Here is a 72,089-nt window from a genome sequence, read left to right on the forward strand (position 1 = left end):
ATGGCTTCTGCGCTCGGCCGGGGCGGAGGAGTGCGCAGCGGAGCTGAGGTGGCTGGCTGCAGCAGTAGCTGCAGCCAGCCAGGCAGCCCCGTGCCGCCGCCGCCACATGCCCCAGCCGAGCGCAGAAGCTGCGAGCCGGGGCTGGGGAGGCGCGCGGAGGCTGCTCCGTGCGTCACCCCAGCAGCAGCTCACGGTTTCTGCGCCCAGCTGGGGTGGAGGAGCGTGCAGCGGAGCTGGCGTGGGCTGGCTACAGCTGCTGCTGCAGCCATCCAGCCAGCTCCGTGCCGCCGCCGCCGCACGCCCCAGCTGGGCGCAGAAGCCGCGAGCCGCTGCTTGAGCGGCGCACAGAGGCTGTGCCCAGCTGGCGTGTGTGGCGGCGGCGGCGGCAGCAAGGGGCTGGCTGGCTGGCTGCAGCAGTAGCTGAAGGCAGCCCAGTCACTCCAGCTTCGCTGCGCGCACCTCCACCCCCAACACCCCCTCCAGCGCCCCTCCCGTGCACACGCGCCCGAGGCCACCGCCTACCTGGCCTCCATGGGCGCGCCGGCCCTGGATGGATCCAACTTTGATATAAACTTACAGACTTGTTTGTGTTGATGAGATACTGCAAATCACCTATGGATGAAAAGCAGAAGATCACTACTCTCCTGAGCTCTTACACTTTCTGTGATAGCCATGAACACTTTCTGTGTTTATGGCTATCAAGACTTTGATGGTGAGGAAGATCCACATCCGCTGTGATGGGCAGGAAATTCACATGGAGAGAGGAAGCTTTCCTCCAATGAGTGGGAGAACAGATGTACAAAGCTTCCCAAGTCCTTCAAATCAGATACTAAGAAAATGTTTAAGAAAATGCAGTAACTCTTAATGTCCTGCCAAAGTACTACAAAGATGATGCAGGTTGCAGGAAATAGATTTTTCACATTTAAATGTGATTACATTCAACAGCGTGATTGCTGCCCTTATTTAGCAAAGCCATATAAATATTGAAGACACAGGAATGAAATGAATCACGTGAAAGACTGTAAGCAAGGGTGAAACCTTTGGGCACATGCTTAGATTATCACCATAATCCATCTATGAGCCTGGGCCATATGCATACAGCAGATACAGGTTTCAATGAAAAAAAAATCTCTATTGAATGATGCAGAATCATGTGTGCTGCTGCAAATGCACTTCCCAAGCACAGTTCATGAGTAAGGGCTACACACTGAAGAATGCTAACTAGATATTTGCTATGGACATGGTGCTGCATTTAGTGCCATCCTAGGGCAGAGTTACAGCCTTCTAAGCCCATTGGCTTCAGTGGATTTAGATTGTGTGGCTTAGATTGAGGCCTGTAAATTTAAACAACTTACTATCACGGCTTTTCCCAAAGGACTGGCAGTTGTGCGCAATGTAGCCCTGCAGAACTTTCCTCCCTCCTTTTGTAATACAGGAAAGTATTTATGGTTTGACTGAGTAGGTGCTTTGGCTTGTAATAAATGTTAATGAACACATCGGTTTTAATACAAGAAATACACACTGTCCCCCACAGGCAGAAGTATCTTTAAACAGATTATAAATAACTCAGTACATCATATAATATGCTTTAACAGTGCTCTGTTAGAAATGACTGCCTGCAACAGTCTTTTAGTTGGTGTGGTGTAACGTTAGAACATCAGTCTATAATCTGGGAGAACCAGGTTTGAATCCTCACTCGGCCACGGAAGCTTGTTGAGTGGCCTTGGGACAGTCATACACTATCAGCATAAACAACTTCACAAGGTTGTTGTGAGGATAAAGTGAAGGAGAGGAGAACGATGTAAGTTGCTTTGGATCCCCATTGGGAAGAAAGGTGGAATATACATTCAATAAATAAAGATTAGCAGAAGTAAAATCTAATTCCAATGAGAGTTACTGCAGCTCAGTTCAATCATGGAATCTTTAATTGCTTTCTTACTCAGTTTATTAACAATGTTTCACAAGAAAATGACATGTCCAATTAAATTATTTCTGGGTTGTCAGAACATTTCTTAGCCATCTTCAATTTCAGCAAGAGTTCAGTTGAAAAGAAAAGAACCAGGATTAGATCATCAAGATCTTTCTTTCTTTCTTTCTTTCTTTCTTTCTTTCTTTCTTTCTTTCTTTCTTTCTTTCTTTCTTTCTTTCTTTCTTTCTTTCTTTCTTTCTTTCGTCTCTTGGCCTTGCAAGGGGGAAGGGGGACTAAGGAGCAGCAGATTATGCTTTCATCTACAAAGACAGCTGTTTCCTAAGGCAGTATTTTTAAATATGATAACTCTTATAATGACAAGTTAGTGACTAGCAATGCTAAAAATTCAGTCATTCCTCCTAACAAAAAGTAGCACCAGGGACTGGAAGCAATGCAGATGTGAACAGGAAGGAACCTTAGGCAAAGCAACTTTTAGATAAACAGCTATTCCTCACCCTTTCAAGAGCTACGCCACACATGATAGGCAGTTCTGTGATTCTTCCTCCTGCTATTTCTTTTTAAAGCAAAACACATCTATGGGAGGCTGAAATCTATAGAGAGGGACCAGCACAGGGGAGAGACAGTTCTCCTTTCCTACCAGTTGTCTACTTACATCACTTCTGTTCCCTAAGAGGCTTTACTACCATCACGGGAAAAAATGTAGAGATTTTATCTTTCTGCCTGCAAGAAAGTTGTTGACATATTTCAGCCTCTCTTGGCTGCTTTTCATTTAAGCAATGTGGGGGAGGGGGGAATGCAGGTGCCCATATCTGAAGTTTTACCATTTATAGTAAGTGAACAATTACTCCAACACTGTAACAATGATCAATTCATGAAAACACTACATTATACCAAAATCTTTCTCTTTGAAACTCACAGCAGCATTCATAATAAAACTCATCTTTAAAGTTAGACAGCACAAAGACATACAACACCAACAATGTCCCCCATTCCTGAAGTCTAGGCAATTGTCATTTAGAATATAAAAGGAATCAAGGCTTTTCTTGATCTTGGATAGCCTGTGAATTTTCTTAGATAGTACCTGAAAGAAAGGAAATACAAAATGAAAGTAGTTGCTTGTTGATTTTTAGATCTAAGTTAACGATGGTAGCCATGAAAACTTTTATGGCTTGGTTCAGATATAATGCAAAACCATTTTAACTATGTTTAATTAGTGATAGTGCTTTTTGTTTTTAAAAAAGGAGCTGGTACTCATTCATATGGCTGCACTGATTTCTACCAATTTCCCCCTCAGGACTTGGGAGAGCTCTCAAAAGGTGCCAGTACTCAGTGGGTACTGTCAAAAAAAGTCCTGGTTTCTGAAACCAAGATTCAGCTTGCAGATGATCACTCAAATCCTAGTTTGCTTTACTAAATGTTTTTGTTGTCTTTATTGGGAGGCAGATTGAGTTCGGGAACATGACAGGATTAAACGAGGATTAAACTGTGGTTAATAAATCAACTTCAAACCATAGTTTCATATCCTGGTTTGAGGAACCCCCATCCCCAACTAATCATAGTTACTGGAGTGGCCTGCATTCAGACTAACTGTAGTTAGTTTAATTAAATCATTGTTTTGTGTGATAGTAATATCTGAATCAAGCCTATGGCTCAATTCAGACATCACACCAAATCATGTTAAGGAGAGCCAATTTGGTGTAGTGGTTAGGAGAGGCAGGACTCTAATCTGGAGAACCAGATTTGATTCCCCACTCCTCCGCTTGAAGCCAGCTGGGTGATCTTGGGTTAGTCACACCTCTTCCAGAGCTCTCTCAGGCCCACCCACCTCACAGATTGATTGTTGTGGGGATAATAATAAGATATTTTGTAAACCCCTCTGAGTGGGTATTAAGTTGTTCTGAAGGGCAGTATATAAATTGAATGTTGTTGTTGTTGTTGTTGTTGTTGTTCTTATGTCTGAATCAACAAACCATGATACAACAGAAGTGGAAAACATTGTTTGAAGTGACATTTCAAACTATGTTTTGCACTAACTCCGGTTTGGTGTGGTGTCTGAATTTACAAACTGTCATTATACCCACGAGTCCACTGTCAGCCCATGCTGCCCCATAGAGACAGGAATTAATTTAGGGAGTCCTGAGATATAGTGGACATTAAAGCAGAGCTCTAATCCATGTTTTGCCTTTTATAGATTTAGAACAAACTGCAGTTCTGGATACAAAAATCAGGTCAAACTATTGAACAACTATTATTCAGACTTCAATAGGGTTAAATGGTTTAGCGTTATTTATATATTACATATATAGCCTTCTGGCTTCTGTGGATAATTTTTTATGAGCTAACAGGGAAGTCGAAGGGTCAGAACTTGGTGGTACAGTATATGTTCTGTCCCAAGCATCTAAGTAGTGCAAGACCTATGCTCAGACTTAGAAGGACCAACACCAGCCCAAGTACTTCAGGCCTATCCACACAATACTTTAGACCTCTCCTCCTTTCCCCCTTCAGTCCATGCTTACTTGCTGCCTTACAGGTGAATCTCCAAATACAGAGGGGGCAAATCTCTGAATACTAGTGCTAGGAGGCAGCGTCAGGAGAAGGTTTAAGCCTCTTTGCCCTGTTTGGTGGCCCACTAGGGTATGTGGTTGGCCACTGTATGAAACAGGCTGGTGGACTAGATGGACCACTGGTCCGATACAGAAGGGCTCTTCTTATGTTTATATGTTCTGATACATACTGAACTCAGAAAAAGGGACTTGTAATTTTAAGATTGGTTAAGTTTTCCTTCAGTACGGTTCCAACAAACAACTTCAGGTGCATATTTATGCAACCAGATCACACATGTCTGTATATCACTTGAGGACTCATGGTGACTTGTGGGATAGCTGAACTTGCTACACAACCTGAGAGTTTCCATGAAGCACCTGCCTGCCACCAGAGGGGGTGTGCCAAATCAACGGCCTAACCACTCTTCCCCACACCTCACCTGAGGGTCACTGAGCAGAAGCCCTGGTGGCACTGGACACCTGTCCATGCTTGCCTGGGAGAGGTCCCTGCTGTATCATGTGGAGCTTATTCTCCCCTCCCTAGAGAAGCCTGGCTGCAGTCCTGAAGGCAGGGTCCTCAGAATAAGCTCAACTGATTGTTTTGTTTCATGAAAAATAAAAAAAAATGACCAACAACAGTTTTCTAGAGCCCATCGTATTTTTTCATACAATGGGCTTTATTGCTAGTTAATCTATAGTCCTGCAAGAGGAAAAAAAACACTTAAGGAAGATCTTTGGAGTGGAGGAAAGCTGAGAGGAACAGAGTTAAACATATGCTCCCTAGTGGTCCTTTTTCAACTCTAAATGCCTTTGCCCAAAACTACTTTTTGTTTTTAAGAGGATTGAGCTCTGAGCAATGCTTTTGTGTGTAGCTGCAATCATCAAGAAATTAACATGATGTGAGACCAAGCCCTAAGTAATTCTCATGCCCTAGGATATTGGTAGCTACTATACAGATAATACATTTCCTACCTGTGATGGTGATAAGCACGTGGCCCAACGAAGCACACTGTAAAAAGGGCAAAGGCAAAAGCTGGTAGGCACCAGGTTGCTATTGCATAGCCAAACCATTCCAGTATCTCACCAAAGAAGTTTGCTCCTGACACATATACAAATAGTCCTCCTGCATAAAACAAAGAGAAGCACGTTCAAACGATGAAAACCAAGGCTCCTATCTTCATGTCAGTTTTTCAGACCAATATTGATTTGATTCACTATACACCTGATTCCTCTCCCCTGAACTTAAAGATACATCAAGACTAAGGCTGCAGGTATGCAGAGTCGGGGTGCTGAAATCTTACTGAAATCAACAGTGCTGAAGTCAACAGGACTGAAACAACCTAACTTTGTGGAGAATTATAGCTCAACTGAAAAATGGCATGCAACATATGTTTATTATCAGTAAATGAGGCAGAGTAAAACCTAAGAGAGAGTACAGAGCCTCTCTATTACTAAGCCCTTGGGTTCACCACAAGGACTTGGCATCAGAAGTGCAACAGAAATTTTGTGCATCCCAGATGCATGCAGGAGAAAAAATGTCCCTTTTTTTAGATTAATGAGATGTTATATGCTGTTAGGTAATGTTATTGACCTCTATGCTGAGAAAAATCTCAGGCACCCACTTCCACATATTAAGCATCTATTAAAAAGGCAGGATATCTTTCTTCAGGCATGTTGGCAACCCTAGTTGCAAGTCTGGCCATTTCTGCACCTTCCAACTGCCCCATGGAGCTACTATTGGCTCTAGCACAAAAATTACATGTAGCCACTGACAGAGACAGTTTGGTATAGTCGTTAAGAGCACAGGACTCTAATCTGGAGAGCTGGGTTTGATTCCCAACTCCTCCCCTTGAAGCCAGCTGGGTGACCTTGTGCTAGTCACAGTTCTCTGGAGCTCCCTCAGCCCCACCCACCTCACAGGGTGTTTTGTTGTGGGGATAATAATGACATACTTTGTAAACCACTCTGAGTGGGCATTAAGTTGTCCTGAAGGGCAGTATATAAATCTAATGTTATTATTATTATAAATAATAAAAATTGTGGAAAACACAAGGACTTTGTAATATGTAGCATCACTGTAACACTTTCCAAAAGGATTGGGCCCAAAACAGCCTGGAATGGGCTGCTGCCACATGGGAGAGCACCCCCCCCACCTGGCAACGGCTGGATCCTAGCTGTTTTGGACCTGATCCTGGCCATTTCAGGCCCAAACTGGGCCAAAACAGGCCTGAAAAGACCAGGATCGGGCCCGGTTTGGCCTGGATTGGGCCAGAATTGGCCTGGAACGGGCTGCTGCCACACAGGAGAGCGCTCCCCCGCCTGGCAGCAGCCCAATCCTGGCCGTTTTGGGCCCAATCCTGGCCATTTCAGGCCCAAATTGGGCCAAAACGGGCCTGAAAAGACCAGGATCTGGCCTGATTTGGCCTGGATTGGGCCACTGCCGAGCAGGGGAATGCGCCCCTGATTGGCAGTGGCCTGTTCCAGGCTATTCCACCACCCTACCACCATGTGTGCTTCCCCGCCCCCTCAGGAGCAGGCTTACCTTTGCTCCAGGGGAACTGATCTCCATCTGGAGATCAAGGGGCATGGCCACCACATAGAGAGAGGTGCCAGAACAGTGTTCCTGAGTGTTCTGGCAGAAAAAAAGCCCTGTCTACAAAGCTACATTGAAATGATAAGAGCTTCAAAACATAAGGCAACTCAGCAAAAAATAGGGAGAGAGAAAAATGAAAAAGAAAGGTTTAAAAGCCTCTAGAAGTTAAAATTGGAAGCCTCCAAGCAGAGCACAGCCATGAGCTTCCTTCGCTATCAGACTGGAACTGGAAAAACCACACTGCTTTTCAGTGCCTTTGAAAACAAGCCTTTGGAATACCCTCTTCCATAATATGCCCCTCCTGACACCTCTTTACTGAAATTTAAGAATCCAAATAAAGACCTTTTAAAAAGTTTCTCAGGCGATTGGCTGAATTGGTTGTCTTTTTTTGTATTTTAGCTGGCTCAAATGTGATTTTAAATCTTTAATGGTGGTTGGTTTTCTTAATACGTTTGGTTCAAAGTGCTTTTTAAATGCAGTTATTGTAATCATGTCGTGTTTTAATGTTCAAGTATTATTTGAAAAATGCTATAAAACAATTTGAATAAACAAATGAAGCTGTATTTATCATAATCTAATTTTTAAATATTTCTTTTAATCATGAAAGTCAGGCTAAAGGAGGCAGAAATAGGCATCCAATTAACAGGAAAGAGGGGGGGGCAAGGTGAGATCAAAAGCCAAATTATGTTTCAGCTTTCCTAAGTGACGTATAATTTCACATGAACCCTCAAGAACTAGTTTCTGGTTCTCCTGCAAGGCTTGCATAGCAGGTTGTTATGACCCACCCTGAGCCTGCTTGCGGGGAGAGCAGGATATACAGCTAATAAATAAATAAATTTGGTCTTGGTGTTCAGTGCTGTGGTTGTAGTCTGTCAGTATGTTCTCCATGTTCTCTCCCAGTTGGAAATAATAATGAGACCTGTTGTTACAGTTAGTCTCCTGTGTGCTGTCTACAGAACAGGACTGGAACCATGCTTCAGAGAATACTACATCCTTGTTCTGTATCAACCATCAATTTCTCACCATGATTTAATTACTTCTGAAGAAAAGGAGGCTCCATACATTCTATGGGCACGTATTACCAACTGGTGACTTCTTCACCTACTGCAGTGTTTCTCAAACTGGGAAACAGACTCCTAGTTCCACTAAGACATTAAAAACCATGTATTTCTACAAAACTAGGGGGAAATGGCGTACCTTGTGGAATCTTGTAATTGAGTTCCCCAGGTTTTCTTAGCTTTCGTAGAAGGAAATCACTGTGGATATTGATCCCCATGCCGAACAAAAACAACAAGATGCCTAAGACAAGAAAACATGACATTTACAGAGAAGATAGCCAAAATATTTCAGATTTATATTCAAACAAACAGTTCTTTTGTTTTAGAAACACAAATCATGTCCTCTTGAACTATCCATACTGAAGATGACTTCATATATTACAACAAAATGGAATGGAGATCTCCCTGAGAAATGTATGAAAGAACTTTTAGGGATGAGAAGTTACATTGGATGCTCACAAACAACTATCTTGCAAGTCTCTCATCTATGGGGCCAATGTACAAAGAATCTAAATCATCAAATAATCAAAAACACAAAAGGAAGTGTAACTTGCTTTTTTTCTTTTCCAGGTAATTTCTAATCTAATACAATTAATACCAATAGACATAATATATATTGAGGCCCAGGTGGTGTGTCTTTGAATGACAACAACAACAACAACAACAACAGTAATAGTAATAATAATATGATATATACCGCCCTTCAGGATGACTTAACACCCACTCAGAGCAGTTTACAAAGTATGTTGTTATCCCCACATCAATCACCCTGTGAGGTGGGTGGGGCTGAGAGAGCTCCTAGAAGCTGTGATTGACCCAAGATCACCCAGCTGGCTTCAAGTGGAGGAGTGGGGAATCAAAACTCGGTTCTCCAGATTAGAGTTCCGCACTCTTAATCACTACACCAGACTACAACAACAACAACGACTGTGCTTATATACTGCTGTTCTAGACAGATTAGTGCCTCACCCAGAGTGGTGAACAAGTTAGTATTATTATTATCCCCACAATACAGCTGGGGTCCTGGGGCTGAGAGGAGTGGCTTACCCAAAGCCACTTACTGAGCTCATGGCAATAGCGGGATTCGAACCAGTAGAGTGCTGATTTGCAGCCGGAACAGTTAACAACTGAATACAACTAGTAATCATTATTTTTAATATTCTTCCTTATGATAAAAAGTAGCAGAAATGAACTAACACAGCATTTATATATTTGAAGAAGACAAATTATTTCATGTGCTTTAAATAATAATTGCTGCTTGATATGCATTTAAACGGTGTTGCTTCATTTCTAAAGTAAGAGAGCTGGCACCAGCATTTTGATGGAGTAGGAGACGGGTCCATTTGATTGTTTTTGAACTGGGGGCTCCTATTATTGAATTATTTGTAGAATTCTTGGTAAGTGTGTATGATTTTAAGGAACCCTCATGTTATTGCATTTAAAGTTTAAACTGCTGTTTGTTTGAAAGGATTGTTGCCAATTATTTTAATTGGCTTTGGTTGTGAGTAGATGACAATGAATCTGTTGTAAAATATCTTGAATTGTGGAATTTAGCAAAATAATCAATGTAAGACTTGTTTTGATATACACAAATATGTATTATGCTTGTGCAAAGGCAAATGTTTATGTTACGGTTTCATTGTTTAATTTCATCCTTATTATAGTTCCTTTTGTGGCACATAATGAGAAATTTTATCTGATGAAGAAATACGGAATGAGAAAAAAACATCCGGAAAACTTGTTATGTTTATGCTTTCGGACTCTGTGCATTACTTTTGGAAAATTGTAGTTTATATGAATGGAACTCATTAATCAAATGTACTGTTGTTTTCTGTTTTATTGACTTTGGCTGTAAATAGATTACAATTGTTGTTGTAACATAACTTATGCAGTGACTATTTGGTAAAACGTTATTATAAGATTTATTGATACACACATGACAATTGAACTTTTATTGAATTCACAGACAATGGCACTTCAGTGCCTTCATTATCACTTGGTTTTCAACCATGTTCCTATTTATAGTAAATTTATTGTTGAGTTATCAAACATATGCAGAGGCAGACTGGGAAGTCAAAATGGACCAGGAGGAAGCCACACTGAGTAGCCCCTGTGGGTCAAGAAGCCAGTACTGCACCATCACCCCAAATCAGATGTGGCCAGCAGCACCAACAATGCGTATTGACTTATCTGCTCCTCTTTCAAGACATGTTTGTAAACCTGGATAATGATTCAATGGAGGACAAGTAAAGTTAACAGTGTGAACTACAGATAAGTACAAATGCATTACACAGTCCAAACATTTACTAAAACACGAAAACATTAATATAATTATTTTTGCTGCAGCAGACTAAAATTATGAGTCTTCTTGACTGTTGCACATAAATATTAGAATGAACTGGTTATTCCAAAATCCCCAGGGCTTCATTAAAATATACCCAAAATGTGGTAATAGCTCCCTCTAATGCCTGTTTTTGAGTACATGATCTATTCAACTGATTTTCAACAAACCGAAAGATATCCCTTAGTACCGTGCAAAGTGTTTCCCTTTCTTTCTTTCTTTCTTTCTTTCTTTCTTTCTTTCTTTCTTTCTTTCTTTCTTTCTTTCTTTCTTTCTTTCTTTCTTTCTTTCTTTCTTTCTTTCTTTCTTTCTTGTTATTGATCAAGTCATTGTTTTCCAACTTGGCATGTAAACTAGTATCATCTGCTCCAGGATCTGACACAAAGGCTTAGAGACAATTTTGGTGGAGCTCAGTTCAGCAGGACAATCAGGTGCTTGACATCCAGAAACTATAATTACCTGATGTAAATCTTATGTCGTTGCACCAGTCATCTGGGTATTCAGCACAGTAAACCATGTAGTAACCTTGAAGGAATCCATTATAGACACAGAACAGCATACCGAAAAGCACTGTGTGCAACGGGAAAGGTCTGCCTCTTGTGAGGAATGAGTAAATGAATGTCCTGAAGTAGACAAAAAAAAAAAACACACACACACACACACAATGTAATACCAGGTGAAATAGATTTTAAGTTTCCTAGTAGTCTCCCTATGTGACCAAGTGTCAGAAAACTATCATTCTGAGAGCTAGTGCCTGTTGTTGTGATTAGGAGATCAGAACAGGGCTGAGGAAATCTGGGTTCAAATCCCCACTCTGCCATGAAGCTCAATGCATGACCTTTGGCTAGTAACTCTTTCCTCTCAGCCTCTTGTACCTCATAGAGTCACTCTGAGGATAATCTAGAGGAGGGAGAATCATAGATGTGCCTTGAACTCCTTGGCTAGATAGATTTTGCCTTGAGTGACTTTTTATGCTACAACGCTTAAGCATAATCTCTCGGCTTGGTAAAAACTTGTAACATGGGTCCCCATTTTTGTGATCCCATACATGACAGATAGTTTTTTATTTTACTTCTTAAGTGACATAAATAATCTATGGAAATGGGCTTGCAAACAGCTGGGCACATCTGGACAGGTTCTTGTAAAGTATGCCCCTCTCAATGCTTGGGGTCTCTCTTCAAAATGTTGTACTCACTTTATAGCTGCTTCTTACTTTAATGATACTGCTCATGCAACCTATTCGGCTCTGAGCAGTGCCACACTAGAATTAGAATTAAAAGGAAAAGTTTTTAATATATAATCTGTATAGTATTAAACATTTAAAAATTAATAAGTTTTTTCCTTAACCAATTGCGAGAGAAACTTGGCTACTGCTAAAGTAGAACTAAAATCCACCCCTGCTAAAAGAAGCCTTAAATTATCCTCTATACTTCCTAGGTCCTGGATATAGGGCTTGATCCAGCTGTCTTTTGCCACATTTAGAATACTGCATTCAAATAGACAATGTTGAAGAATGTCTATTTGGCCAGAGCCGCATTGGCAGTCGCTCAGAGTAGGGAACCTTATTTAAGTGTCCCAGCAACTCTCCTGATGGAATGGCATTCAGTCTGGCTAACATAAATAATTGTCGATAATGTGGAATTGTCAGGAAATCAAAATAAGCTGGAAGAGATTGCGGCAATGTTAGACCCAAGTATATTGGTGAGCATACTTTATGTGCTCTTATCATAGTTCTTCTGTAGTCCAGATTACTACAGGCCCTTGTTCTTTCAGATTATGAGGGTTAATACCCAAGGCCTGGATGTGGTTTTCGATCAGCTTACTCCAAGGGCTTTGATAAGAATCGGTTTGTAGCAGATGCAAATAGCCATTTGATTCCGTAGAGATTATAGCTGCTTCACATTACATGAATATGAACTGCTCAGCAGGTTCCAGATCCCAGTTCACATAAATTTCACTTCTGCTCACATGCACGGAGTATGAGTAGAGGTAAATGGACCTCTTGTCAGCATACATCATTTATCAAAAGGAACACTTCATCCCATATTTAATTGATGTCTCACACAAGTAGGGTTGCCAGCTCTGGGTTGGGAAGTTCCTGGAGATTTGGGGGGGAGTGGAGCCTAGAGAGGGTAGGGTTCAGGGAAGGGAGGAGCCTCAGTGGTGTCTAATGCCATAGAGTTCACCCTCCAAAGTAGCCATTTTCTCTAGGGGAATTAATTTCTGTTGTCTGGAGATCAGTCATAATTCCGGGAGATCTCCAGCCACCACCTGGAGGCTGGAAACCCTACAACACAAGTGAAGTGCTGATCAACAAATTCTAAGTGACACAGTTAAATTTCCTTGAGCTGCCAAACATGCCCCAATACTGGAGAGTTATCTGGAGTCTGCTACCTTAAGTATTTCTGGGTTCATCCCTGATGCTCATCCTGCCAATCAGCAGGAAGGGAGAGACACAAAAACCCTGGCATTGCTGGAGGGGTCATGTACTGGGTCATGGACAAGGGAGTAATACACCTGGAGGCCTACACCAATCTCCTGTTTCATGACCTCACATTATGGGAAGAGGCAGAACAGTCCAACTCATTTGGATGGTTGCCAGGGCAACAGGCTGAATGAGGAAAGAGCCTAATGAGTGTGGCTTTAGGAAGCAGTAGCTGACTATATGAGCCTTGGTTCAGAGCCAAGGAGAAATGCCTGTTCAGCTTTGTGAGTACCTAGAAAATAGAAGAAGGGCAACCTGGATGGAAGTGAACGCCTGAGGTGCTGACTTCCAATCCCCTCCCTTCTCAAACTAGGTCCTGAAGGAGTCTTAAGAAAGTGGGCTGCAGGTAAGCCCTCCCATAAGAGCTCAATTTTTGGTTAATGGAGGACAGGATAAATGGAACTAAGCACTTGGGAGACTTTGTAAAACAGAATCCACTACTCCCCTTGTCATTTCTGTTGTAATAAGGAGTTCCAGACTGGGTGTAAACAGCCAGGCCCACCAACTGGTGAAATTAATCAGCCATGAATAAAAATAGCCAACAGAAACATAGTCAATGGCATAAGTGTTAGCATTCAGACCCCTACCATGCTAAATGGGCAGTTTATGAATGTAATATTATAAATCCATTCCTCTTATGCCATAAGCACATGGCACTTCCTAACCCAGGGTGGTTGCCAGCCCAGCTGGAGAATGGAAAACTACCAGAAGTTGAGTCAGGCAGTCTACCTAACAGTGAAGTCTCCCAAGAACTCCTGGATAATCCTGTCAACACCCTGCTTCTCTTCCTCATCCCACCTACCCTAACCACAGCTATTCAATGAACCGGATAGCTCTCTCCATCCAGCAATTGCTGGGTCATCAAGCCCCATTTACACCATTTGTCTACCTCAGGTAGAGCCATTAAGCCTCTCCTAATTGATTGTCTAAACCTCTGGACCAGCCATCAAGCCATTGTCTTTGAGGCAAGGTGTCAGTCTCAGGCATGTTTTGCCCTGTAATTAGACTCACCAGCCATGTGCTGTGTGTGTGTTCTAGACCCATACATGCACTCTGAGTCCTCTCTTCTCTCCATTGTGAAACACTGGTTATTTTTGCTGCTGTTCCCATGGACCTTCCCCCTCACCAGAACTGGTAAATATCACCTAGCCTGAATTGCTCTCCCACTTTCCTTCCTGTGTGTGTGCTATGTGTCTTGTGCTTGCTTGCTTGCTTTTTATGTCTCTTTAATAAAGAAGCCTTTCCTATTGAACATCCACCTGTTTATTTGAGAGTTCTCTAAGGAAATAATCCTGGTATACATAGATAGAGAATCCCAAGTTACCGCTCTCACTGCCTCCTTAATGCTAATCCCCCCAATTAATTAAGGAGACCTCATATTTGAGTAACATAAGTCCTGGAAAAAGCAAAGAAAGCACAGTTGTGTGAAAAAGAGGACCAGTGGCACAAGGAGAAGAGAGCACAGAAGGGCAACACCATATGAACACTATCAGTGCATGGCCCATGATGATACAAGTCCCCTAGAACTTTTAACATGATAGCACATCTGGATTGTAGCCCTAAAACATTAAGAGAAGCCTCAGGGCTGGGTATAGTTACTCTGAAGCTACTACAAAGGAGGAAAGAATCCTCTCAGAGAGAGGAAACCCTCACAAAGAGCTAGAAATCTATTGAATTAACTGTCTAGAAGTGGTGGCAGGATATTCGCAAAATAACTAGAGCAATCAGTGCTTTTCAGTCATGAATGTAATCACAAAATTCATTTTGCTGTGAAAGACTAAAAACTAGGTCAGCATCATGTTAAGGCACAGCAAAATAGAATTCTTGCATGTGGCTCTAATAACTGTTTTGAATATGTTATTATCTTACAGAAAGATGGCACCAAACCAGTATCAGAATCTCAAAAGCTTCCAAATTAGCAATTTAAGCTGTAGAGGAGGTAACTGTAGATTCAACATGGGAAACTACTTGGCAGCCCTTCAAAGGGAAAAAATAAATCAGTTTCCAGACCAAAGAGAGCAGAGTCCCTGCCAGAACAACAGTGGCTTGGTAGGCTGCCAAGAAAAGAACAAATTGGTTCACACCGTAATGCATGGAAATTGAACAGAAACATTACCATGTGCTCCATATAAACCTCACCAGATCACACTTGGTGAAAACCAGAAAAAACTGCTATGTAAGGGCAATAGAGTAGGGGTATATTCTATTAGAATTAGATCATTGTGGGTTAAATTCCTTTCTTTAGAAGTCTTAGGGGCAGCCCTAACTTTTTGACATTTCCTCCATGGGGAAACTGGTACCAGTAGTAGACTGTCACATGACTACTACTGCATGTAGTTAGGGACCAAACTAGATGTTATATCTGCAAAGAGTTGGATCAGGATTCCCTGATCTGGTTTCCAAACAGATGTGACACAAAGGAACAAACATCCCCAAGTGTTCTGTAGCCCATTTCAGCTTAGGAGTGTAGAACGGGGGTGGGTGGGGCTTCAGCCTTCCCCCCAAACCAAAATGGCCATGGGGGGGGGCTCTGTTTGCCCTGCTGTGAGCTCCAAGTGCATTAACTGCAGCACATGCAACAACACAATGGAGCAAACAGCCTCCTCTGCATCCATTTTAACTCTAGAAAATGGCATGGGGGAAGGCTGAAGCTCCTCCTCCTCCTGTGCTGCACTCCTGAGCAGAATAGGGCACTAGATCACTTGAGAACATTAGGTCCCTGTTGTTACATTTATCTGTAAAACTGACTTGTGGCAGATGTAACAGCTTGTTTGGCCCTGGGATATTGAGTTGGTTCTAATTATATGTCAGAGCTTATTATGTCTATTTTATTTTTATTTATATCCCACTCTTCTCCTTCATGGGGACCCCAAACAGCTTATCACTTTGTTCTCCCCTCCATCCCCACAACAGCATTGTGAGGTAGATTAAGCTGAGAGATTGTGAAGGTCAACAGGATTCAAACCTGTTGTCCAAGGTCCTTGTTTGACACTCTAACCACTACATCATGCCAACTCTCAGAGTGATTTGCATTAAAACACTACTCTCATGAGGGTCTACTAGGACCTATAAACTTATGTAAGATCATGGATCCCATTAACAAAAAAAAAACTTGGCAAATTGCACTGGGCAGTTTTTACTTAAGTCAACTACTGACATATATTTGGTCGTCTGTATATGCTATAGCATTGAATTTCTGACATGCATTGTTACATCTATTCCAGCATCCTTACTGGCTTGACATATGGAAGCATTCAGTCACCAACCATCCCTAGCTGTCTTGTCATATTTATACCTAACAAAGGAGATGTCTGTGACAACCACCTCCAATGAAGTTTTATCCTTCTTGCTTTCTAACTAGTACCACTTGTATCTACTTCTTTGTTCTTTGATTATGTAAGTATGACTGCTTCTTAAACGCCTCTTGCCACCCAAGGCCTCCTTTCCTTTCCTTAGAACCAAACTAGATGGTACTTTTCCAGTGAGTTGTGTCTGGGTTTTCCCACAGGAAATTTCATTTTTTAAAGAGCAGAGGCATCTCTTTTACTTGGGACTGTGGTGTGGGGAGGAGGGGCTCCTGCCTCCATACCATTTTAAGAAGCTGAAATGACCCTCTGGCAGGAAATTATTTACGTAACTTTGGGGCAGTGTGTACTTAGAATACTCTCCATGCTGCTCCAAAGTTATGTAAATAACTGCCTGCCTGGGGGCTATTTCATTTTCTCAAAAAAAAATGGACCCAGAGGTCAAATAATAAACATCATTCTGATTATTGCATGCAGCCAGAGACCATCACAATTGAGCAAATAAAACACATAAATAAAACATGAACAATAAATGATCAAACTATAATGATAAAACACATAAAAGCACATTAAAACATATTAGCATGTTTGTTATACACAGGTGAAGGAGTTTCAACCATTAAGCACAGCTCGAACCTGGATTTTCTTAGCTGCCAGGGCAAAGTGTGCTACTCTATAAGAGACATGCTGATCCAAATAAAAAAAGGAGGGTTAATTTTTGCACCACAGGAGAGGAACCAATGCCTTTAAGATTTCCCCAAGAACTTTATTCCTGTATACAAAGAGTAGAACAAAAGATAATGTGGAAGGTCTTTGGGAGCTGAAGCTCCACAAATACAAAAACAGGCAACAATTGCTATTTGTATGTAACAAACATCTAGAATGGCTGAGAACATGGTTTGAAAACTCAGAGAAGTTAAAGCCATTCTAAGACTAGAAAAGGTGATTTTGGTCAAATAAGAGGCTCTGCCATGGTCCTTCTTGAACAACTTGAACCAGGAGAAAATTTGGAACATCAGTCTTAAAGATCCAGTTTCGTACATTGAGACCGGGTAAGGGGTTTTAAACTCAAACATTCAGATCCCTGAGTGTAAATCGCTTGTGGCTGACAGATTTTTAAAAAATGTAACTACATTTAACAAATAATGTTTCCTTAAGCAGGTATTTATAGCTTTAAACACATTGTGATATGGAGAACTTTCTACAGTGCCATTGTAAGCAGAGTTACACCCTTCTAAATCCATTGAAATCTGTGGGCTTAGAAGGATGAAACTTAGCATTTATTTTCTGCTAGAAGTGTCCAAGGCTGGATCAAACCATCTTCCTCTTGCCGTTGTTGCCTTCCTCTGCACTGTGGGATGCAGCACTGTGATGGCCATGCATCCAGGGTGTGGGTGTGCATTCACCCAAAGCATGGGGAGGGGAGGAAGGCAGCAGCATGGAGAAAACGCTTAATCCAGCACAAAAGGTTCTAGCAGACCTTGGAAAGTGGCAGCCAGTGGGACTTGAGTGCACCAAGTTGGGCTGACCCATGAGAAAGCAGCCAGCAGGTTTACTTTCCACCCAGATGCCACAACCCAGAGCAGCCCAGAGCCTGGGCTGGGCCCCTCTGGACCCCAGTAAAGTGTAGCATTTTCCTCCTTCCCAATGTGAGGTCCCTGTTTGTGTGGTGTAGTTCCACAGAAGAGCAGAAAACACACAGAATGTTCTTTATATGTCTGTTTCCCACAAGTTTCCTTGGGAAGAGTAGTCAGAAAGAATGGCCACTTGATGTGATTCTCCACCGGGGAGAAGAACGATGCGCGATATTCTCTTTGTCTCTCAAAAAAATTCTCTCTGCTCAGGTTTTCCTCTGTGAGTTCAGGGGCAGGGGGGATGTAACAGCATGGGGATGTGGGAGAAAATTGTGACTGGAAAAAAGTGAGCAACTAATGGGGCAATGTAGGGGCATGATGATGGGAAAGGAAGATGGCAAAAGGGAGAAAGGGAAAAAACTCTGGCAGTTGAGATAGGACATGGAAAGCAGAATGGCAAGATGAGAATAAGTGATGGAGGAATTACAGTGACATGAAGAGGAAGGGGTGAGTGATTGAGAAGGCCAGTAAGGTAACTGAGCTGGGTGTGGGCAAGGGCATATTGAGACATTAAAACAGCACTGGAGCAAATCAAGCCAACTGGCCCCTACAGTACTGGCAGGGCTCAGAGACCATGTGGCTTGGATCCAAGCACAGTGATAACAAGAGCTGTGGGCTCATAAAATAGTTGACCCTACACTCATTGTCATCATTGCCATGGCACGGGTCTGAGCTGAATGACCCATGTGGCACAGCCAGCACCAAAGAGACCACTTGGCTTAGCTTGCTCTTGGCCACCAGTAGTCGTCCAAGGCAGCAGTCCACTAGGACTGGTGTGTAGGAGATGCAGCACAATAAATAACAGTTATTTGCATAGGGTGGGGGATCTTCTGAACCTGCATACAGTCTCTGTCAAGTCACCTCACAGCAGACACACACCCATCAAAAAATGAGGGGAGGGGGGGGCGTGGCGTCGACTCTGAGGAGAATGGATGCGTGAGGCTGAGGCTCTATTTCAATCCCACCCTAAAGCCCTGATAAAACGCTTCACAACTTGTTCTACCCAGTCTGACATGAAGGGTAAGCAAGAGCTAAGTACCAAGAAGAAGAACGCCAAAGCTGTTAAGAATTTACAAAGCTATTTTCCGACCTCACAGCTTGAAAACACTGAAGGAGAGGTGGAGGGAGTGCGGGAAAAAATGGCGGCTGCCGAAAATGCTGCCGAGGCGCAAAAGTCACAAACCCTAGCCTATGACCCTGCGTTAAAAGATCTTGAAATGAGCTTCTCTGATCGAATGTCTCATTTAATGGAGCCATTATCTAAGCAAATTAGCGATCTTAAAATTGTAATGGACTCTGTTGCTCAGAAGACAGATCGGGCTTTAACCCAAAACGCAGCCCTGCAAGAAGATGTGCGCCTTCTCCAAACTGAGAACAGCCGAGTTCAAAACAAGATATTAGACATCGAAATTCATTTGCGGAGCTCTAATTTAAAATTTAGGGGGGTGGATGAGGCCCTCACAGCAGGCACGGACCTCTCTGATTTTTTGGCTGATTGGCTGACAAAAGAGCTTCAGATAGCAGACGAACCAGCCATCATGATATCAAAGGCATACAGGGTGGGGCCCAAAAACCCAGAAAAAAGAAGGGGACCTCGAGACATCGTAGCAGCCTTCTCTGACTGGAGAGCCAGGAAGAAGATCCTCGAGGCAGCTAGAATGCGGAGATTTTTAATGTGCCATGGAACGAGGATCAGTGTCTTCACAGATCTCCCATCCGAAATCTTAGAGAGGAGAAGGCAGCTCAAGCAAATAACCGAGGGGCTGAGATCTGCTCAAATTGAATATGGCTGGTCTCGATATTCCACGCTTCGGGTCAAGCTTAATGGCAAAATGCACTTCATCTCGACTCCCGACGAGGGACTCCGTCTCCTGCAAGACTTGGGCATAGAAGTAGCCATGGAGACGGAAGCAAGCTCCCACAAGAGAAAGCGAAGTTTACCGTTGTCACCTCAAAAAAACAGTAAAATCGCTGTCCGTGATACCTGATCTAATGGCTTGTAAAATCCATGTCCGGTACTGGTGTTTTAGAACGTTCAAAACTCATAGTAACTTTCTACCATTAAGGGGGCTTGGGGTGGGATTGAAAGGTTTGTCTTTTCTGTCAGCCCTTTTTACAGACAGTCCTTCTTAGTGTTTAGTTGCAGTAGCTTCAGTGGAGATTTTCCTCCCTGAGCTACTAAGGACTGTTTGGCACTGAGGATTCCTGTTAGACCTTTTAAGGGAAATTAAAATTTTGATTCTACTTAAAAATCTACTTTATATATACCCTTTCCAGGATCCAAAGGAATAGTTAATAATATAAGGTATAGTGCTTGTTGTGCATAGTTAGGCTTAGGCACTTAGGGAGAAGTTAATAGCATAGGTGTATAAAGGGAAATCTCATTTAACTACTTCATATCTACTCTTTCTACAATAGGTGGTAGTTATTGTTCAGACGGTTCTGCTCCAAGGGTTATATAGTGCATTGTTTAGATTGTAAGAGTATATAGACTTGATCTGATTGCTTACAGTAATTCAGGAATAAATAAACTTGACTAGGAATAAATTTACTTAATCAATTCTTCATAAGCTAATAGTGAATTACAAAAAGAAAAAAACCTGCATAATTGATATAAATAACAAATATATTAAATATATTAGAAAAAGCATTACACACACACACACACACACACACATATATATATATGTATATATATTCATTGATTCTAAGGTATTTTTAAATTCTGAAAAATAATTGATTATACAGCAATTAATTACTTAACTAATAAGAGTATATATACATTTATTACAATTTGAATAGGGGGAATCTCACATTGATACAGCTAATTAATTGATTTAATTAAATTAATTTAAATTAATTTAGGCAACAGGGAGGTGGGGGGAGGGGGAACATATTCTGCTGAAGGAACATATTCTTTAATTTACCTATTCACAGTTTATCCTGTTATTTTTATCTTTCAAGTGGTAAGAGTGGATCCCCCTAGAGATTATTTCTTGCCACTGCACTGTATTGGTTGACAGCCAGGGTGATCTTTTGCCAAACATTCGAGGTATAGCACAATATTTTAAAATTCATAGTGAATTCCGTTTGTTACTTATTGTGGTTGTGCTGCTTTATTGGAACTGATTAATTGCGGGCTGGTACCTATTTGTTGTAACCGTTTTAATAGTCTGATAGTACCTTCTCTCATATCAGGACGCTTAGATTTTGTTTTAAAGGGCACCTCTAAATCTTTGAATAGTTTGAGATGGCATCACAAGCGAGACTTCATATTGTCTCTCAAAACATGCAAGGGCTAAATAATGTAGTGAAACGGAAGAGGGTCTTATCCAGGCTTGCAAAGCTCAATGTTGATGTTGCTTTGATCCAAGAAACTCATTTACATGCATCATACGAATCAGAACTTAAGGCTCCATGGATACAAATGCAATTCCATGCGAAGGGTTCTTCAAAATCCCGTGGTGTAGCGATTCTGTTATCAAAAAGTATTCAGTTTACACATAAAGCCAGCTTAAAGGATCCTAGGGGGAGGTTTCTGTTTGTAAAGGGCCAGTTAAATGGTCTGTTAGTTACATTGGCTTCAATCTATGCACCTAATGCAAAACAATTAGACTTTACGGAAGAAGTACTACAGAAATTGAAGGACATTCAGGAAGGCCCGGTGATAGCGGGCGGGGACTTGAATTGTATAGTAAATTGTAATATGGACAGATCCTCTTTTAATCACAAGGATGCTAAATTCCAAAAGAAACCTAAACCCACCTCCCTTGACACGAAACTACTCACACTCTTTAACCAATTTCACCTGGTAGACATTTGGAGGGAAAAGAACCCATTGGTCAGGGATATACCCCACGTGCCTCGCCAAGGGGTATATACCAGAATTGATTACATTCTTGTGTCCACTGACCTTTTTGACAGGGTGTACCAGTCTAGGATAGGGAACATAGAATACTCTGACCATGCATGGGTTAACTGTATGTTATCGTTAACCTCAGAGCATAGTAAGGAAAGGCACTGGACGTTTAACAAAAATTTGTTACTTAATGAAAATACTGTGGTAGCAATTGAACAGTATATCAAACAATATCTTGAGGAAAACCAAGCAGGTCAGACTTCACCCCAAAAAATGTGGGATGCCCTTAAGGCTGTACTAAGGGGGCGATTGATTTCACTGTCAGCTTCATTAAATAGGACAAAAAGGCAACACAAGCAAGCCCTGCTTGATAAAATTAGTAACTTAGAACAATTGCACAAAAAAGACAGCAGCAAGAGAATTTATAAGCAACTGCTGCATGAACGTAAAGCACTGGAGTCTCTGGAGACTCATCAAATCCAGAAAAACCTCTTATATTTGAAACAAAAGTATTGGAGTCATTCCCCTAAGACTTTACGCTACCTTTCCTGGAAAGTAAAGGAGAAAAAGATTAATAGGCACGTTTGACTTATAAAAGACTCTACTGGCCAAACTTTTACTAGATCTAGTGACATATTGAAGGTGTTTAAAACATTCTATTCAAACTTATACTCCTCGACTAAACCAGAGGAAAAGAAAATCAGGGACTATTTGTCAAACCACAAAAATATTAAGAAATTGACGGAAACACACAGGCGGTTAATGGACAACCTGGTTTCTAGTACGGAACTCTTTGACTCCATTAAACAGTTGAAAAGCAACAAGGCGTCGGGACCCGACGGGTACCCAGCTGAATTCTATAAGAAATTTGCTCCTGTGTTAATTCCACCTCTGTTATCGGCTTGTAATGGCATATTTGGTTCAGGTGCCCTTCCTAGAACCTAGTCAGAAGCGACAATAACACTGATTCCCAAAGAAGGAAAAGATCACTCTAATCCCGGCTCCTACAGACCGATATTGTTGCTGAATGTTGACTACAAAATTTTAACTTCAATTTTAGCACTGAGAATGAATTCTTTTATTGGACACTATATATGTAAGGATCAGATTGGCTTCATTCCCAATAGGGATATATCAGAAAATATGTTCAAAGCTTTGAATATCCTGATGTCACGCCCCCTGGCGTCCCTGGGCCGCCACGGCGGGTCCTGACCCCCTGGTGGGGGCAGCGGCGGGTCCGTCACGGGGGCCCGTCGTGACTATCCGGCAGGTGTGCGGCTGTGGCGTGCCGGAGCCCCCCCCTTGTGGGCTCCCCCAGTGCCTCAGACTGGAGGCCCGGGCCTGGGCAAGCAAACTCTTAGGCCCGCGGCCTCCCCTCGCTGGTTGCCTCCTTCGCAGTAGGGACAGCCTCAGCGTACTTCCTCCTCGGCCAGGGTGTGGAGCCCACCTAAATACCTTCCCCTCTAGGGCCAGCTCCACCCTCTCTCCCCTGACCCCGCCCCCATGGCTAAACTTGCCACCTGGGCCAGGTGAGGCCACACCCTCCTAGCCCAGCTAATCCCTGGTGACTGGCTCCCTGGAGCTTGTTCCCACCCCCGGTGTCGCCCTGCTCCCGCCTTCCCCTTAACAGGCAGGCTAACCTGCCTCTCCGAATCTGTCTCAGCCCTTTCCAGCCTCCCTTGCCTGCTCCATCTCCCCGGTGGGCTCCGCCCCAGGGCCGGCTGTCTGCCTGGATGGGGGCGACCCTGCCGGGCCTGCACGGGCGTTTGCCCGGGCCGCAGCTTGCCTGGCCCCGCCAGTCCCACCCCTTCGCTCCCTGGGGGGGCCACGGGCTCTCCCCGCATGCCCTCCCCTTGCTTGTGCTGCCGCCGCCGCCGCGCCGCCTCTCCCGGCGCCAGGTACCGGCCACAAGGCCGCTGCGCCACCGCCTCCCCCAGCCTCCGGCTCCGTATCAGTGGGCTCAGTCCCACTTGCACTACTTAGGTATAAATATTCCGCAAAATCCTGTTCGGTTGCTTCAAATTAACCATCTGCAGAAAATGAAAGACATTAAAAGCACACTCCTTAAATGGAACAAACAGAACTTAACTTGGTACGAAAGGTACCACCTAGTAAAGTCATTAATCTTGCCAAAACTAGTCTTTCTCTTTAGAACTATTCCAATAGACATTCCTCAGAGCACCTTAAGTCAACGGCAAACAACTCTAAACCGGTTTTTATGGCAATATAAACGTCCTAGGATAGGCTTTAAAACCTTGCGCACTCGGCGCTCTAGTGGAGGCTTTAACTATCCAGATGTGGGGCTTTACTACGCAACAGCCAGGTTATCAGATGTGATTCAAATCCTATATCATAAAGTACACTCTGATTGGATCGACATTCTGCATATATTTCATCAACCTAACACAATTCGTGAAACGTTTTGGTCCAATCACACTCATCGCCCCTCCTCAACAAGCCATAACATCTTTCTTACGGCACTCTTGAAGCACTGGGACAGACATAAAAATAAATTGCTTCCAGCGATATCTAGATTCTCAGTAATAACATCTCACGAAGGTCTACCTCTCCATCACAACATAACAGCCCTAAAAGCTTGGGATAGCTTCAGGGATGTCAGACTAATAGACATAGCATCTAAAGATGGCATAATAGATAGAACAGAAATGAACCATAAAATGTGTAGGGAAGTACCATGGTTCTTCTATTTTCAGCTGAGCTACCTCCTGGGCGAACTAGAGATACGTAATGTAATGACTAAACCGATGACTGAATTTGAAAGACTCCTGGACTCCCACTCATTCATTCGTAAGGGATTGCTATCCAAAATTTACAACATATTGTTGAGTTCCCAAACTAGGCAAAATGTGGCACTACAAGATAAATGGCAACATGATTGCGGGGTTACCATCTCACAATCAGAATGGGAACAGGTTTGGTCTTCTAAACTGGTAAACTCCCCTGTTATCAATGTGAAATTGCAGACCTACAAGCTCATCCACAGATGGTACCTCACCCCCCAGAAATTGGCGAAAGTGTACCCAAAAAGATCCCCTCTTTGTTGGAAGAAATGTGGGAGTCCAGGGACATTCCTGCATTCCTGGTGGGAGTGTCAGTTCATTGCAGACTTTTGGCAGGCGGTCTTTCATGAAATCTCTAAAATGACGGCCCATGTTATACCCTTGCGCCCTGAGCTGGTCTTTTTAGACCTCTGGAAAGACTCACTTGTACCCCAACAGCAGAAGGATTTAATTCGAACATTACTGGCTGCTGCCAAAAATGCAATTGCAGTTAGATGGAAATCACACCTTCCTCCCAATCTTGACATTTGGTATAGAATGGTATGGGATCAGCTTATAATGGAAAAGATATCTGAAAGAACTCAACTTCTTTTAAACCCTTCGAAACCCTCCAATTTCTTTGCGAAATGGTACCCTTTCCTAGACTTTCTAGCCAAGAATGACTGGTTGGTATCGAAATTGCCCTTTTATACAATCATAAATTCACAATCTGAGTTATAATTGTGCCTTATGTTATAATAGATTCATTAGCTTGTCTCTCTCTTGCTTTGTGGGTGTTCAGTTTTCTTTATCATATAATCTCATATGCACTGTATGTTCATCTACAAGCGGTTGAATACTGAAAGTTGTTCCTGTGTTGCCTGAGAACCGTCATGTTTAATGTTGTATTGCTTTTATACTACCGATGTTGTTATTGTTGATTGTTATTAATAAAAATGTTATTTAAAAAAAATGAGGGGAGGGGAACCACAGTGTTCTCCTTCCACATTCTTCAGCTCCTTCCACTGTGAGAATACTTCCTAGTTCAGGGTCAAAGGGAAGCCTGGACAGGAAGCCACTCTGTTTAATAAAGTCATGTTTTACTTTCTGTTGCTGGCAAGTGTTGGAGTCTCTCAATCCTAAGTATCTAAATGGCCAGCCAACAGCACACGGTGCAGTAGTGGGATTTGAACCCATGCCCCTGAAGAAACTGGAGCTACACAATAAAATGTTTTTCAAAACTTTCCATCACTTTGTCGTATTTCATTTAAATCCTCCTCACTCAGCCTGAATGACACAACCAAAACACTGGATGACCTCATATTTCAGCTGCAGATTTTTCAAATGAGGGTGATGTGTTATTCAATTGACATCACTCAAGCATGAGGGAAAGATCTAACTCTTGCTGATACTTTCTAGACAGCCGTGGGCAAAATGTGAGAATGGCATACTAGTACAAGAAGTTACAGATTATATTCAATCAATTGCTGCTTGCATTCTAGCATCTGACAGAAAGTTGCAAGAAATTTGGAGGAACCAAAAGGAAAATAGTACACTGCATAATGTTGCACAGTATAGTGAAGAGGGATGGCCTGAGAAACACAAATTGGATTGCACGTGCCATAAGATTTTGCAGATGAATCATCAGCTAACCAATTTAAGAAGAATTATAGATGAGAGGAAAATGGCTGTTCATTCCAACTAATACGGACAAGAAGATTCCGTACCAAATCCACAGTGGACACTAGAGAATCACAAAATGTCAGGCACAAGCAAGGGAATCAGTTTGGTGGCCAGGGATTTTAGCTAAAATAGTGAAAATGCAGTTAAAGAAGAATGCAGATCCATAGAAAGGGCTGACTGAATACACAGCTACCTGTCTCTCAAATGGATACAGCCCTGGAGAGTTGCTCATGGGCAGTCGTATTTGGAAAATTCTGCCAATGATCTTGCATCAGCTCCTCCCCCAGAAAGTAAACACCAAAGAACTGATTAAATGGGAAAGGCATACAGGAGACAAAAGAGGAATTATGACACATATTGTGGGGCTCCAGTGTGAGAAGACTTAAAGGCTGGTGAGGTTGTATGGGTTCATGATAAATGAATGTGGGGAACCTTCTCTGAGAAGGCACACATGGCACACTATTACTGGGTAGTATAATGTTTTGCACATAAACAAGTTTGTGTTTTATTTCTGTATATAATGTATGGTTTTGAATATTGGTTACCTTGGGTTTAAATGCAGTCCTCAAGTAAAAAGGAAGGGGGGCTGGATGGGTGGAGTGTATTGTGGTTGGATGGGAGCTGTACCCTAGAGGCCGGAGTGAGCTGTAGTTTTTAATTAGAGCGATGGGAAAAAGTGTTCATTCTGTCAAGTTCAGTTACTCTGTGTGGAATTCTGAGAAATTCTGTTTAAGTTAGGCAAACTGTGTGCAGGCCTAGGTTCAGTCTGTGTGTATCTCAGGGTCAAGCTACAAGTGACGAATGACACTTGAACAGCAAGTGGATTGAGTGGAGCGCAAGTGAACAGGGAGAAATACACTTGCTGTTCAAGAGTCATTCTTCACTTGTAGCTTCGCCCTTAGAGAAAGGTTATTCTATCTAGGTCAGGCAAGCTGTGTGGAAAAGCCTGAGTGAATCTATGTCTTTGTGGATGAGATGAGAGTTTAGTCTGTTACTACTTAATAAAGTAGTTGAAAAAGAAGTCTTTGTGACTGGGTCTGTGAATATACCTTGTTACCAGAACTATTCTATTTGATTGGGGAATTAGCTTGCAGTCTGGATTTACTGCGGGTCTTAACCAATATATACCAGGGTCCCTCTCCAGACGCTCATGCAATAAAGAGGCAGACTAAATAACAATAAAATGTGTATTTACGAATAATGTGGCGTATGCCTGAACTAGCACACGCATACAAGATTACACACAAGAGCTAGGAAAACAGAGTAGGAAAATAGAGACAGTTGCATTAGTGGGGTAGCCCACTTGAGAGCGATGAAGCTGGGTATACTCACAATCCCGACGTGGAGCAAAGACATAGCAGCGAGATGAGATGGTCTAATGCCTGCACTAGATCCAATATAGAGTGACAGCAAGGAGTCTGGATAGGAATGGCACGTGCACCATGTGGCCTGGGAGGCCAGCTTAAATACCCCAGAACGTACCCTGGGGCTGGTGCATTTCCCAGTGGTTCTCATGGGTGAAACAAAGGTTTTAATGGCTCTACAACTACCCTAGATGGGCCACTTTAGAATCTGATTGTATTATTGTGACACCTTGGGAAGAGGGGACAAAGGAGGAAGGGGGAGATCCGGGCGTGTTGAACGGATGTTCCAGAGAACTGGGCTTGTCCTGATGTCATCATCTCTGGAATGCGGAGGTTGCTTTGGGATGCATTCACTAAGTGCTTGGGATGGTCGGCACTTAGCTTCCACTCCGGGGCAGCTATTAAGATATGCAGAGCAAGGCGAGGTTTGCTTCTGCAGACGTGGTCTGCTCGCTTCTCCGAAATGGCTTCTCTCAGCAGGCTGCTCAGGCTGGTCTTCAGGCTGCCTGGGAACATGGCTGCCGGCTGGGCATGACTGGAGCTTGCTAGCAGGCTGCCCGGTAGCGAGGGCAAGCTTGGTGACCGGCCCACGGGAGGCTCCCGGCAGGAACTGACCAGGGGGGTGCCTGGCCTGGCTCGCTGAGGGCTTTCCCTGGCTGGCACCTTGCTGCTAACAGCGCGGCTTGGGCCCAGGCGAGGCAGGCTTCCATGGAGGCAGGAAACAGCCGGTACAACACAGTCCATAGCAGAGATAGGAGACAGGCATAATCCGTGGTAGACCATGAACAGGCAGGAAACAGACACGTGTATTAAAGTGCACACGTGCAATGCAGTCTCTGGTGTAGTTATGAAACAGCAACGCAGGAAACTGCTACAGTCCATTGCAGGCCTTAGAGCAGGAGAGGGGGGGGCTCCTTGGCAACAACCTTTATGAGCATATATAACTATTTTGAAATCACCAAGCTTATAAACTATTCTGAAACCAATACATTTATTAATACTCTGCTACCATCAGGCATATATACTGATAAATAAATTCTATTTCCGGTTAAGCAAAATGCCTGATGCATCTGAAATATAGATCTCTTTTTACTTTACAGCCACCCCCATGTGCTGACCATTCTATCATACTACCATTTATAAATAAACCTTTTTGTATGGGAGCACACAGTGCTGTCAAGTCAGAGCTGACTTAAGGTGAGCCCTGTTGGGGCTTTCAAGGCAAGAGACTAATAGAGGTGATTTGTTATCATCTGCCTCTGCATAGTGACTCTGGTCTTCCTTGGTGTTAACCCATCCAATTACTGAGGCCGACCCTGCTTAGTTCCCAAGATCTGATGAAATCCAGCTAGCCTGGGCTGCCTTTGGTGGCAGTGAAACCTTTTGGGAAACAGGAAGCCAGAGGGATAGCAGTATACAGGTCACACAAATAGGGCAAAATGCCACGGGTAGTATTAGCAGTAAGATCCAACCCCCAAACTGAAGGTGTTCTCAAAGTATAAGCATGGGTGAAGTACAGAACACCTGAAGCTCTGTTTGTGTGGAGAAAAAAAAGTATTGGTTGTGACCAGGGCCTTCCTAACATAAAAGTTTAAGGAAACATTAGAAGGAGCTGTCATAAAGGTCCAAGGCAAGGTTAAAACAAAAAAAAAGTTACATGTAGTTATTCCAAAGGGGAAACTTAGGAGAAAATGTTTCTATCTGAAAACAGCTTACTGGAAAGAAGTATTCCAAGACATCTATAAGGAGATGGAAACAGTAGCAAGTAGATCATTGAGAACAAATGAAGTAGGAGGAAAAACTTCATCTATCCAGAGAGACGAATCTTCGCCTTCATATTATAGAACAAAGAGTGGTCAGAAGGTTTGGCCACCACTGAGAATGGGTTTGTAAGACTAGAATAAAACTATTATTAGAATTTCATTACCAGTACAAAAATATTTTGAGGGGAGATGAGAGAACAGTTCCTGGGTCAGGGGTTAAAGAGAAGCCTAGACAGAAAGTACTTCTTGGGGTAACAAGAGGAAAAACCTAGCATGTAAGCCTGTCTGTTTAATAAAGTAGTATTCTTTCTGTTACTGGCAAATGTTGGAGTCTCTTGATCCCAAATGTCTAAAAGCCCAGTTAGCAACACACCCACATTTGTTCAATAAACCCTCCTTGTCACTCTTTTCTTATCCATTGCATAGGATGGCCCACATCCTATGAAATGCCTCACATGCCTAACGATGACTGTGTCATGGTGAATATTTATGTCATTTACCAACACTCGCCACCTTTCTTCCTTGTTTCTGGAGAGGAGCAAACCCACTGTACTGTCTGGAATGTTGTTATAGGAAATAAAAAAATGAAAAATGGCATTTCCATCTGGCAATAAGTGGTAGATTTGTTTAGTATTACTTTAGTTATACAATGGCATCAATGTTCATTTTCCTTTCCTGAAGTTTGTAAGCAAAAAAGGGGTGGGGGCTCAACTCTAAAAACACAATGTAAACCCTATATATCCAGTTATCCCTCAGTTCCTTCAACTACAGAACATCCAAGGCACATTCTTTTGGCAAATCTATAACCCCCTATCAGACAATGCTTAGGGCAGTCCTATTCATAGTAATCGAGACATCCTAAACCCAAAACACCAACCTGTAGTGAAGAAAGCTGATTAGAAAAACAGCCAGATAAAATTGTCGAAGGCTTTCATGGCCGGAGAACGATGGTTGTTGTAGGTTTTCCGGGCTGTATTGCCATGGTCCTGGCAATGTAGTTCCTGACGTTTCGCCAGCAGCTGTGGCTGGCATCTTCAGAGGTGTAGCACCAAAAGACAGAGATCTCTCAGTGTCACAGTGTGGAAAAGGTGTTGGCAGGTCATTTATATCTACTCAGGAGGGGTGGGGTTGAGCTGAGTCATCCTGTAAGAGTTTCCCAGGGTGTGGAATGCTAATGGCGGGAGGCTTCACTGTATCCTGAGGAGGTTCTTTTGCATATGGATTGGTGCTTGATGTGCTAATCTTCTCCGCAGGGCTATTGTCGGGTGTAGAGTGTTTTGTTAGCCTGGTGTTTTTCAGAACTGGAAACCATGCTCTGTTCATTCTTAAGGTTTCTTCTTTCCTGTTGAAGTTTTGGTTATGCTTGTGAATTTCAATGGCTTCCCTGTGCAGTCTGACAAAGTAGTTGGAAGTGTTGTCCAGTATTTTGGTGTCCTGGAATAAGATACTGTGCCCTGTTTGTGTTAGGCTATGTTCAGCCACTGCTGATTTTTCAGGTTGTCCAAGTCTGCAGTGTCTTTCATGTTCTTTTATTCTTGTCTGGATGCTACGCTTTGTGGTCCCGATGTACACTTGTCCACAGCTGCAGGGTATACGGTATACTCCTGCAGAGGTGAGGGGGTCTCTACTGTCTTTTGCTGATCGTAGCATCTGTTGTATTTTTTGGGTGGGTCTGAATACTGCTTGAAGGTTATGCTTTTCATAAGCTTTCCCATCTGATCAGTAATTCCTTTGATATATGTCCACCTGAACATACAATTCACAATGGAGAAAGAAATCGAGGGAAAACTCCCATTCCTGGATACCTTGGTCATCCGCAAAGCAAACTTTCAGTTAGGTCACAAGGTCTACAAGGTCACACTGATCGGTACTTACAAAAAAACTCCAATCACCACCCCCGACAGAAAAGAGGCATAATGAAAACATTAGTGGATCGTGCAAGACGGATATGTGAGCCGCACTTTCTCAATGAGGAAATTAATCATCTAAACCACGCACTTCAGGCAAATGGCTACTCCAGAAATGAAATCCGAAGAGCAATCAAACCCAGGATGAATGAAACAACCAAGGAAAAACAGTCTCCTACAGGAAAAGTGTTTTTGCCATATATCAAAGGAATTATTGATCAGATGGGAAAGCTTATGAAAAAGCATAACCTTCAAGCAGTATTTAGACCCACCCGAAAAATACAACAGATGTTACGATCAGCAAAAGACAGTAGAACAGGAAAGAAGAAACCTTAAGAATGAACAGAGCATGGTTTCCAGTTCTGAAAAACACCAGGCTAACAAAACACTCTACACCCGACAATAGCCCTGCGGAGAAGATTAGCACATCAAGCACCAATCCATATGCAAAAGAACCTCCTCAGGATACAGTGAAGCCTCCCGCCATTAGCATTCCACACCCTGGGAAACTCTTACAGGATGACTCAGCTCAACCCCACCCCTCCTGAGTAGATATAAATGACCTGCCAACACCTTTTCCACACTGTGACACTGAGAGATCTCTGTCTTTTGGTGCTACACCTCTGAAGATGCCAGCCACAGCTGCTGGCGAAACGTCAGGAACTACAATGCCAAGACCATGGCAATACAGCCCGGAAAACCCACAACAACCAGCCAGATAAAAATTTTGCATATTATTTTATGCTATAAAAACTTTTATCTTATTGTGCATTCTAACAATGAAATCAACCAAGTGCATGTTGTTTTCATCCGTTCGTGAACTGAGAAGCTAATTTCAGACCATTAGAAGAGAACAGAAGTACCTAATGCTTTCAATATAAGCACCAATCACTTTTTTCTTCTCCTTCATAGAACACTTAGAAGAAATATATATAAGGCCATTGAATAATGATTTTCATGCATCTCCTTCTGAGGCTATAAGAAAATGCTACTGTCATTTCTGTCCTAAAGTATGCACTGAATATTTATGAGAAGATGGCAATAAACATACCACTTACACTAACTAATAAAAATGTCACTTTGGGGTAATTATGTCTAACCTCCACGCTTCAGGAATAAGTTTTGTACATGTGGACAAAGTACATTCACCTTGGAAAGTCAACTGTTAAGGATATTTTCACAAAATTAAAAGATTTTACTGATGAATTGGTGGATGGCAGAACACTTAGTACAAATATAATAGACAGATGGCTTGACTAATTAATTAAAATTGGATGAATAAAGGCAAAGAATGTTATTCTTCCCAAATAAAAACACGTGTAAGATTGTAAAAGCTTATTTACTCAAGTAATTTGTAGGCTTGCTTTCCCCCATTAGATGTTGTACCTTCAGAAGTTCTCAAGATTTTAATGCAGACACCATTTCACTATGGAATCCAGATGCTGAGGTGGAATGGTTCTTTCATAGAAATACTCAAAGGAAATTTTTAAAAGGGAGAAATAGCTATACTGGAATCCTGACAACAAAAAGGGCTAATCACGGGTAATCAGCACAACAATACAGACAAAAGGCCCCACAATACACCAGTCGGTCTACAATATACAGTAACAAATTCCAATGTAATTTTTATACTTTTTATGATTTTATATTGAAGTGCTCAGAGCACTTAAACATAATCAATGTTATGTCAATGAACATATAACTCAAATAACTGGAATTATATAAATTACAGCCACCAGCATCAACCAATAATCCTATGCGCCAGAGATTAGTCAAGTAACAATGAATGAACCATACAATAAATCACATTCTCAAAACTCACTGACTGTCAATATCAAGACACCATTTACAATAAACAGTACAATAAATACAATTCCAATATCCTAAAACAGTGTTACAAAAATAGATATCTATGGCACAAGGCTACACTCTGTATATTAAAGTTCAACCGGGGCAGAATGGTAGTGGTGAGTAGTGGAAATATCTCTTCAGATAGAGTTCTTCAATATATCAAGAGAAGGATGTCCAATCTCACCAATGTGGACTTCACTGCTATTACAACATATCTCTCCTACTCCACAGGTAGCACCAATTGCGACTCCAAGGTACTGTAGAAGAGCTGTGCCTCCGGACCTTAAGTGCTATGAGGTGATCCAAATCAACCCGATTCGTCCCGACAGGATGCTAGCTACTTGCCTGTTTTGTGTATACAAAACCCCGTTCAAAACTAGCCTTGTTATATTATGAATAAAGTGTTAAAAAAGATTACTCACAGTTTTTGTCCAGCATATAATCACAACCGAGTTCTTTCCTCAGTCAATGAGCTGGTGATTCACTAATCCCTGATTGGGTTCTTTAAAAAAATCCTAATTTAACCTCTGACTGTCTGAATTCCATTTAAAAGTATATCTCGATAGCTTTTCATGTAGTACAGTCCTGCTGAACTCTACAGATAACAAGAGTAGTCAATAAATAAATTCAAACCATGAGGTTTAATGCAGTTCAGTTCATATATCCAAAAAGCTTCTCTCCTTAATAGTTCCCTTTGAAAGTCCCTAGATCTTCCTGCCTTAATGACCTGTAATACTGCAAAATGGAACTGTTTGGCATCACTATGGCAATCCAGAAAATGTTGTGTAAGAGGAGCCTCCAAATTCTTATTCCTAATTCTGGAAATGTATTCCTGGATGTGTGTCTTCGCTGATCTTTGTGTACTGCCTACATAAACTAAAGGACAGCTACATTCAATAATATAGACCACCCCCATGGCACTACACGTAGAGAAACCTTTTAAATGGATGACCTGGCCAGTGTTAGTGATTTTAAATTAAGGTCCTGAAGAGGCTAACTCACACACGTTGCATCTGCCACACTGACAGTGTCCTTTAAGGGTCCTGTTCTGTCGGAGGATTACGGAATTCAGAGTGCACTAATAGGTCTCTGAAATTACAGGTGCGTCGAAAACTGACAGATGGCGGTTGCTCACAGCCCAGTATGTGTGCAACCAGATGCCAGTGGGATTTAATTATTTTGCTTATGCTACTGGCCAAATGAGTGTAGTCTACTGCCCATTTAAGAGTCCCGCCGTCCATCTTAACATGCTCCTGAAAGAGCTATGTTCTATTTCTATTGGCTGCCCTATTCACAGCCCTATTAATGATCCTCTTAGGATATCCCCATTGGCGAAAGTCCCGGCTAAGGAGATCTCTTTTCCTGCTGTAATCTACATCCCTAGTAGAGTTTCTACGTAATCTAAGATATTGTCCATAAGGTAAATTGTAACAGAGATGATGGGGGTGATGTGATTGGAAATGTAAATATGAATTTTGATCAGACCCTTTCTTAAAGGGCCGGATACCAATAGTATTCAAATGAGTCCTGAAGGTGACAACATCCAGGAAGCTAATGCATTTGGAACTATGCTGCCAGGTAAAACAAATATTGGAATCAAGTGTATTCATCCAGTTAACAAATTGTTCTACAGTATGTTTCTCTTTATAAATAAAATACAGGTCATTGATGTAGCGGCGGAACAGCTGTATATTGGAATAAAAGGGATTGGCATTTGGATCTTGTATAGTGCACGCCTCCAATCTGGCCATATACAAGTTGGCAATAGAGGGGGCGGCCGCACACCCCATGGCCACCCCCTTTGTCTCATAATAGAAATATCCTCTGAACTGGAAGTAGTTCTTCTCAATGAAAATGTCTAACAGTAAGAATGGAATGAGAGGGTCCTTATGTCCACTCTGATGCAGGGCTTGCTCAACCACTATTCTAATGTCCTCATGGGGTATAGAGGTATAGAGTACTGAGACATCCATGGTCAGCATGACTGAATCAGGAGTAAAAGACTGCCCCTCCACAAGGCTGATAAATTCTCTAGTGTCTTTCATATAAGTGGAGGTAAATGGTGTCTTGATATTGATATTGGCAGTCAATAAGTTTTGAGAATGTGATTTATTGTATGGTTCATTCATTGTTACTTGACTAATCTTCTCCGGCGCATAGGATTATTGGTTGATGCTGGTGGCTGTAATTTATATAATGCTAGTTATTTAAGTTATATATTCATTGATATTCATGTACTGAGCACTTTAACATAAAATTATAAAAAATATAAAAATTACATTGGAATTTATTACTGTGTATTGTAGAACGACTGGTATATTGCGGGGACTTTTGTCTGTATTGTTATACTGGAATCCTGGGCAACCGTGACTGTATGTCAGTCAGTGGAGAAGACATATCAACCAAGAGGTGAAGGAAAAATAACTTATTGGACCTAACATTTGCAATGCAACTCACATAAGGTAAGATCTTTACCTCCAGAGGGGTAGTCATAGTCTGTTGAAGCACATTTGAACAGGATTACAGTGGTGCCTTAAATACTAACAAAATTTATTCCAGCAGACCCTTTTGTGAGTTAGAACTTATTTTATCAGATCCATGGTTACTAAGGAACTACATATTGCAGGAAGAAACATTGGGAAAAGGAGGCTGTAACCAATACAACTGGAAGCAACTGTGGCAGGTAACAATAAATGGGCCAGTGCAAACACATTTCAGGAGATGTAGAGTGTAAATCTCTGCACAGGCAGTTTCTAGTCTCTGAAATTCTGTACCCATCATGTTTAAAAGCTTTCATTTTCATTTTCAAAGTATTTTAAAAAATCTCAGGGTTCTGTAGAGGACACCACAATCTGTGCTCTTGAAAGGAGGTTTGAATTTCTTATTAGAATTCAGTGCGTTTTCATATGTGAGGCTTAAATCCATCTGTAATGCCAACTAGCTACAATGTAATTTGACTTCAATGCATAGGACAAAAAGATGTGGCACAGAACAAATCCATGGCCATTTTGAAATCAAATTCACAGATGGTACAAATAGTACAAGAAACCGTCGTGCAAAGGAATGTAAAGGCTTATAGTGCCACCTAGTGTACCCTATTTCTAGTTTTTCACTGTATGACAAAAAAGATCTGTTTTATTGGCCTTTTCAGTGTCATGATTATGTAAACTCTTCTGTTACCAAATTCTAAATCAAGAGATCACAAAGACTTAATATCTCTCCAGCTCCAGAAGTACAAGTATGTATATTAAACACTTTAGTTAAATCAAACAGATAAACCAAACAGGAGTCCAGCAACACCTTAGAGATTAACAAAATTTATTGCAGTCTAAATTGTCAGAGCTCACTCCATCAGATGAATGGAGTGTACATTCATTAGGCCAGGGGTTGCCATTCTTTTTAAGCACCTTTAGAATTTCTGATACAGGTTGGTGGGCACAATCATAAAATGTCTGCCACAGGAGGTACAGCCAATGACAAAATGTCTACCATGGGGACAGGGCCAACCACAAAATATCAGGGAGTAAGGTTATGCATAACTCTAATAGTAACTCTTCAGCATATCAAGTAGAGGCTCTGCATAACAGGATGCCTTTTAAAATGAATGTATTATTTTTAAAAAATATTTTCTTGTATAAACATAGCTTACCATCAGTCATACAATCAAGATCCATGTGCTGTGGTGGCAGCTGCTGCCAAAGCAAGTTTTTAAAAAATCTGCATGACCAATCAGTTCTTCAACAGCCAATCAGAAGCTTTGCTAGGCAAAAGCTCTACTTGCTCCAAAAATATTTGGTGGGCACCAGGAAAGGTGTTAATGGACACCATGAAGCACAGTGGTACCACATTGGGGACCCCTGCATTAGGCCAAAGCATTTACATTAAAGGCTGCAAGCAACTGAAAGGCAGGGAATCGGGGGAGTGATAATGAGGTGCCTGTTTAAAAACAAGATCTAATCAAAATAGAAATCAAGCCATAAAGAGCAGGCATGGACTGCCCTCAACTACTGATAGGGCACACCTGTTTAAGTCCAGTTTCAGGACTTGTCCCGTACATATCGAAGTGATTGAGTCCATGGATGCTTCCAGCTTCATAAATGCCCTCAGAAGATTCCTTGCCATACGGGGACCTGTCAAGCTACTGAGGTCTGACCGTGGCACGAACTTCGTTGGTGCCTGCAAGGAGCTAGGAATCAGTGGAAGCACAGATCTGGACCCAACCCTCAGCAGCTACCTGAGCAAGCAGAATTGTAAATGGATCTTCAACCCTCCCCATGCCTCTCATATGGGAGGAGTGTGGGAACGCATGATTGGCATTACACGCAGAATATTAGACTCTATGCTAGCAGGAAAACCTTCTCTCACTCATGAGACCTTGGCTACCCTCCTGGCAGAGGTGTCTGCTATCATCAATGCCAGACCTTTAGTTCCAGTATCATCTGATCCTGAGAACCCTACCATCTTAACACCAGCCACCTTGCTGACACAGAAGACGGGCGCCTGGCCTGCACCTCAGGGAGACTTCATCTCTAAGGATATGTTCAAGCAGCAATGGAGGCAAGTTCAACTCCTCGCTAACACCTTTTGGAAGCGATGGAAGCAAGAGTACCTCCCAACTCTGCAATGCCGACGCAAGTGGGAGAAGTCTGAGCCCAACCTACGAGAAGGTGATGTCATCCTCCTGAAAGACAAGGATACTCCTAGGAACTCGTGGCCCATGGGACTTATAGATCGAGTTCTACCCAGCGCGGACGGGTTGGTCCGCAAGATTGACATTCGTGTAGCCAGACACGACGGCCCGAAGATTTTCACCAGACCAGTCACCAAAGTGATCCTGCTTGTTCGGAAGACTGATCTTGAAGACTGAAGCTCAAGCTTTGCATGCCATTTGTTGCTTATATGCTATATTTAGCCTTTATAGCCTAGTTATGAGAATAGTGTAGCATGACATATATGCTTAGACTTGTTAGGTTACTCCACTATCTTGCATGTTGGGGTGGAATCCATAGGATCCCAGGCGGGGAGTGTACTGTAACCACAGCTTAGAAAGCCTCAGTATCTGTGTAGTCAGAACTATGTACTGTCCCTTTAACAATTGGTACTCATGGGAATTGTAGTCCCCCCTTCAATATAGAAGTTTATTGTAGGCTTCCTGTGAAGGTGTTAAAAACTTGATTGTCCTCTTCCTCCCTTTGTTTGGGACGCTGCTCCTCAAGCAAGGATGCGACAGTTATAACGAATTTACCGCTTGTCTACAACAAATCTGGACCAATAAAGATGTATCTTGCTTATGTTTGAACCATGCTGCGTTCACTGGCTAAAACTGTGAGTAAGGATCCCTTTTACGATCTGGGTTGAGAAAGGCAGCGCGTTAGGCAGCGTCCTGTTTTTTAAATGTTTTATTTTGAACCCCCTCCCTGCAAATAGTATTCTAATTCTTCCTGTATCACAAGCATTTGGAAAGGAAATGCTAAAGATGTGCAGGTAGCTTAAATCATGTAATAGATTTTGTGCAGCTATAAAGTAATTATCTTTACCGAACTAAGAAGTCAATAGGATTTAATCAGGCCAACTGCAAGTCAATCTGCAGCCAGTAATGACCTCATCCTGCAAAGCCCCTTTATAAATGATTCACTGTGAACTTCAGCAATAGCTGCAAAATGTGTGTAAGAGCATAAAATGGAGGAGAAGACTGGGACAAGAAGATAAGAGTGTTACCTTATATTAGGCTGTTTATATCCATAATAGTTTTAAATCACAGAACAGCTTTTCAGCAAATTCTGTAAAGACTGGCTATCTTTCTTAGAGCATGATCCTAGAGCATTGATTTACACAGAAGACAGTCTCACTGTATTTAATACAACCTACTTCCAGGTAAATGTGCACAGGATTGCATTGAGACAGTGCAATACTACACATCATACTGACTTACACTGTATAATCTGCTTTGAGTGCCAGTGAGAAAGGAGAACTATATATAATGTAAAGAAAGAAAGTTATACCCTTCTAAGCCCAATCGTCTTAGAATAGTATAATTGTTTCAGTTACACTGTTAGTGCAGTAACTGCAGTTACTTTGCCACACAGAATCAAGGCATCATACACTGTATATCTTTGGGAATGCAATTATTTCCCATAGATAAAATATCCGTTATTATTGTGACTAAGAGATGCAAAAAAAAAAGTGTACTCAGATGGGTCATTTGTTATTTTAAAAACTTGAGTGTGATTCTTTATAGTATTGAAATTAAAGCTCTTTGTATCAGGAAACCCATCTATTAGACATTTCTGTAAGTTTCTACAGGAAATACAGTTCTAGATGCAGGCATGGACTGGGAAGCCAAAAAGGTCCTGGCAAACCAGGCACCTGCCAAGCTAACCAGACTTACTGAGTCTTGGCTCTGTTTGCTCCTGGCTTCTGTCAGCTTCTGACGCACTGGAAACTTTCCCTGTAAATTAGATGGCCAATCTGCCCCTCTCTAGTAATCTCCCCCTTAAAAACTAATGAAATTATCAGGAATTGCATCCCTGAGCCAAGGGACACCCAAACTTCAGGCTGCTAGGAAAAAACATCACTCTTTTGCAAACAATTAAAATTGCATTCCAAAGCCTCTTTCCTTAGAGTAAGGTTCATTGAATAACATGGGAGTTACATCTGAGTAGATCAGCTTAAAATGCTCCTTAACATTGTTACTTGCAGAGTGGGCTTAGGGAAGCAGGAACTGATGTGATTTTTTCCCTTTCCCATGATCAAGTAAGCACATGTTGTTTAGCGCATGTTGTTTTAAAAATTTATTTGCATTACTTATAGCCAGCCTTTCTCACTGAGACTCAAGGTGGATTACACAATCTAATTCAATAAGAAGAACGGCTGGGACATCCAATAAACAATACAACAGGGTATATATTGCAGAAATTTGAAAACAGGCAGACATCTAATACAGAGGTGAAATAATGTTGAAACAAAACATATGCAATTTGACATATAATTAACAGTAACAGATGATGCACAGTAGTATAATCTACAATCCCTATCCCTTTATCAAAGTATATCATTCAATATCTCCAGCTTCCCAACAAGCATTACTTCAGTCTTGTCTGGGTTCAGTTTCAATTTGTTCACTTTCAACTAATTGACCTCTGCTCTCAGGAAGAGATTTAAAATCTCTACTGCACCACCAGGAGACTTGGACGGACAGAAATAGAGCTGGGTGTCATCCACATATTGATGACATCCAATTCCATAACTACAAATTATTTCTCCTAAAGACTTTACATAAAAGTCAAATAACATGGGGGATAAGATTGTGCCTTATGGAACTCCACAAAACTAACTCCCATCCTGAAGACAGCTGGTCTCCAACAGCAACCTTTTGAGTCAGTTCCGAAAGGAATGATTTAAACCAGTCTAAGGCACATCCCCTGATACTCAATTCTGCCTCCAAATGCCTCAACAGGATGTTATGATCTACTGTGTCAAAGGCTGCAGATAGATCCAGGAGTAACAATAAAGAAGCATGAACTTTGTTTTACAAAAATTTTACAAAAATGGTAAGTACTTTACCTCTTCATGTTCCATTTCTGTCTGTATTTTCCTCCCGACCCAGCTGACTTCCCTTATTGGAAGCTAGCTGGAAGAAAATATGCTTTAAAGAGTGGAATAGAGCAAGGGAAAGTGTGTTTATGTACGGATAGCAGGGTTCTTTCCTCTTACCTGTCCACTCCAGATTTGTTTAAAAATAGATCTTACTCTCACTAGCCCTATCTCGTTGTCAGATCTCAGAAGCTAAGCAGGAACAGCCCTGGTTAATAATTGGTTGGGAGACTATGATGGAAGTCCAGAGTCACTATGCAGAGGTAGGCAATGGTAAAAGGCCTCTGAATGTCTCTTGCCTTGAAAACCCTATGGGTTGCTATAAATAGACTGCAAGTTGACAGCATTTTTCACTACCTCTCAGTTTACCTGTGAATGGCCTTGTGATCTTGGCTCTCACCACAGTCTCAGTGCTTTTAAATACCAAAAAGCAGTTCAAGAGATCTCAGATAAGCAGTTATCTGCCACATAGAGAGATGGTCTTACTTGTCATCACTGATCTTTCTTCCATTCGTACGTATTTGCTCTTTACTATCATTTTATTATTATCATTTTAAATACTTACCACTGCACCCCCCCACCCAGTGCAGAACATATGTTCTGCCTATTGCTGTGGAGAGAAAGCCTACGACTTTGCTTCTATTGTCTTTGGTCACTGCAATCCTGCCTGCCAGCAGGGGTCATTTCGTAGAAAAAGAGCTGGAGGAACTCATTAGCACAACTAATTAGCATACACCACGCCCCTTGCCATCACCAGAAGTGTCATTGGCATAACTGATTTGCATATGCCACACCCCCTGACATCACCTATCCTGGCTGTTTTGGACCCAATCCTGGCCACTCAGGGCTGAAATTGGGCCCAAAATGGCAAAAAGGGGCTGAAAATGGCCGAAAAGAGGCCCAAAATGGTCAGGATCAGGCCACTGCTGAATGGGAGAGCGATCCACCACCTGTCAGAGGCCCAATCCGGGCCGTTTTGGCCCCAATCCAGGCTGAAATGGGCCCAAAATGGCCGAGAGTCAGATGGGCAGGGCCCCCTGAAATGTGACCTCTTTAGGGAACTGCCAGAACTGCGTTCCTGTGTGTTCCCCCTCGAAATGAGCCCTGCCTGCCAGTATGTCCAAGCAAAAACTATGCCTATTTTTTTTTACCAGAAATAGATGTCCTACCATTGATGTGGAAGCAAATGTAGCCTGAAGCTGAGGATTTGCCTCTATCTTCCAGCTATGCCATACTGTGCATGAAAGCAAATTCTTTGTTTTAGCCTAGCAGACAAGTGTGCAGCCTCAGAGAATAAATTAGTTCACACAAGATCCCTGTTTACACAGAATCAGAAAAACATCTCAAGTCAGTAAGTCAGTGCAATGACTGGCAGAAAGGAGAAATACTGTGCAAAGAAATGTCAATCAGGTAAATCTCATATAGTGAGAAAGTGGGCTAAGTGTGATGGTTGGACAGCATCCCTGTCTGGCACATTTGCTGAGACGCTCTTTCACCTCACTGCCCTTCCTGCATTCCTCTGCCCTGGAAAATAAAGACACCAAAGTAAATATATTAGAATGCTTCTATCATTTCTAAATACTGGAAATAACTTTTTGGATTTAGAACCTTACCAAATGAGTATTGTTCTGGTCAAACGGAATGAACAATTGTCACGAGAACCTATTGGGTACTGTCTGTAATTTAACTCGTGATGGTGTCACAATACCTCCCTATTCTCTGCCAAGGCCATTTTGTCCATTTTAAATTGCTGGTTTTTCTTAATTACCTCAGTGGCTATACTTTCTTCACTCCCACCATGTGTACTAGTGCTGTATACCCCAGAACACTTATCCAAGTACTCATTTGTTAAAAATTGTTTGTTTGTTTTTAAAAAAACAGCCATATTAGTCATCTCCTGCACTGTCCCATCATTATAGTTGCCTTGTCTCCATATTTTTAGAAAAATCCTTGCTCTCTTCATCTTCCTTTTCTCCACAATGCTGCTCACTTGACACAGCTTTTAAAAAAGATTTTGCTGATTGTTGTGTGACTGTCCCCTCCTTTAAGGGTTTCCTCCACTATGTAATTTTAGGTGGATAGCCATGTTGGTCTGCAGTAGAACAGCAGGATTTCAGTCCAGTAACACCAAGATATTCAAGGCATAAGCTTTTGAGAGTCAAAGCACACTTCTTCAGATACCTGAAGGTGCCACTGGTCTAATTCTGCTGCTCCACTATGTAAATATGAGATGAGTGGTCATGGATTGGGCATATTGCTATGACTACTGTACTAACAATAAAACCAAGGTGTTCCTTTTCAAAGTAGCTGCAAAGGTCCCAGGAATACACATGCTTATATAATATGTACAGAAATGTATGAACTAAGCTCCTATCTATATTACAAATTTACCTAAATTTTAAACTTCATTGTTTCTTTCAAGGAATTGTAGAATGCACTGAGAATTTCCCTTTTGAGGCCCCTATCTCCCACATGATGGAACTACAATGTCCAGGGTGCCTTGGGAACAGGGGATTATTGCGTGTAGTACATGTATGTTCTTTGAAGATTCACACTTGGGAAATATTAAAGAAATGTTCTTTTCACTAGCCTTTAGTTTCCAAGTTTTCAGTTGTACTGCAGCTTGGCTAGAAAATATTTAAGGAGGTTTATAACAGAAGTTTATAATAAAGCAGAGTTGAAAGTGTGGTATAGATGGAAAAGGTAATCCATCCATGTTTCAAACAAAACATTCCCTGCTATTTTTCTGCAAAATAGTCATTTGTTATTTATGTTTATGTTCCTGGGTTTATAATGTGTGTTGTATATCTGTGTTGTATATCTGCCTAAAATAATAAAAAAATGTCAGTACAACTACAAAACTTTAAAATCAGTTACTTTAATGGAGCAGAAAGTTCCAGGATTTATAGAGCTCTTAACTGTGGGGGGAACAAAGGGACTTTTTTGTTGTGTTAAAATTGAATATATAGGTCATAGCTGTGTAGAAGTAAAAAAAAATGTGTGGAAAAGCATGATTATAGTTTGTGGCAGGCCATGTACAATGCACAAAATAAACCAAAAGGAAAACAAGGTGGTTGATGAATATTTGGGATTGCCATCTGTAGTTGTAAAAAAAATGAATCCAGAACTAAAAATAATAGGGGATTTTGTGCTTAAATTACTCTTTGTTTTTGTACCTTAATCCAATCTGATACTGTAGTCACATTGCCATACTTTTACTTTGCAAATAGGTCCCTGGTAAAACTTTAAATAATGATTTAACAGTTGATAAAATTTTAAAATTGTGAGATATGGAACAGTTACTGCAATATTAAGTGACTGTCCCGTTCTATCTTACTTGATAACTGTTTACAAGTATTCAAAATACTAGCAAATGTTTACCGTCTGCTGTAAAGGAAAGCTGATGAAACTTAACTTATATTTCTAATGAAAGGAGCTCTGACTCTCGAATGCTCATACCCTGAAAAACTAGTTGGTCTTGAAGGTGCTACTGGACCTGAATCTTGCTTTTCTACTAAAGACCAACAGTGCTACCTACCTGAAACTATTCTAATTGGTGTGCCATAGGAGGCTCTGTATTGCAAAAGTTAGACATGCACAAGAAGTATAACAGAGCTCCACTATGATTCCCACTGCCAGTTTCTCAAGGCTTGAGATTTTACTGCTATGCACATGTAAGGAGCAAATTTTATAAAACTCAAGTCTTATTTCTGGGTATGTATGTGAAGGATTGGGCTGTTAGTACTGTGATCCTGACAAGTCATTCCCATATAATGTTTAGCTATGAGTAAGCCACCCCTCTCAGCCCCAGCTCCCCAGCTGATGATCAGGATCATGATGTTAGAAGTGGTTATGCTCTCACTCATCTGCACCTCTTGGTAGAGGTGATTGCAGGCCTATTTACATTTTCAGGGAAAAGAACTAGCCTAGCACGGAGGTTCTGAACTGGGGATGTGAAAGGCTCCCATGCAGATGTGCCATGATGAATTTCCGAATCTTTGTACAGTCTGTCTGGCATTTCAGGACATCTACCAATCACAATATGGTAATAATAAAGTACAGCTATAAGCATCAGCCCCAGCATTCTGACTTTCTAATCCATATATTTGAGTCAAAGCACTTTTATTACAACCTTGTCTCTTCCCAATTAATAGTTTTTCATCAATCCAAACTTTCTTGCAGATATCTGAAGCCAAAGGCACAAGTAGGGAATGGAACTGAGAAAATCCAAGCCATCTGAGATAGACCTGAGCTGAAAATCTGCTCCTCCCCTTTTTGCAGGTGTGTGGCAGGACCCTTTTAGGTGAGAATACTAGAAACAGACAAAAAGCTGTTTGCCCTTGGTTCTTAGCCTAGGGATTAAGAACCAAGAGAACTACTGCCAAGAGAACTACTGCTAGCTGGGATTACTCATCAATGGCTTTCAGGGTGTACGAAGGGCCTGCAAACTTGTACATCTTTGTTAACTTTGCATTTTTGTGCATATTATGTAAGCCACGTTAAGTCCCCAATGTGAGGAAAAAAGCAAGATAATTATATTTAAATAAAAACAAATAAAAACTCAAAATTGCAACAGCCATAAACTCCCATAATCAAGATTACCTCTAAGCACAAGAAATGGAAATTTACAAAAGGTACATTGTTAAAAGTTGGTTACGCCAACTCATAGGTGCTTCGGGAAAGATGTGCCAACAGTTACACTATGATGCTTCAAAATGTGCATGCAGGAAGTTATGTTGACAATATATTCTTTGACTTGGGTGCAGATCTACTAAATAACAGCTACTACACCAGTCTAGAGTATGTTCACATTCACTGGGAAGTGCTTGTACACTATATTATTGCTGTTTCAGAGAAAAATTAGGCTTTGTAACAGCAGCTCCAAAAACTCTATTTTTTTTAATGAAGACAAACAGTCTCATATCAATCTGTATCTGCCATAATTTTATAAGTAGCAAATGCTTTCTGTAAAGGCTTTCATTCATAATTCATGGTAGATGTGTTAATACTATTACAGCAGGACTGAGTCTGCTCTGAAAGGTCTAGTAGAAAGGATACAGTATCCCTCCCCTGTGATAAAAAAATTGGAGTCATGACTGTCTATTCCAACTGACAGTGGTTATCCAGAATCCCAGACACACAGAGAAAGGTTTTTCTCCACACCTGCTACCTGAAATCTTTGAAGCAGGAATGGATCTTGGGGCTTTCTCTAAGCAAACCATGTACTCTACCACTGAATTACACTGCTCTCATGCAGCAACCAGCATGCCATTTGACCGCTTTGGGCAGGCAATCTCCTAGTGGTCTGGCCCTCCCACCAGGCCAGCAGGAGAAACAGTAAGGGGCAGAAATGATGTCGCTTAACGTTTTGATGTCACATCCAGGTCTAAACCTGTGTCAAAAATTATAGTTTCCAGAGCGTCGGCTGAAGTCACATTCACGTTTTATATGACGCTGACACTTCTGTGGCAGGGTGGAGATCTGAATTTGTGTCTTTCAGATCGTAGCCTGACACTAACCACTAGCTCTCTACTGAAAATAAATCTCCAGCTGCTTGTCCACTTGTACAAAAAGGTTGCAAAAGAAATTAATGCACTTTTTTGTACAAGTGGAAATGTTACAACAGTAACAGAACCTACCTATTATATAGCATAAACTCTTAAGCAAGTGTTTGCAGAACAGAGGTAGTGGTTCTTTCCCTTCCTATCATTTGATCCAACCAAACATTTTAATAAACTAAATAAGCCATATATACAACCAAAAAAGTATAGTCTGCGGATTATATCCGAAACCCCATTTCAGTTACAGAAGAACAGAATACTCAGTTATGAGGTAGCCAAGCACTGGGAGAAGTGATGCAAAGCACTTTTCAAACCTATAAGTCTAGAAGCAAATTTTATGGGGTTGGACCCAGTGATTCCCTTCTGCTAATTTAAAACCTTGCTCCATTGCAGGATGCTTTTAGAAAAAGTGGATTTCTGAGGGTTCAACAAAGCTTTTGCAAATATATATAATAGGAGCTTTTAAAGAAAACATAGATGCAGAGGAGTTAGCCGTGTTAGTCTGTGGTAGCAAAATCAAAAAGAGTCCAGTAGCACCTTTAAGACTAACCAATTTTATTGTAGCATAAGCTTTCGAGAATCAAGTTCTCTTCGTCAGATGCATGGTACAGAAACTGGTCAAATATAGAAGAGGAGAGGGGAGGAGAGCGAAGATGCAATTGGGGGGGAGAGGGAGGATGCAACCAAAACATTCCTTTGTTAGTGAATGTAAACATCTCCTTTTGGTGTGAGGTTTCAAAGGAGTTTGCCGTGTTAGTTTGTAGCAGTAAAACAGCTAGACCATTCAATTCCAATGCAGTATAAGCCTTCGATAACCACAGCTCTCCCCGTCAGATGCATCTGACAAAGAGAACTGTGGTCCCCGAAAGCCCATGCCAGGTGCCACTGGGCTCCCCCAGACCCCGCCTCTGTAAAGGAGATCTGTTACCTTTGATAATGTGATAACCATTCATAGTCCCTATTCAGTCCCAGCTTGACAGAGTCAAATTTGCATATGAATTCCAATTCAGCAGCTTCCCGTTGGATTTTGTTTTTGAAAGGTTTCTGTTGAACTACAGTGACCTTTAAGTCTTTGATGGAATGTCCTGGTAGATTGAAGTGTTCTCCCACTGGTTTCTGGATGTTTCCATTTCTAATGTCAGATTTGTGTCCATTTATTCTTTTGCGTAGAGGTTGGCTGGTTTGTCCAATGTACAGAGCAGAAGGACATTGTTGGCACATGAGGGCATATATCAGATTGGAGGATGAGCAGCTGTAAGAGCCAGAGACAGTGTAGTTGATGCCATTGGGTCCTGTAATTGTATTCCCTGGGTAGATATAGGGGCAGAGCTGGCATCTGGGATCCACCCAGCAACATCATCAACATCTCCAGTCACAAACTGAGCCCAGCAGAGGAATCTTTTTGCCCAGCCAGACCCACACAAACCATACAACTTTGTGGAGACCTGGAGGCCTATTTCAGACGCCTAAGACTGAAAGAATTCCTCAACTACTCTGCTGAACAAAATGAGGAACAAAGCACTGAACAGACACCATCACAGCAGCCATCACCCTCCCAACCCAGCAATACACAATCATCGTTACAAAACTCCAGAAAAAAGAATTCCACATGGACACCCCCTGAGGGCCGGAACTCTTCATTGGACTTTTACATTGAATGCTTCCGTCGACGTACCCGGGCTGAAATAATTGGCAAACAACAACACCTAAAGCAGAACCTCAACCATGCAGAAAGAGATGCCATAAACAGCCTCCAAAACAATTCTGGCATCGTAATCAAGGAAGCCGACAAAGGCAGAGCAGTGGTCATCATGGACAAACAGAACGACCTACAAGAAGCAGAAAGACAACTCTCCAATACAACATTCTATAAAATACTACCTGCGGATCCTACGGAGCAATACAAAAGAGAACTCAATAAAATATTAAAGACTCTCCCCGTGGACATACAAGAATGCATCCATACGGACACACCCCAGGAACCACGACCAGGAAAATTCTACCTACTACCCCAAATCCATAAACCGGGTAACCCAGGATGCCCCACCAGCACACCCAGCTATTTACGGGACACCACTGACTTCCTCAGGAAAATACAGTCCATTGACAACCTACCAGATGACACCATCCTAGCAACCATGGATGTGGAGGCTTTATACACCAATATCCCACATGCAGATGGACTGCAAGCCATAAGGAATATTATCCCGGACAAAACCACAGCACACCTCGCCACTGAACTTTGTCACTTTGTACTCACTCACAATTACTTCGAATTTGGTGACAACTTATATCTACAGATTAATGGCACAGCCATGGGCACACGCATGGCACCACAATATGCTAACATATTCATAGCGGACTTGGAACAACGCTTCCTCAGCTCCCATCCACTGGAACCACTACTATACTTAAGATTCCTGGATGACATCTTCATCATTTGGACCCATGGGAAGAAAGCCCTTGAGAGATTTCATCAGGACTTCAATAACTTTCACCCTACTATCAACCTAAGCCTGGACCACTCTACACAACAGGTACACTTCCTGGACACCACTGTACAACTACATAATGGACGGATAAATACCACCTTATACCAGAAACCAACAGACCGATACTCATATCTACATGCCTCCAGCTACCACCCTAAACATACCACTCGGTCTATTGTCTACAGCCAAGCCTTACGTTACAACCGTATCTGGTCCAATGTTCTCGACTGAGACTCACACTTAAGAGATTTACAACAAGCATTTTTGGGACTACAGTACCCACCAAATGAAGTGAAGAAACAAATCAACAGGGCCAGACTAGTACCCAGAAACAGTCTGGTCCAGGACAAACCTAAAGGAACTAACAACAGAACACCACTGGTTGTCACCTATAGCTCCCAGCTCAAACCCATCCAACGTATCATCAGTGATCTACAACCCATCCTGGAAAATGATGCCTCTCTCTCAGAAGCCCTGGTTGGAAGACCTTTCCTTGCCTACAGACAACCCCCCAACCTTAAACAACTTCTCACTCACAATCATGAATCAGCCAGCAGAGTCACCAGCACAGGTACCAGGCCCTGCAACAGACCCAGATGCCAGCTCTGCCCCTATATCTACCCAGGGAATACAATTACAGGACCCAATGGCATCAACTACACTGTCTCTGGCTCTTACAGCTGCTCATCCTCCAATCTGATATATGCCCTCATGTGCCAACAATGTCCTTCTGCTCTGTACATTGGACAAACCAGCCAACCTCTACGCAAAAGAATAAATGGACACAAATCTGACATTAGAAATGGAAACATCCAGAAACCAGTGGGAGAACACTTCAATCTACCAGGACATTCCATCAAAGACTTAAGGGTCACTGTAGTTCAACAGAAATCTTTTAAAAACAACGTCCAGGGGGAGGCTGCTGAATTGGAATTCATATGCAAATTTGACTCTGTCAAGCTGGGACTGAATAGGGACTATGAATGGTTATCACATTATCAAAGGTAACAGATCTCCTTTACAGAGGTGGGGTCTGGGGGAGCCCAGTGGCACCTGGTATGGGCTTTCGGGGACCACAGTTCTCTTTGTCAGATGCATCTGACGGGGAGAGCTGTGGTTATCGAAGGCTTATACTGCATTGGAATTGAATGGTCTAGCTGTTTTACTGCTACAAACTAACACGGCAAACTCCTTTGAAACCTCACACCAAAAGGAGATGTTTACATTTACTAGCAAAGGAATGTTTTGGTTGCATCCTCCCTCTCCCCCCCTAATTACATCTTTGCTCTCCTCCCCTCCCCCCCCCTCCTCTTCTATATTTGACCAGTTTCTGTACCATGCATCTGACGAAGAGAACTTGATTCTCAAAAGCTTATGCTATAATAAAATTGGTTAGTCTTAAAGGTGCTACTGGACTCTTTTTGATTTTAAAGAAAACACTAGCTGATGCCCATTGTTCCAACATATTTTAAAGTTTTTTTTCTGTTATTTTAAAAGAAAGGTTCTTTTTAATAATATGCATAAATTCAAGCTCAGACTATCTATAAAATTTTGTGTTACGTGAAAAAGAAATCCAGAGGGTTTTTAATGGGTATAAAATTAGTGATTTTAAGCCATTTGTTTCATCAATTATTGCCATATTTATCTACCATCACCCTTATCCACCCAAATCTTCCTAAGACATGGAAGACAAATGTAAGATAGTATTCTCACTAAACTATCAAAATATAAAGTTTCCAAAAGGAAATGAAGATGTGTTCAGTAATACCATACTGAAGAGTAAAGTGCACTTCCATTTTTGGAAGAGGGGGGGTAGTAATTTCCACCATTTCTCCTTTCACTGCAATCCCACTTTGTCCCCTATACTGTTCCTAGGAGTCTGCTGAACTAAGTAAGTTCCACTCTGCAAGGTGATCTCAAGGAATAGAAGCCAGAGTCCAGAAATTTTCAACAGTACTTTGACAACCTGAAACAAAGCAAAGCAAACATACAATGTAAAGTGCTACAGCTAGGCCTGATTTGATGGTGATGAGAAAGAAAAACTTAACAGTTCAACATAGCACCTGCTAAGCATCTTACTTAAAATATGCTCTCAGCCCCATATTAGCTTAGCACACCATATATCCCTAGCCTGGGTGATTGAGGAGCAGAAATGCTAACACTGTCCAATTTAAACAAGCCATGGGAATGGGTAAAGTCTCATGGGTAAGATCTCACCCATGTCACGCTTAAGTCAGACCTTAAACAGATAGCAGAGAATAAAGGAAAATCACTGGCATACCACCCCCACCCCCACGAAGAAATCATATGCGCAAATTTGGAAGTTTGTTAGAAATATTTCTCTCATGATCTGATGCAAAAAAGGGCACATTTCACTCATATTCTCAGTTTACTAGGATGTACTTATTTAAGTGCAGCTTACACAGGAGAATTTTCCAATAGACTATGCCAATTAGGTATAATACTCATATTAACATATGGGCATCATGCAACATCCACAGATAACATTGCTCTCTACTCTATAAAACAGGCACCAATTCCTTGCTTTTTCACTCTTCCAAATCTATCACTCCCCTTATTCACTCCATTACCAAGTCATGTGGTATACCCCTTCCATAGTAAAATACAGCTCCTCTTCTCTATCACCTCTGCTTCACAGAAGTCATCTCTTATATACTACTTCAGCCTCTTCCTCTCATGTCTTCTGTTGTTACACCTTGACCCCTTCATCTCTATCCAGCACTCTGCCACTAAAACAATTTACCTTTTTGTTTTGACTCTAGGAAGCCCCTCCTCAAGTCCCTACAATGGCTTCTAATCCATTCCTAGAACCAGCAGAAAATACTTCCCATTATCTTAAAACTCACCATGGCCTGCCCCCCCTCCAATCCTTCCAATTACAATTCTCACCTTTGCTTGTCATCCTAACAACGTCTTCACAGATATACATTCTGTTATCTTTGGCACTCAGATGATAAAGGTTGGTTGGTTACTCTTGTCTCACATTATAAGTTCCTAGGGATAACATCCTGTTTTTTTGTACTCTGATGGTGTTATGTGAACAAAATAATTTTTGGTGATTATGACTAAAAAGAAAGTAGGAACTAAGATTCCTGTGTGATTTATAAGAAGTACCTGGGTCTACGAAGTCTTGAACTATGCTTTAAGGAAGTTATATCCTCAGCAGTTGTATCAACAGTAATGTCCTGTGATTTCCATTGAAACCACCTCTCCTTGAGAACTGAATTAAGAAATTGCCTCATTAGGCAAAGAAATTATTGAAATTAAACTTCTCACTTGAGAGAATCTCATTAGGTACCTAGCAGCAAACCCATACTCTTTTAGTAATTTTTTTCAGGACAACATTTGAAAAATGCAGTTAGAATTCTGCTTTCAGTTAAGGGACCGATAGTTATGAAGAGAGTTATTTGGTACCACATGATTAACAGTGGCACATCAGATAATTTTGTTCAGCACACAGGGCTGATTCTCCACCCAAGCAACCAAATAAATCATTATCAATACTGGATGCCAAATAAAAGCAATAAATAAACAATATCAAAGGCCTTTGAATTTCATTCTTTTGAGATATCGGATTTCTAGCTAAAATCATGTAAGGCCAGCAAACTTTCTCCTTGCAGCTGGGACAGTTCTGAAGCATAACATCCTTCAAACAGTATTGTGGCTCCCTGACCCTTGGAGAATATCTCTAACTGAACCAAATAACTCTTACTTGGACCAGAATTGGGTTACATAAAATCCCAAACCTTCATTTGTTTTAGCTAATGATCATTATGTTCTAGGAAAAACCATTGTCCCTTTAGGACAAAATGACAAAGCCAAAGAAATATAAACATGATAAATCTCTTTGAAGAATAAGTATAAAAATATGTAAGAAAGCCCCCACTCCTGAAAGTAAACAGGTCATAGACATATGAAGAGCTCAAAGGATTCAGAGAATTTCCTTATCAGTTGAGGCCAGCCTGTAAATTACAGTTATGTCAAGGGAGTAAACCTCGCCAACAATTACTCATTGGGAAATCCATAATATAATCCTATTTATTTAGTAATAGTCTGCCTATCATACTGAGATCCAAGGCAGGTTACACAGTGCAAATGAAAATACAATATAATCAACAGCTAGGACATTCATTGAGCAAAGTACAATAATGAACAACAGAACATTCAGTGAACAGATACAATAGGGCAGCGGTGGGCAATTGTTTTGGCTCGGGGGCCACTTTGTGGGAGCGGAGGTTAGCGGAGGGCCGCACCTTTTAAAATGATTGCATTCATTAGTTAACTTTGCATTTCAGAAAAGGTATAAATTGTATCATAAAAATCAATAAATATAAATTAAATAAAATAGTGGTCGTTTTATTCAATTTATTTATTGTGCTAATTTCATATCATGTATAGCTGCAAATCTCAATTCAAGGCAGATTTTTCTGACTGTCTTGGCAGGCCACAAAAAACTCTGTAGCGGGCCGCATGTGGCCCGCGGGCCGCAATTTGCCCACCCCTGCAATAGGGTATGGTAGAAGAAAATTTGAAAACAAGTATAAAGCCAAGCAAAGAAATGAAATCTTTCTGAAATAAAACATAACTAATTTACATGGCATGTTTTGCAACATGGAAACTCTAGAAGGTAGAAGGTGCATGTATACCTCAGCAGACAATACCCAGTAGTATAGCATATAGTCCCTGTCCCTACCAAGGCATCTCTCTGAGCTACTTTGGGTAGCAATTAATTCCCTATTGCCACATATCTTGCAGGCATGCTGGCACATTGCTCCATCATAGGGACTGGAATTGAGCAGCAAAAAGCACTGCTGAAACAGCCAAGGCTGATAGAAAATGGAAGAGCATATTGCTAACACTTATCTCCACCTCAGCACACAAACACCCAACAGGAATTTCTACTCCACTCTTCAAGCTAGAAATATACGGACAACTCATCTCAGTGGTACTCATTTTGTGGGCTGCAAACCACATGTGGCTCTTTTACATGCTGCCTGCAACTCTTCTAAATTCAGGATCTACGGGCTTAATCTGTGCCTCTGACAGGGCACTCAGAATTAAACACAAGTGTGTTGGAAAAGGCGAGGGACGAGCTATAAGTTAAGAGTTATTCCTTGGAAGAATAATGGGCCCCAGGTGGAAAAGGTATAGAGAGGCATAGAAACCACATGAAGGCAGAGGAACACAAAAGCTGAAGCAGAAAGAAAGAAGTAAAGCAGTATACATGGCATACAGCAGAAAGATGGCTCCTTCAGTTGATGGTGATTGCAAATGTGGCTCTCAGATAGCCACAAAGTGAGTACCTCTGATCCATCCTAAAGAAGTAAGCAAGGGTGGGAAATTCCAAGCCTCAGAGTTTGACTCCTGAAAACATGGCTATTGTATTAACAACCCTTCCTTCTCTAACAGTTGCTACCAGTCTCTCACGGGAGGCTCATGGCAAATTTGCAGATTTGTTGACATAACATCAGCATAATGTTTGCATGATATGGTGCCAACAGCCACACAGATAGGTGGGAGAAACAAGCACAACCACATTTCTGGGTGACCAGTTACTCCACTTTAATCATTGCTACTGCTAGCCAACAAAATGACCCCTTTCGTCCAGGTGGATCACACCCTGGTTCCAAGGAACAACACAAATTGCAGACAGTGTTCCAATGCAACTTCTTACTAGACATGGGCACGAATGGGGAAAAAAATTCCGAATACCCTGTTTGTTGCCATCCATGAATAATGAACAACAAACAGAACATGTCCCCTTAACAAACATGAAAGCCAGTTTGGTGTAGTGGTTAAGAGCACGGGACTCTAATCTGGAGAGCCAGGTTTGATTCCCCACTCCTCCACGAAGCCAGCTGGGTGACCTTGGGTGAGTCACAGTTCTCTGGAGCTCTCTCAGCCCCACCCACCTCACAGGGTGATTGTTGTGGGGTAATAATAACACTTTGTAAACCGCTCTGAGTGGGCATTAAGTTGTCCTGAAGGGCGGTATATAAATCGAATGTTGTTGTTGTTGTTGTTATTATTATTATGTTCAGTGTTTGTGGCCCTTTAAAGATCCCTTTAAACTATCAGCTGGCAGGGGGTAGGGGGGGATTCCTCCTTGCTGCCTGCCAGCTGATAAAAGGCCCTTTCCTGCCACGTGCAAAGGGCAGGGCCCTTTAAACATCCCACAACCTCCAGCCCCCAGCCTCACCCCAGTGCCGCCAGGCTGCTGCCGCTCGGTGCAAGAGGGACGGAGAGACGAGGAGAATTTCCTTGTTCTTCTGACAGTGGGCAGAGCCGGCGCCACTGCGGGGCCGCTTCTGCCCGCTGTCAGAGGGAGAGACTCTCCTGGTCCCTCTGACAGCGGGCAGAGCTGGTGCCGCTGCCGGGCCACTTCTGCCCACTGTCAGAGAGACGAGGAGAATCTCCTGTTCCCTCTGACAGCGGGTAGAGCCAGCACCGCGGGGCTGTTCCTTCCCAGTGCCAGCAGGATGGAGAGATTCTCTCCGTCCCTCTCGCACCGGGAGAGCCGGCGCCACCCCCTTTGCTGTCATTTTCTCTTCACAGTGGCAAAAACTGTACTGCCTGTTGGAAGCTACTTTGAGGGGTTACAAAACTGACCTTCCCAATGTCCAATACCCACCAAATTTGCATGGGACATAGTCCTCACTGTCCTCTGAAGACCCCCCAAGTTTCAGAGAGATTGCAGCCTGGGAAAGGTATCATCCATGGCCCCCCCCCTTGCTGTCTATTTCTCTTCTGAGTGGCAAAAACTGGACTGTCTGCTAGAAGCTGAAGGGTTAAAGCCAGAAGGAAAGCCAGAAGGAGTTCAGACAGAACTCAGTCCTTGTCGTTGCCAGGGGAATTGATTGAAGGCGCCTGAGTGTCTGGCTTCCCAAATAGTGGCCGAACGCAACGAATGAGGCTTACGACAACCACGTTTGTTTGGAATGGGGACTCACGAACGGCCCGTTCGCAAACAGACGAACTGTTCGTCTATTCATGGTTTTTTTCGTTTATATTGCTGTTCGTGCCCATGTCTACTCCTTGCAGGAAATCAGTGAGTACTTGACCAAGAATTAAAGTATTTTCTCCAAAAGGTAGATCCCAAAGTGTCCGAAGTCCCAAAGGCATCTCCAGCCACCACCCGGAGGTTGGCAACTCTATATCACAGGGAGACTGGCAACCCTAGTGAGCAGCAAATTTCTTAAAATCCCTTCTTAGTGAGCCCCTACATCACAAAAGGAACGTTTTCCCCAAATTTCAGGTTTCTAGGTCCAGGGGTTTTGGCTGGGTGTTGATGAGTCAGTCAGGACACTTGTCTTTATATATATATATATATATATATATATATATATATATATATATATATATATATATATACACACACACATATATATATATATATATACACATACACACACACACACACACACACACAGAAGAAGGCATCAAACATGAGCTGAGCCTACAATACTACTGATGTTTCTGGGTCAAACCCTTCAGTCAAAAGATTTGACTGGCTCTTCAGTAGCACCCCTCTGGTGAACACATGAAAGCAGCAGTTACCTCCAACCCCAGGGTCATGGGGATCAGCAGGTGGAGCGTTCTCCTAAAGAAGAATCCACAGAGCTGAGCCACACTTTTGGTGTTTTACTAAGCAGAGCTACACTCCGCAAAGCCTACTGACTTCAATTACAAAAAAAGAGAGGGATGATATCTTTTCTCAAGATTGTACTGTCAGTTAAGATTTCCAAATAATGTTTTAGTCCAAGAGTCAACATTCCTCAGTTTTTTGCTCAGGATTATACTAGCCAGTTTTATTAAATTTGACTTTTACATAGTTTTATTCATTTTAGTCCATTTGAAGAGTCTGCTAAAATTACGTTGTGCTTTAATCTTAAGAAGCCAAAACAAATGTCATATCTTTATATAGCTTTAGTGTTATTGGCTACATTCTCCATTTAAGAATCATTAGGCATATTCATCTTATTCTTGTCAACAGTGAAGTGTGGATAACAAGACTAAGCCATCTTCAATGACTTTAAAAAAAGAAATTACACATAATATGACATTTACAGAGTGCCTTTTACACACAGATTAAATGTTTTATTTGTGCCTGTTCTTTAACAATCAGACTAGCAGACCCATCTAAAATGTAGTGTTACTTCTAGACTGTACTGCAAGAATTATACTAGTCTGAAAACAAGTCCTATTGATTACAGCCTAACTCTGCAGTCCCCTTGGAAGTAAATACCAATCAACAAAGTGCAATTTACTACAGGTCTGTATCCCAGTAAGGGGAGGGGGAAATTGAGACAATGGCATGGCAGCAAATTCAGAGCCTTATTGCTACTGCTTTAATGTAAAAGAAATATGAATGTGGGAAGATCCACTCAAGGATCGTCTGTATAATGAGTAGTTTTGTTCTAAGATCAAAATTATTTATTATATGGAAACATTTTCTCTATAGGAAATCTGTTACAACCCTTACAAAAAAATTCTTCCCCTCTTTTGTAAATATTTGTATTTATTTGCATATCTATTCAGTATTTTAAATATTTTAATTTAGTAAAGTAAGAGAGCAGCATACATATAATTGTGAAGAGGAGAATTTCTGACAACAAGTAGCAATAAAAACCTTGTATGCTTGTCTCACGTATTTCAAGCAGACAGTTTCACTTACTTTAATTTATTTACCTCATTTATACCCCACCTTTCTTCCCAATGGGGCCCCAGCATGGCTTGCATTGTTTATCTTCCGCTCACCATTAGGAAACTTTTGCAAAAGCCTGGTTTTAAACAGCCTATAAACACTGCAAAGCCACATGAACATGAAAAAGGCAAAAACCTTTTTCATAGTCACCGGACTTTTAAAAAAAGTCCTCCTTAAAATATGAAAGGGGGAATACAAAGAGTTCAGAAACAAAAATCCTGAAAATGTTATTCATCCCAAAGATAACCATTTTCAGGTATATCCTATGCACATTACTCAGAAAAAAGGTCCAACAGTGACATAATAAGCACAATTACACTTTTCTAAGACCACTGACTTCAATGAATTTAAAAGCTTAGGATAGCAAGAGATTAGTCTAATGGCACCTTAGACACCAACAAGTTTTTCAGAGAGTAAGCTTTTGAGATTCAGAGCTCCCTTTTCAGGCTTCCCTTCTTGTTGGTCTCAAGGTGCCACTGAACTCAAATCCTGCTGTTCTACTACAGACTAACATGACCACCCACCTAAATTCTGCTTAGGATGGCATTCCAAGTGACTTATTATTATTGAGACCTACTGGTACTTATGCAGTAACAAGTCTCACTATATTAGGTGGTCTTACTCCGAAATAAATGTTCATAGGACATCCACTTTACTATTCTCAACCAGAAGCGTATGTGACAGCATCATCTCTTTCTCAAAAGTCTAACTGCCCAATCCTAATAACATTTACTCAGAAGCCTTACTGAAATCCTTTTAGCGGGCAGCTCAGAATTGCGGCAGGGACCGTTTCCTTTTGCTGCATTCAGTGAGACAACTCTTAGGAAGCACGTTTAGCATCGCGGGTATAACCCTACATGCGCTTACTTGGGCGCAAACACTAGGACAAACTGTGGGCTTAGTTGGAACTATGTTTACCTCGGGTGGGACCGTAAAAACGGCTCCACCAAGTGCTCCCCAAAATGTCAGCACCACGCAGCCTCTCAGTGACCCGGCAAAGCCTGCGCTCCTCCTTCCTAGCGCCAAGCAACGGGCTTCCTCTAGAGAAAGCAGCGGGAGAGCCAATGGGATCTGCTTCCACTAGCGAGCCCGAGCGGAGCAGGGAATCCTCGGGGGCTGCCCCCTTCAGGCGCTCTCACCTGTGGAAGTAGTGGCCGCAAAACATGCCGCCCAGCAGTCTGCAGCCGAGCGGCGCAAAATGGGGCGGGTTGCGCAGTGCCAGCAGGACCGCAGGCACCAGGAAGGCGGGCAGCTCCTGCAGGAACCAGGCGCATTTGGCGGGCAGGTGACGGCGGCGCTCTTGCGGGAGCGGCTTCTCGGCCGCCGCCTCCGCGTGCTTCCCGTAGCGAGTCGGCGTACGGCCGTAGAGCCACAGGATCAGCAGCCCCAAGACCACCAGGACGGAGCTGAGGGCCCCCACCAGGGAGGGTGAGCACTGCATACTCCTCGCAAGGAGGTGCCGCGCAGCCATGCAGGCGGCAGCGGGGCTGCTCCGCCATTAATAGCACCCGCCGCCGCCTCCCCCCTCCTGGGGGCGATTGGCCCCGCAACCAACAGGAGCCCCCCCCCCCCCCCGCTGGCAGGAGCCGCAGCAGGCCTGCCCCCAGGTCGCCGCCTGACTTCGGAGATCGCCCCGTCGCCCCTCCCCAGCCGCTTGGGGCATCGTCCAGATGGGCAGATGCCGCCTCTTTCCCCAAAGCCATGTGGGCGGGGGAGAAAGGCGCCGCGCCTATCCCGCAGACCCGGCGCGCGTCTGCTCGCAACGACCAAACGCCTCTACTCGGGCAAGAGCCGAGTAAAGCACCGCAAGCGGCTTTCTTCGCACGTGAGGTTTGCTAAGTAGTGATGGGCACGCTGTCGCCTACTTTTTAATGGTAGGTAGTTGGGCGTTACTGCCTGCGAAACCGGCAGCCCTGGAGAGTCTCGTGTCGAAGCAGTGCCGGGCCATGAATACTCAAGGCGCCCGCGGGGGCTGCGTATCCGTAAAAAGGTACCTTAGAGCCGGCGCTTTGCCCGCGGACCCCTTTCTCTACAGACTGAGTTTCCCAGCCTCGCCTGGATCACTTGCCGCTGGGCTGTCCCTGAAGCCGGGGAGGGAATAATCTGGGCGGCTGTTAGAGGGAGGCGTCCGGGAGCCGGGAGAGAACCGAAAGGCTGTCCTGCTCAGCAAAGCCGCCCGGTCACAGCAGAGTATTCCTTGTGCCCTGTACCCCGCCTAAGCCATCCCAGTAGGCGGGGGGAGGGGGCGATCCTCAAGCCTGTGTATACTCAAAAGCGTGCTTGGCGCAATATTTCTATGAAAGGAGAGCGACCCTTTCAAAGAAATTTGAGTTGCGTTAAACAAACGGGACCGAAAAAAGATTGCGAAAAAGAAAAGAAGGCAGACTCCACAGCAGTTCTTTTACTTAGCCGTTGTTATTTTTTAGCAGTAGTTCTTAACAACTAAATGCTGGGAAGGCAGTCATCTTGAAGGACATTGTGCTTCCCACTTTCGATGGGATCCAGCTGGCCCTTGCTGACTAGGTTGTGAACCTGGGATTTATACTGGAGCCAGCATTACTACTGGAGAAACAAGTTGATGCACCCACAAAAATGCTTTCTTTCAACTTACTTTAGCCTGGAAGATGGTATCCTACCTTGACTCAGCTTATCTGGCCAGCTGGATCTGTGGCATGGTAACATCAAAACTAAACTACTGTTATGCACTCTAGATAGATCTCCTCTTGTAGTCAACATGCAGGCTCCATTTGGTGCAGAATGGCACAGCCCAGAGTTTCTCTACACATCTTACAGGGAGAAGCTCAAGTGTAAGTAGATGCAATGTAAGTAGAAGCAATGTTAGCCAGGAAGCGAAGATGAAATTAACCCTCTGAAGAGGGATCTCCCCCCCACACACACACACACACTCTGTCTTTTTAAACTACACTTCCAGGCTAACATTGCCTCTCCCTACACTTGAGTGTCCCGTGTAAGATGTCTTTTATATCCTGAGCTTTCCAGAGTATGCATACTACAAGCACTCCGCAGTCACACTGTTGGCTGCTCATGAACTACCAGTTAAATTCAAGGAACTAGTGATCACATATAAAACCCTGTATGGCCTTAGTGTCTTGTATCTCCAGACCGCCTCTTCTGTGCTCTACTGCCACAACATTTCTCTTCTTAGCAGGACCTTCTGGAGGTACCACCCTGCTAAGAAGTGAGCAAGATCACCAGCTCTGTCCCCCCCTTCTCTGTGGTGGCCCCCACCTTGTGGAATGCCTTACCTGAGGAGATCAGGAAGGCTCCTGTCAGGCTATGGATGACAGGATACAGCAGATAGATCCCTGGACCATTGCAGCAAGACACAGGTTCTTGGTCAAATGGCTTTTATTCAGAAATCAGATCATTTCCATATATATGTCCATAGGACTACTTAGAAGCAAGGTAGACATCTAAGCAAGAGTAGAAGTTGATAGGAATGACATCATGTGTGAGAGACTTCTCTTTTAACATTCAAGTCTGCTCCCCGCCCCCCTCCCAATCCTAAACAAGGTTTTGGCGCTCTCCTGGTGTGAGAATGTTCCACATATTTGTAATATCAAAGTGAGTCACTAAGAAGCAAGACATACAAGGTCATAAACACTGGAAGCTGTTACAGTCCATCAGATAAACACCTGTGGAAGCCTGTAAGAGAGATAGTTATAACACTGGTAAAATGACATTGAGTTACAGCAGGATACAGTGGTTCAGCACAGAAGGATCATTCACATTGGCATGGATGGGACTCAGACATGACAGCTCCCACCTTTCTGGCATCCCTCAAACTACATATAACAGAATTGTTCCAGAGGGCATTTTTATCAAGGTAATAGGGCTATCCTATAACAGAATAGTTTAGGAGATCTTTCAAGGGACTTTCAAGGGAATGTCTGTGGACTTTACTTCTGTGCATGGTATATATTATCTGTTGCGGTATACATTAACTTGTTCTCAGTGCATTGTATTTCTACTTATGTAATACCATTTACTGCATGTTCAGCACATATTGTTTAATACTTATGCTTTATTCAGATTTCTACTTTGTTTCAGATTTCTGCCATGCCAGTTCTATCACGTTTATAAGATGTCTTTTCATCCTATTCATTATATTGACTTACACTGTGTAATCCACCTTGAGTTTCAATGAGAAAGGCAAACTATACATGATGTAAATAAACAAATGTCTCATTATCTAAACATATTTTATGCTAAATATGTAAGTATATTTTTTTATGTTCTTATTGTTTTTCCCCACCCTCGACTGGTTTTAATAGAAACCACCTGTGTATGCATGTATAGCATCTTTAAAGAAGAGAAATTTGGGGCTTGAAATGACAGGGAGGGAATCTGTATTTGTTAACAAAATTTATACCCTGTTTTTCAGCCCTCATCAGGGCCACCAAGACAGCCAGCAGATTAAAAACATACATTATGAAAGCATATCTTAAAAACCATTAAAACTAAAAAACCACATCATTAAAACATTTAAAACCAAAGTTAAAATACACATACAATACAATAAAATACACACAAAAAGAACGGGGCAGGAAGGAGGGATCACCACAGGAATGCTTGATGAAACAAACAAACAAAAAGTCTTCACCACTGTTTGTAACTGCTGTAGGTTGAAGATGGGGTGAGTGGAGAGCTATAATGAAAAGAGAATGGGTGGAAAATTGTGATTCCTGTTATGATTGTGCTATGCGTGATACAGAATTTAATTTGTAGAAATTAATCATATATGTGTCAAGCCAATAATTATGTTCTGTATCTTTTTCTGTACAGCTTTTTTACTTTTAAAATTTGTAGTCCACCTCTCTTGCTGATACTCAAGATGGATTACAAAATATTAAAAAAAACAATTTTATCAGACAGCAAGGACCTCCAATAAATAATTAGTAGGACTCAAACAAGAGCAAAAAAACAAAAACTTGTCTAAGGCATGGTAATACCATAATGCAGAAAGTGGGTTCCAAAGATAGAAGGCAATGTGGTAAAAGGAAGGAGATCCAATAAACACTGTAATAGACTATAGACTTATTCTCTTAAAGCAACCTCTTGAGCTGTTCTATTGTATTACAGTTCTAATCCCTTTATACAAATGCTGTCCTGAATATTTGTGTTTTGTACATTATGCAAAATTATAGAAGTATGGGAATCTTCCTGACCTCCTCAGGCAAACTGTTCCCTAAGGAGGAATGCACAACAGAGAATATGCATGAATGGGCAGAAGCTGATGTTCCCTGTTTGCTGGATGGCACCTTCAAAAGGCTTAGCTCAAATGAGCAAAGCTCTTGAGGTGGGGCATAGCAGAAGAGAGAGTCCTGCAGGCATGTGAGTCCAAAGTCATTGAAAGGGCTTTGTAGGTGATAATGTTGAGCTGAACTTGGAAACTGATCAATGGATTTATTGTAGTCTGGATATGACATGCATGTTCTGCGTAGCACTCAGTAGTAATCCGGGTGCTATACCAACTGGAGTTGTCTTTAAGGGCAGATCCATGTAACGTTCATTGCAATAGTCAAGCCTCAAGGTAACCATAGCATGGATCCATGTATACTGACAAGCCAAGTCAAAGTAAGGGCTGAATGAAGCTGGAAGAATGCCTTTGTTTATAGCTGCATTACTTGATTTTCTAACAATAATGCTTGATCCAGAATAACCCCTAGGCTCTTAACTGTGTTAGCTGAATCCCAACAAATGTGGGAAACACCATGTCCTTCAAAACTTCAGCTTTCCAAATGAAAATTACCTTCATCTCATCAGGATTCAATTTCAACTTATTCTCCCTTAGCTACTTAACCACAATCAGAGCAACAAAGAGACAGCTATTGTTTATATTCAGGGGGAGATTTCTGCCATTTATAACATTAACATCAGGGCTTTTTTTCTGCTGGAACGCTCAAGAACGGCGTTCTGGCAACTCTCCCTGTGAGGTGGCCCACCCCCTGATCTCCAGATGGAGATCAGTTCCACTGGAGCAAAGGTAAGCCTGCTCCTGAGAGTGGGGGAAGCACAAATGCGGGGGGAGGGTGGGAAAATGGCCTGGAACAGTCCGCTGCTGAGTGGGGGGGCACACCCCTGCTTGGCAGTGGCCAATCCAGGCCGAATTAGGCCCGATCCTGGCCTTTTGGGGCCCGAAACGGCTAGGATCAGGCTGTTACTGGGTAGGGGAGTGCTCTCCTGCCTGGCAGCAGCCCATTTCAGGCCCAGTCTTGGCTATTTGGGGCCTGTTTTGGCCCAATCTGGGCCCTAAATGTCCAGGATCAGGCCCAAAATGGCCAGGGTCAGGCCGCTGCTGGGCGGGGAAGTGCTCTCTCGTGTGGCAGCAGCCTGATATAGGCCCAATCCTGGCCATTTGAGCCCATTTCAGCCCAAACTGGGCATTAAACAGCTATGATTGGGCTGCTGCCAGGCGGGAGAGTGCTCTCCCGTGTGGCAGCAGTCCGTTCCTGACTGATCCTGGCCGAATTTGGCCAGATCAGGGCAGAATCACCCCACCCCCACCCTGTGGAGCACAGGAGCTCTCCCGGGGCGGCCACGGCCTGCATAATGATGTCACTTCCTGGAAGTGACATCATCGTGCATTCCCAGGAGTACGCATGCACTACACACGCTCACATGTAGTGACAGGGGCGCCAGCTCCTCCTGGGAGTTGCCTGGGTAAGAGTTCCCCCACCTCTTTCCCCAGAAAAAAAGCCCTGAGACATTATAACATTTGATTTATGTACCACCCTTCAGGACAACTTAATGCCACACTCAGAGCGGTTTACAAAATGTTATTATCTCCACAACAATCACCCTGTGAGATGAGTGGGGCTAAGAGAGCTCTGGAAGAGCTGTGACTGACCCAAGGTCACCCAGCTGGCTTCAAGTGGAGGAATAGGGAATCAAACCCAGTTCTCCAGATTAGAGTCCTACTGCTCTTAACCACTACACCAAACTGGCTCTGTGCTGTCTCTAGCCTTTGGCCTAAAACTAGACTAAAAGGGCTCTGGGATACAAGATTTATCTAGGAAGGCCCGGAGTTCTACTACTACTATTCTTTCTATCATTCTGCCCAGAAAGGGCAAATCAGATACCGGGTGGTAACTGGCCATATCATTCTTCTCTAGTGAAGGTTTTTTAAGTAGAAGGATGACCAGCTGTTTTAGAGACCAAGAAAAAGAGCCCTGAGACAGTGATAGATTTATAATTGACATTAGGGACTCGTTGATGTGATCCTTATATGATTTCAATAACCAGGATAGACAAGGATCCAAAGTATGGGATCCTAGGATCCTGTCAGCATCCCTCATGGTAACCAGATCAAAATGATCCATACATGGACCAGGTAGTGTAGTGGGAATTTCTGGTGTCTCAGATATATTACAACCACACCAGTGGTCCAGTTCAGCATCTTTTTTCAGATAGTGGTCAACCAGGGCTTAACACTGTGTTCAGTCTTACATTCTTTATGTTCAATCTTATATTCATCATGGAATCTCTGGTCACAGGTCTGGCTACCTTGTGAACAAGAGATCTTGTCAGCTATAAGGCATCAAAAAAGAATTGTCTCTATATTCTTTCCACATAGGCAATAGGCTGTATGTGACTGTTTATTGGTTTATTTGATTTATGTCCGCTTGTGGGTGGGCTTCCCTTTTATCCTTATTTGCCTTTTCACTGACATACCCAATGACTAATAAAATTAAAATTGCTCAAAGCTATTATAAAGTATATCTATTATAAAAATGCCTTTATTGCAGAAATTATATACAAATGAGACATCATAATAATCTGCTATAAAATAAGTAATTAGGGTCTCCCTTTGCTTCTGATAGTTACTGTTCTTCTGTTAGATACGTTCAGTACCTTTATAATGGTTTGTTGTTTGTCTTAGGGGAAAAATGAACACATACAAACTTTGTGCTATAGGATAGAAACTGAAGTCTACTAGTACAAGAACTTAAAGACCTGTTCCTGAAGTCTTAGGATGGCAGTTAAGCCCTACACTTTTGTATCTCATTGATATGTCAGAGTAAATGGGAGCTATACTAACTCCAAACTGCCAGTGCTACAGTGATATAACTCTCATTGGCACAGAACTGGGAGGTCAGAAATATGTTGTAGCCTTAGGTGGCATTCTAAGCATCTCCAGAGGAGTGGGGGGGGGGCACATCCACAATATCTGCATAATGTTGCAACACTGATATTTCTGGTGCATCTTTAAAACATTTCATAGAGGCCAGTACCTCTACTATAACTATATCCTGGTCTCTGGTTTGCACATGAACACACACTGGGAATTTAACTATGGTCCAAGACAAAATAGTAGTCCTTTATCATTATCTTTGATGAGTGAGGGCTCCTCAGTGTATGCAGAAGTAATTTATAACGATTATTTGGAGCTTCACTTTTTAGGTGACCCATATACAACCTGCCTGGCCTAAAAAAGAAAAAATTTTTAATAGTGATATCGTTATTCTTTCATATGTGTGTTAATATAATTTTGACTATTGAAGAAGGCTCTTAGGGCCAAAATGCGTTAGGTCTTTTGGTTAATATAAATGTGTAACCATTACTGTGATTCTCTGTTATTACACGTGAAACTCCATCTGGTTGCTGTATACTATGATCTGAGTTATTAATGGTATCCTATGTATATTATTTTTAATCCTAAGATTTGTATGCGCTGTGTTATAAATAATTGTATCTTTTTTCCAGAGGAGTTAGCTGTGTTAGTCTGTAGTAGCAAAATAGTAGTGCATCCAGTAGCACCAGATGCATCTGACAAAGAGAACTGTGGTTCTCGAAAGCTTATGCTACAGTAAAGTTGGTTAGTCTTAAAGGTGCTACTGGACGCTTACCTTTTTTGTGACTCAACCTTTTGGTTCCAGGGTGATATGTTTGGGCCACAAGTGGAGTGAGTTTGCAGAAGAGGTCTTTGCTGTCTTCCCCCTTCCCATTACAGCATTTGATGTCCCACAACCACTCCAGAGCCTTGGGTGACCCTTGCCAATTCTGTAAATGCAGCAGGAGAGGGGGGCTCAGCAAGAAGGGGGTACCAGCAGTTGAGCTCACTCACCCCCATTTTTGCTCCTTCCCACAGCAACTTCTGAAACCACACTTTCAGATGATTCCCGGACCTGCTGGAGTGACACTAGGTGGGGAGGCAGCAACAGAGCACTGCCGGAGGAGTAGGCCTCCTGCAAGTTCTAGCATTTGTCATCTGACTTATAACTTCAGTAAGATGGAACATATATATTTTTGACAGCATTCTTTTTTTTTCATTTGTATATCCTGCCAGAGTCAGATCCTACCAGTACTATCAGGAAAACTTTTATTTAGTATTTTCTTTTACTATGAAAAAGCTTGCAGAGCAATAAATACAAAACCAAAAATATATACAGGTATCTCTGTAAAACAGATGCTTAGTGGCAAAGCTCATAGTCTTGTTGAATCTGCAGTTACTATCTTAGTATTACATATTACAAATCACATTCCATTAGAAAAAGTGATTCAATAGTTTCCTAATGATATAAATACTAGTTTTGAAGACAGCCACTTTGAAGACTTTTATAGTAGAAAGGCGAGATAAAGTTTTTAAATGATTGATTTATGAAATAAAAGACACATTTAGTATTTATGAAGACTTGACAACTAATTTCATCAGTGTACAGCAAATGTCTTAAAAATATCACAGAAAAAACAAGTTCTTAACAAGTTTCCCAGAATTGCAGCTCTGTAGATGGATATAATTAGCATCTTTTAAAAAATTGCATTCACTCTGAGTAAAGAGAAAGATGGCATCTGTACTTTGACACTTTATCACGTATACTTGCTCTCTTTGTTGCATCCAGCCATTCAGTCTAGGCTAAATTGGTTTAGATTTTCTTTTGGCACAGCTAATCCACAGCTTTTCAAGAGTTTTGAAGATGAGAGGAAGAAGTAGATTTTGGGCTCATGTGTTGCAATAATGGAATATGTGGTAATGGGGTGTAAAGACAAATGGAGGCTTGCATCATGTCAGAGGCAAGATAAAGACATGAAGAATTAGACTGTGAGAGCCACTGTAACACACTAGGGCAGAACTCACTGTGTGACCTTGGACCTAGTCACTCTTGTTGCCCAAATAGCTACCCAAGTCTTTTCCCTTGCCTTTAGAGGCTTTCCTCTGAGTGTGTTCAAAGTGCAAACCAAACAATACCACTAGGGTTAATGTATGCATGGAAATCTTTATTCCTCACATCCTGTGAGGGTGCTGTCCCGAACAACTTAATGAAAAGGGAGATCACTCAGCCCTTCCGCATTGCAACTGTTCGATGTTATTAATGGTTGACTACTATGTACAATGCTATTATGTTAAATTGCTGATTTGAAAGTATTGTAACACCACATCAGCATTGATGAATCATTACCTTTTGAAGTGAGATAGTCACTCATATCTAGGCATGATAATGTTAAATATGCTTAAACTAATTGTCCCTCCATTCATCTTACCTTGCCAATTTAGCAGCAGTTTGGTGATCCACATTCACTCATTGAATTATTTTGATTAGATTTCATGTTTACCTGTGATTTGTAATGTAATACACATATGACTTGGAATGCTGGGTCTTCTGGTGACTTTGTAATAATTTCTTCATTCTGTATTTTTATATATATATTTATAAATGCCAACTGAGTGGAACTCTGATTAAGTGGACTATGACTCATGAAAATTTATGCACAGTAAACGTTTTTGCCGTCAAATCACAGCCAAGTTAATGAGACCCCATAAGGTTTTCAAGGCAAGAGACTGACAGAAGTGGTTTGCCATTGTCTGCCTCTGAATAGCAAATCTATACTTCCTTGGTGGTCTCCCATCCAAGTACTAACCAGAGCTGACACTACTTAGCTTCTGAGATCTTATGAGATCTGGCTAGCCAGCCTAGCAAGGTCTGGGTAATGATCATGCTAGCTAAAAGATTCTGTGTAGTTTTGGCTGCAACAAAGCTATAGAACATGTTTCTAGGATGTGTTTAACTGAGATTTAAGCTTGTTAAAAGAAGCTGGCAATTGCAAAAAATGTGTGCATCCATCAATGCCATTAGCTTTCTGGTACCAGAGTCTGAGTGTGCATTTGGAAATAATGAATGGAAAGGGTACATATTGCCATATGAATGGAATTAGAAGATTAAAGGGAAAGCCTGTGAAATACTAATGACTAATGTATTTCTTCAGCTCCAGAAAATCTGAAAGTGATTCATGGCAAATGCAAATTGATACATGAAACATAACCATATTTTTCAAACAATCCGTTCTCTAATGTACTTTTGCTTGTGGCAATTGCTCAGGAACTGAGGGTTCAAATAAATACAAGTAGTGTTCCTAATATTAATAACAAAGACTAGTATGGCAACAGTGATGATGATGATGGTCACTATCAAAAGTACTAAACTCCTTCAATCAAAACTGTAGGATTTCCATTGGTAATAAAATATTCATATGGATATGAATATTTTGAGAAATATTCAGTCAATACATTTTAAAGTTACCTAAAAGTGAGGTGCAATCATTCTTGCATTGATAACAAGTGTGATACATTGGAAAATATTGTTTAAAATTCGATTTTGTATACTAACATATTTTAAAACCTCAGCTTTAAAAATGTTTTGATCACAGCTTGAATTGTATGTTCATTCTAAGTATGCGCTCTTTCAGATGGTATTGAATTCACTTTTCTATTTTAATTGTTTCAAGAGATACTGAGTTATATATGCAAGAGAGTGAAAAATCAATAGGATCACATTAAACAGGACAGGGGGAATTTCCCAGAGGAAGATTTTAGGACAGTTTGCATATATGATAGATCATCTTCTTGAGCTTGCTAAGATCACAAAGCCTTCTGCTGCATTTTATTTTCAGTCAAGATGTTTTCTGAACCAGAGTGTCTATTATCATGCTCCTAGTCATCCAAATCTAAATCCTAGTTATAGTAATGATCTGTGTATTACTCACAGTAAACTCCCCCCCGCCCAGTATTTAAAGTATTTTCTACTATTTGTATGTGAATGATTCATATATTTAAAAATATTCACCTAAAATGTGAGCTTTCCTGTTTTCTATTGTTGGGTCTATGAAACAAGCTATGGCTTGGACCACTGGAGAATTTCTGCAATACAAAGTATGAGTGTGGGAAGAAGTTGCAGAAGAAAGTGGCAGGTAGGCCACTTCTTGCTCAAAATTTCCTCTTTTCTCTAACAGAAGTGAATCTGCACATGTGTGGAGAAGGGGTGTTTATACCTGTTTACATATAATGTTCCAACTTTTCAAAACAGGCTATCTATCTTCCACCATTTATTCGATTCAGGTTTATTTCTATTACCATATCCTTCAGTCACAAGCAGGGGATTAACAATCCTTTATACAGACTGGGAGGCAATAAAGCATAGTGGTGGGAGAAGATAAAGTGGGGAAAAAGGGAGGATAGACAACTTCTCCGTCCTCCCCACACACTCCCATACTTTGTTCCAAAGTTATCTATCCTCAGTAAAGATCTTTGGCTTGTCTGGGTAATCCATATTCTCATGAATGTGTGTCATAAATACATAAAATGACTAGCTGGGAGCCTGTGAAGATAGAACAATCATGCAACATTGCCATACTTTGGCCAAGGTTAGTTAGTTCCTTCTTACTCCCTCTGACCAACAGGGTCAAGCAACACAATACTTTTTTCACAATTCAGGTCTGGGCTCCCCATTTTGGAGCTGCACATGCATGGAATACTCCATATGCAAGATAAAGAGGTTTGGAAAGCTGCACCTTTCTGTCCATATGTGATCTAGCTCACTTTAACTTTAATGTTTCCATTAACATCAGATCAGAGCAGGTACCAGAAACATTGAGACAAAGAAAGGGAAACCACAGAAAGAAAAACAAGATGAGGATGACGTTGCATGGATGCTCTGAAAGCCCCTACTGCAGTTTCTAGGGAGGCAGCATGAGTCATACCAGGGGAGGGTGCAGTTGTATGACCTGCATGGGAGAGTTTGAATGGAAAACTGGAGTTGACCTGAATTTCATCTGCCCAGTTCCCATATACTGTAAACTGCAAGTTATTTTTTTACCACACAAACCAGCTGCCTCCCACTGACCCAGACATACTGCACCTCCTTGACACACTCCATCTCTGATCTCCTTTTTCAGATTATGAAGAAAAATGCTTGGGAGTTTTTTTCTTTGAAATGTGGTTTCAAGCTTGATAACAATGACAACTAATGTATTTTTGTGTTAAGAGTGTAGAAGGAAACTGCTCCATTGGACATGATGAAGTGTTCGTGTCACAAGTGCACAGCTACAGTGGCAGTTGGTGATGTCTAAAGTCAGGAAGGCCCCCATACTTACATCATTCTGCAGAATGTGTAAAACAGACCTTTTCAAGAGGGCATTTTTGTACAGAGACTAGGGCTGTCATTAATTTGTTTGAAAGCTTAGGCTGTCTTCATAACATTGTTCATGGCATACACTGCTTTTACATCATTCTCTAATTTTGTTATCCAGCTTTATTACATTGTTTGTGGTATGTAATATGCTATTTTACTATGCATCAGATAGGCTGGGAGAAGGGCCGCTCAGGGAGGCTGGATGAGGATTAGAAGAAGATCTGGGGAGGTGGGGCAAGGAAGTCCTTTGAAAGCAGGTTCCTGTGATGGCTGAGGAAGAATCATAGAGAGAGGCAGCTGCAGTGTGCTGTTACTTCTAGGGCAGGAGAAGGAACAAGGTAGGCCTGCCTGCCACCCTGCCTGCGGAGCTGGCAGGATGCTAGATGGTCAGGTTACGGTGCTGGTGAGGGAGGAGCCTCACACTATGAACGAGCCTGAAGGAAGTTTTGGGATGGATGAGGGCTACCAAACTGAAACTTTATCCTGTCAAAATAGAGATGCTGTTGATGGGAGGAAGGTTTGACACAGGAATTCTATCTATAGACACAGGAATTGAGATATTTCCTCTTTGTGATGGAGCTTGCACTCTTCCTAAAGAGCAGGTTTGTAGCTTGAGGGTACTCCTGGACCAAGGTTTGTTGTCGGATAAACGGGGCAATGGTGGCCAGGGGTGCCTTTCACCAGCTTTAGCTCTTCCTGGTAACACCTTGATTCCTAGGAAAGATCTTGCCACTGTGGTGCATGACTTGGTAACACCTAGATTAGATTACTGCAATGCATGCTACATGATGCTGCCCTTGAAGACTATCTGGAAGCTATATTTGGTATAGAGTGCTGCAGCCATAATGTTGATTGGAGTGGGTTGTGGGGACCATATCACTCCAGTCTTTTTCCATTGACACTGGCTCCCAATTTGCTTCCAGGTGCAATTCAATATGATCATGCTGATTAACCTTTAAAGCCCTGTGTGGTTAGGGGCCAGCATACCAGAAGGACCAGTTTCTTCCATGTGAACCTATCTGTCCACTCAGGTTATCTTCAGAGGCCCTGCTTCAGGTGCCCCCACCATCTGAGGCTAAATGGGTGAAAAACTGAGAAAGGGTCTTCTTAGTCGCGGCTCCAGAACTTCGGAACTCTCCAGGAAGATTCATCTGTCTTCCTCTATCGTTGCCTTCTGCTAGCGGGTGAAGCGTAC

At 42.1% G+C, this 72,089-nt stretch overlaps 1 protein-coding gene across 1 annotated transcript; it reads right to left on the minus strand.

Annotated features, from left to right (window-relative positions):
- Positions 1-1,926: 1,926 nt before the first annotated feature.
- SRD5A2 (steroid 5 alpha-reductase 2) lies at positions 1,927-58,908 on the minus strand. The gene is made up of 5 exons (XM_054988088.1): positions 58,607-58,908; positions 10,925-11,088; positions 8,264-8,365; positions 5,446-5,596; positions 1,927-3,011 (listed from the first exon to the last, which is right to left on the minus strand). Exons 1-5 carry the CDS (start codon positions 58,906-58,908, stop codon positions 2,945-2,947), a joined length of 786 nt encoding a protein of 261 aa, XP_054844063.1. The 3' UTR covers positions 1,927-2,944.
- Between the last annotated feature and the right edge of the window lie 13,181 nt (positions 58,909-72,089).

The sequence above is a fragment of the Eublepharis macularius genome, chromosome 1, assembly GCF_028583425.1.
Source record: "Eublepharis macularius isolate TG4126 chromosome 1, MPM_Emac_v1.0, whole genome shotgun sequence".
Classification (NCBI taxonomy): domain Eukaryota; kingdom Metazoa; phylum Chordata; class Lepidosauria; order Squamata; family Eublepharidae; genus Eublepharis; species Eublepharis macularius.

Excerpts from the sequence above, each read along its gene's own strand:
- SRD5A2 (XM_054988088.1), bottom strand. The coding sequence starts at position 58,908 with ATGCAGTGCTCACCCTCCCTGGTGGGGGCCCTCAGCTCCGTCCTGGTG. Across the intron at positions 11,089-58,606 it reads TGCGGCCACTACTTCCACAG|GACATTCATTTACTCATTCC; the intron begins GTGAGAGCGCCT and ends TGTCTACTTCAG. Across the intron at positions 3,012-5,445 it reads CGTGCTTATCACCATCACAG|GTACTATCTAAGAAAATTCA; the intron begins GTAGGAAATGTA and ends CCTTTCTTTCAG.